General features: G+C 52.2%; 4 protein-coding genes across 4 annotated transcripts; 2 read left to right on the top strand and 2 right to left on the bottom strand.

Moving 5' to 3' along the window:
- Window positions 1-10,879: 10,879 nt before the first annotated feature.
- LOC135326331 (olfactory receptor 14A16-like) lies at window positions 10,880-11,839 on the bottom strand. Its single transcript, XM_064504212.1, has one exon. The coding sequence runs from the start codon at window positions 11,837-11,839 to the stop codon at window positions 10,880-10,882; it is 960 nt and encodes a 319-aa protein (XP_064360282.1).
- Window positions 11,840-37,588: 25,749 nt separating this feature from the next.
- LOC135326296 (olfactory receptor 14A16-like) lies at window positions 37,589-38,074 on the top strand (the record flags this gene model as incomplete). The annotated part of the gene is made up of 1 exon (XM_064504176.1): window positions 37,589-38,074. A coding segment is annotated over one exon (486 nt), but the record flags the coding sequence as incomplete, so codon positions are not given.
- A 4,498-nt stretch (window positions 38,075-42,572) lies between these two features.
- Window positions 42,573-43,409, bottom strand: LOC135326330 (olfactory receptor 14A16-like; the record flags this gene model as incomplete). Its single annotated transcript, XM_064504211.1, has 1 exon — window positions 42,573-43,409. A coding segment is annotated over one exon (837 nt), but the record flags the coding sequence as incomplete, so codon positions are not given.
- A 10,988-nt stretch (window positions 43,410-54,397) lies between these two features.
- On the top strand, window positions 54,398-55,354 carry LOC112997249 (olfactory receptor 6B2-like). Its single transcript, XM_026123149.1, has one exon. It carries the CDS (start codon window positions 54,398-54,400, stop codon window positions 55,352-55,354), a length of 957 nt encoding a protein of 318 aa, XP_025978934.1.
- Window positions 55,355-70,270: the final 14,916 nt, after the last annotated feature.

Raw genomic sequence — 70,270 nt, 5'->3', positions numbered from 1 at the left:
AAGAATACTAATCATAAAAACCTTAAAAAGCAGAAATACCTTTACACTATGTTCTAACTGAAGTCACTGTCATTCTGCTACACTGCTGAAACCAATTAGCCGTACATTACTTGAAGAAAACTATAGAGAGAGACGTGGTTCATCGGGGCTTTTTGCATCGTAATGAGCCCCATGGTGTATTTGGTGCTGAGTCCATGAACCTCAGCTATTGCGAGGAGATTGAGCAAAATGTTCAAGTCAAAGTCAGAAGCAAATCCCAAACTGTTGTAGAGCGTTAGTAGATCCCACTGAGGGCCATTACCAGCAAAGACTGACTGGGAGCTGATGAGAGCAGAAAATTTTAATCACCAATTACAGGCAGGCAAAAGGAAATGTGCAGGTGGCTCTGATACCATGTTAACCCTTGACGTATTTTTCAAGCAAAATGGCCAAGCATGGACACTGAGACCCTGGGAAGGGAGATCCTTTCCCCCACGTGTTTTCCATGGCTCTTCCTGGGGTGCAGTGTGCGGGTGGAGGTGTGCTGTGTTGAATGCAGGACAATGACATGAGAGCTCCTGGGCTCCCCAGGGGACAAGGGGACAGTGAGGCCCTGGTGTCTACTCATAGGCCTCAGTGGCAGAGACAACAGCCATAGGGGACAAAGACATCAGGTCTGTCGGAGGCTTTCAGCCTGTTTCAGGCAGTTGGCCTTCCTTGCTGCCTGGGCACACTGCTGTCTGACTAACTTGCATACTAACTGGTGTGCAAGTATACTGTGGGAGAAAGTGTCAAAAGCCTTCCTAAACTTGAGTTAACTGATGTTCACTGTTGTCTGTTCTTCCACAAATGCAGTTCTTTTAACACAGAAGGCCATGAGGTTGGTGAGGCATCATTTCCCCTCAGAAAATCTATTCTGGCTGTTCCCAGTCACCTTCTTCTCCTTTGTTTACCTAGAAATGGGATTGGAGAAGACTCGGTCCATGACACTCTCCTGACCAAAGTGAGGCTGAATGGCCTGTAGGTCCCCAGGTTGTCCTTGTGGCCTTTGTTGAAGATGGATGCAACATTTGCCTTTCTCCAGTCATTGGATCCTCCACGAGTCTCCACAGCTTTCCAAGATGATAGAGAGAGGCCTTGCTAGATAGGTCAGCTCTCTTAGCACTCTTAGTTTCAGCCCATCCAATCCCATAGACATGTGTTCTTGCAAATAACTCCTGACTCAACTCTCAGGCACTGCTGGTTGTTTTTCTCCTTGGAAGTCCTGACTCTAAGCACAGTGGCCTGGGAGACCTTCTTGGTGGAGGCTGAAGCAAAGGCATTGAGTTCCCCAGACCTATCTGCATCTGCTGATACCAAATTCCCTGCCCCATTCAGCCATGGCCTCACATTTTCCTTGTTTATGCTTTTAGTGTTTCTGAAGGAATAGCAGATCATCTTTGTGCCTTTGACATCCCTTGCAAGCATCAATCCTAGAGGAGCTTTGGCTTTCCTAACCACTTCCTTACTTCCCTGGACAATATTTCTAAATTCCCCCTTTGCAGCCTTTCCCTGCTGCCCATTCATGTATTCTGCCTTTTTGTGCTAAAGCTCAGTCGAGAGATCGGTGTTTAGCCACCCTGTCTCCTGAGATGTCTACCTGTTCTGCTGGGCATCAGTATGGGCCATTCTCGAGCTTGGAGGATGCTGCCTTAAAGACCTGCCAGCTTTCCTGAGCTCCTTTGCCCTTCAGAGCTGATTCCCATGGTATTCCTCCACCATTCCTCCTCCCAGGAGGCCCAAGTCTGCTCCTCTGACATCCAGAGTCTGGACTCTGCTACTCTTCTTCCTCACTCCCCTCAGGAGCAGGAGCTCTACTACCTCGTGGCCACTGCAGGCAAGGCTGACACTGATTATCCCATCCCTGAACAGTTCTTCCTTGTTTGCAGGTTCCAGGTCCAGGAAAGTGTCACCCTTGTTGACCTGACTGGCTTAGCTGTGCTCAGAAGTTGTCCTGCACACCCTCCAGAATCCTCCTGGACTGTTTGCACCCTGCTGCACTGCCCTCCCAATGAATGTCAGAGAGATTAAAGTCCCCCTAAAAGAAGCAGGTTCTGTGATCCACAGACTTCCTCAGGTTGCTTAAAGATTTGCAGTTCTGTGACAGCCTGTGCATCTCCCCTTCCTCTTGTTTGTGGACTGGTCTATGTGCATTTGTGTGTATTTGGGCTACAGGACCTCAGCTGTGGCACCAGGGCTGAGTGCAGACTTGCCACGGTGACACCTGGTCCCCAGAGCCAAGGACACCGTGTATGCAAAGGCCCCACTTCAGAGCAGAGACCTGCTGGTGTAGCTAGCAAATGGCAATGTAATGATGATATGAGGCACCCACTAAGAGAGCAAACCCTTCCGTAGCCAAGGCCAGAGAGAAACAGAGTTGGGTCATGCAGCTGTGGCAGGAGAAGTGTTTTGTACCCAAGATGACTTTGCAGCACCTTGGGCCCTGTGATAGAAGTTACCAGATGTCCAGGAAGGACAAGGTGCCACTGAGAACATCCTTGGGCCTGAACAGCCTGCAGTGTAGCCACGCTGTAGCTGCATCATTAGTACGGTCCCTGTTCATGTCACTGGGGGGTGAGAAAAGCTTTAGGGAGAGGAGAACTAGATGGATTTGAGAGTGTAGGAGTATGTGTGGAGACCTTGGTGCAATGTGCCTTCCATCTTTGCAGCATGCTTGGATGTGGATGTGATAGACTTTGCCTAAAGGCAGGGCTGGGAATGCCTTGCTTGGGAAGAGGTAGGAGACTCAAGATGCCCTGGGGCATTTGTCCAGCTACCACTCCAGAGTGGCATGATTTTCCTGCAGGTCCTGAGCTGTATCTGCTAGAAACATGGTGGTTGTGCTGGACACCCCGTGCAGGTGACATGGCCCTGAAGGCCTATTGTCATTGCATTAACCCAAGTGTCTGCACTGAATTACATCAGCTGTTTGCAACATCAGGATCTGCACAGGTCTCAGCTTGAGGGTGAGTGGAGCTCTTGCTCAAGGACAAATATATAAAGGGATGGTCTGGCATCTGCAGATAACAGTAAGCATTTTTGCTGGGACATTAGTTTGGCTTTTGAAACACAGATGTGATGGATGTTTGCATCCATCAGTCAAAGTGAAGTCAAAGTGAACTGGGAATTTCCAAGGCATGGCATGAAATAGTTCACAATCTCTTTAAAATATTGTGCTCTTGGGAAAGAATCCTTTGTGAGAGTTTGGAAAAGGTAGAAAGAAGGCAGTAAAATCTCTGAGGACTGTAAATGTGAAACAGAGAAATCAGGGTGCAATGAATGGTTGAGAGGAATATTCTGTCCGTGTTACATAGGAAGCAAGCAAGGGAGCAAAGCAGGAAGGATACAGCCTCCTGTGCAGACTGTGAAATTCTCACACTTGTTTCTTCCTGCTCCTCTCTCAGCAGGACGTACTGAAATTGGGCATGGGACCAGGAAATGAAACTGTAGTTGCTGAGTTCATCCTAGAGGGTTTCTCAGGGCTTGATCAAAGACTACAGCTGTTTCTCTCCCTGCTCCTTCTACTCATATACCTGACAACTGTGATAGGGAATATGACAATCATTTTCCTCGTGTGTGTGGATCACCGCCTGCAAACCCCCATGTACTTTTTCATCAGCAGTCTGGCATTCCTGGAAATCTGGTTTACATCCTCCACAACTATCAAATTGTTGGTGATTCTGACCTCTGGTAGGAGAACAATCTCATTAAGCAGCTGCTTTGCCCAGTCCTATTTCTATTTTTCCCTGGGTGGTACAGAGATGGGTCTCCTTGTTGTCATGTCCTTTGACCGCTACGTTGCCATCTGCCAACCTTTGCATTATGCTGCTGTCACAAAGTGGCAGCTCTGCACCCAGCTCCTTGTTGCTGCTTGGGTCATAGGCTTCACACTCTCGAGTTCCCGCCTGGTCCTGCTCTCAAAGCTGACGTTCTGTGGCCCAAACAAGATCCACCATTTTTTCTGTGACAACTCTCCCTTGTTCAAACTGTGCTGCTCTGACACCAGCCTGCTTTGGAAAGTAGACTCTCTTTTCATATCATTTGTAGTGCTGGGTTCCTTATGTTTAGTCCTGGTGTCCTACATGTGCATCTTCCATTGTATTCTGCACATGCCATCAGCATCTGGGAGGAAGAAAGCTTTTGCTACATGTTCTTCCCATCTCATCACCTTAGCCATTGCGTATGGAAGCTGCATTGTTCTCTATGCACGACCCTCAGAAGATGTTTCCTTGGAGACCAACGGAACCGTAGCTTTGGTGAACACTGTCCTGTACCCATTCTTAAATCCCTTCATCTACAGTCTCAGAAACAAGACTGTGAAACTGGCCTTGAAGGAAGCCATTGGCCGTGCAAAGGTTGGACTTTTCCCCCAGTCATGATGTTTCTCGAGATAGCAATTTTAATTATGTATCATGTAAAATATCACACACACACATATATGTAGCTACTAAATACAGGTGCCTCAGGAGATTTATTTTCTCATTGGATTGTAGTAGTGAAAGGAAGAAGTGTGAATTGTGTGTCTTGGTTAGAGGGGGTTATTATAAACAAAATCTGAAAAAAATTAATAAAATGCTGGAAATGTACTTCTTAGGACTGGGGCATAGACTGCCAGTGGATGCTGACACAGGGAAGCTTTCATAAGTCATCTCAGGAAATTCAGCTGAAAACTCTGGGGACAATGTTCCAGGACTGTTGAGAAAAGCTCAAAACATCTTCTCTCCCTGAATAACAGGAGATGCTAAGCACAAAAATTCAGCTCCAGCCTGGGTCCTTCTGCACTGCAGTGGAGGATGTGGTGGCCCTGGTCTTCCCATCCAGGCCCACAGCTCCACCAGCAATGTGGGGTTAGGGTATGCAGGCAGACAACTAGGCTGTGGCTTGAGGTTGAGCTCACTGACTAAACTGCTTACTACGCATGTACTTGAGTACATACATAGTAAAACTGGGACCAGTGAGGAAAAAACTACTTAGAGATGGACTGTTTATTGCAAAGGGGATAAAGCTGGTGAAAGGGAGGGATCAGTTAGATCACGGAAGAAAAAGCATGGGAAAATGGAGGGAGAGGGAATAAAAGGGGCCAGTTTTGTGTAAGCAAGCTGCTGGCAAGTACACTTGCCTGGCCAAGCTGTGTGCCTGGTCACTGCGGTCTGCCTTGGCATTGTATTAAACCTTATTCCTAGCTATTATCTGAGTGAGCATTCTCTGTTCTGTGTGAGTACATGTGTGGAAGGCTTGCAGCCCTCAAGGCAGCCAGCTGCCAGAGACACCCATGCAAGGGTGCGTGTGAGGTCTCCTGCAAGCTTGGAGTCTCATTAGCCGGTGAGCAAAAACAGGAGCAGGCCATTTGCATGGTTCATGTTTATGAGTGCTGCTCGTGTCTCTGTGGTGCCTGTAAAGGTACTGTGCCCCAGCTGAATTGATGTTTTGGTGGCCCACCATGTCCGTACAGAGTGTGTGTGTGCCTGTTGGAAGCACATGTGCAGCCTCACTGCTGGCAGGACCAGGGAGCAGAGAACCGCAGCAGTCTCCCATCCAGTGGACCAGGGAGGAGGAATCCCCCAGATCCAAAAGTCCCACAGATTCAGCGTCCTTTAACAGTGCAGGCCTTAGAGGTGCCGCAGCTACTTGATCTTGATGTCAAGGTCCCTCTTCTCCATTACTTTGTGATCCCCAAAGGGGACAGCGATGACTATAGGCTTAGGCTTTGGGGTTGCAGCATGAAGGACCAGCTTTGGCACACATCTTTCTATTTCCCCACTATTAATCTAAGCAATACGAACACAGAGATTTTATAAGTGTTTGGGTCAGTGATCCCCTAGAGTCAAAGGGAGATTTTTTTTTTTTTTTTTTTTTTTTGGTCAGACTTATCATCTGCCAACCTTTATTGTAAAAGTGGCTGGGTTTGGACGGGCAGTGCCATATGAACTACCCTCCAATTTAAAACCATGTACAGAAAGTAGCACTACTTAGTCAATCTAAATAGCAGGGGCAATGATCACTGTTTTGCTGGCGGTCCATGAGCAGGACAGTCGTGGTGAGCAAAACTTCATTGTCTGAGGATCTGCTGCACATTACTATACCCATCTTCATCATATCCACGGGTAAAAAAAAAAAAAGAAAACTGGGGGATTTTTAAACTAAATACCTATTGCAAATATCTCAAGACCTGTTTTCTCCTTTTACACAATGGATATTACTCTTGTATTAAGAATGGCAGGAAGGTATTTGGGTTGAGAAATTCCTTGGAGCTCTGTCAGACATTGCACAAATATCTCCATAGCTACATTATTGCCATTTCCGCCTGCTGCAAAACTGTGCAGATAGCATAGGCACAAGAATAAGGTGTCCTAACTGCAAGCTTATATGTAGGTCTGGGCCAGCACAAGGCCGTGGCTATTAGACTTTAAATGGTTTGTCTATGATTTTGTGAGAGAGGTGCACAGTCTACATGGAAAAGCATCTCAAATGTAAAAGCTGGGAATGCAGTTTGTGTCATGAAAAGATCTTGAATGTCGGCCATCATCAGCGTTTCATGCCTGTGGTCAAACCCCCAGAAATAGGGAAGGGCTGTATTTTCTGTGATATGTAACAAATACAGGAAACTGGAACAAATGTCCGAAATCACATTTCTTCCCTGGAGTTAGCACTGGAAGTAGCATGGGATGAAGAAGGGGTAGAAAGGACACCTCAGTGAGAATGGGACTTAAAAAGGGTTATGACTCTCATGGACTCTCTTTGGCTGTTTATGAACACAAAGTTTCAGGGCTAACCCCCCGCCTCACCCCATCAGATAATGCCAAAGGCTGTGCTGACCCCTTTGTTGTTAGTCTGCTTCCGAATAAATAACTAAATGAATAAATAAGGACCTAACACTAATCACCCAGGGTGTCGTATGCATAGAAATCCCCAGCCTGAGTAGGCTTCATAGACTGTTGGGGACCAAGATAGAATGATGCTGTGTAAGACAGCAGAGAATCTCTAAGGCAGAAAGTAGTGATCTGGTAACTATGATTTGTGGCCAGAATGTGTGCACGTGAGTTGCCAGTGATCATGTGCCTTCTTGCCTACATGCCAGCAGACACGGTGTGCCCCCCTGCCTAAGTGCCAGCAGCTGCAGTGGGCCTGTCCTGCTGGACTGTCCTGCCCACCTGCTGGGCATCAGAAGATGTCTTCCTACCTATCACGAGATGCCACAATGTCTAGGAGATACTTAGAGGAGTGGCTGAGCTTGATTGCTATATAACCGGCCATTGTGTTTTCAATAAAGGATCTTTTGCACTACCCTACCTCAGGTCTGTGTCATCGTATGCCACAAACCACCTGGGACACTAACTTTGCCACTAACATGGAGGCAGAGAAGTTCCTGAGGCCCTTACGGACAGAGGCTGGTCCAAAGTCCACCACCCCAATGGCACCAGAACCCCAGGCATGCCTGCCTTGCTGCTGGGCACCCTCCAGCCCCAGGCAGGAGGTGTGCTGGGAACAGCGTGGGGTCTGCAGCCTGCAGCCCTGGCCACCCAGCAGGGGTGGTAGGACTCCATCCCTCTACATGAGACTGGGCTCTCCTGCATTTCCCCAGTGCGAAGCCTGCGTCCCCTCTAGCTGGGAATACAGCCCGTCAGGGATGGCCAACGTGGGAAACATGATCTCTGTTCTGGGGTGTGAAGAGAGAGGAGAGGGCAGAGGGGGATCTGCTCCTGCTCTGGGCGGTGATTCCCTCCCTGCAGCCAGTACGGCCCTGCTGGTGCCCTGTAACCCATGAGCCCAGGACATGGGATTCTGATCTGCTCTGGCTCTAAAGATTTGTCAGCCCTCAAGACCCAGGATGCAAAGCACTGCTCTGGGGACACCTCAGCAGTCGAAGGGGCTGAATGCCTGGCGTGTTCCTGAGAACTTCTCTGCAGTCTCCTGCACTGCTTTGACTCCTGTTGCCATGGAGCAGAGACTCCTTTTGAGGATGAACTCACTCACTGTGTGACTCTGAGGACAGAGCTGACCAGGCAGTACAAATGCCAGCAAGGCCTCAACCCCACAACAGTGTCCTCTGCCCAGGACTCCACATTCCAGTCCCTTCCTCCTGGAGGCTTTGGGTTGGGAGGGACTGCTGGAGATCTCCAGGACCATGATATCCTCTGAGCTGGGCTAACTTTACAATTAGATCAGGTTGATAAGTGCCTTCTCCAGGAGAGATTTCAAAGATCTCCTGGCCCCTGCCCCAGTGCTGCTTCACTATCATGGTTACCATTTTTTTTCCCATAAACTCATTTGAAATTTCCTTTGCTGCTGCTTGTCCTTGTTGCCTCTTGTCCTTTCCTCCCCTTGGCCCCCAGCCAACTTTGACTGAGGACAATCACAGCCTCGTCTCCAAGCACAGCCTTACTGGGATCTCCTGGGACTGCGTGGGTGGGCTGTTCTGGCCAGCTCAAAGCAGAGCTACGTGTTACAGGTCCCTACACGGTCTCAGATGAGAGGGTATGGAGACATAACATGAGTTAGGGCAGAGCCTCTGGGCCGATGCCAGGGCAGAGCCAGAATCAGCAGGGGTGAGAACAGAAGACCTCCAGCAGCTTCTCTCCACATATGGGCAGGGAGCGATGCACTTGGAAATGCTCCTGAGAGACGATGGTGACACAGGCTGCGGTGCTTGACCCCAACCACCTGTCCTGGGTCTGGGAGCCTTGGCATGCAGTGCCAGTGGCTGCAGCCCCCGAGAGACCCCCGACCCTGCCAGCAGCAGAGAGTCCCCTCCACGACTGTCGGGAGCTTCCTGGAGCGTCATGGCTCCCATCTGCGCTCCATCCCTGCACTGGCCCAGCCCTACTGCCTTGAGCATGGCCCCATGGCCCCACTGTACAGGCACTGCACAGGAGAGGGTGCATTCTGGGGTGGGGAAACATCTCCCCAGCACGGTTCCCATGATAGCCCCCAGTGCCCCATCCCCCAAGGCCCTCCTGCCCAGCAATTTCCCACCAATCCCCAGCCTCTGCCCAGCCCCAGCCATGTCCCCCCCGGGGTTAGCAGAAGGCCATGCTCTGGGGTCTGGGCCCAGGGAGAGGCCAGGCAGGGCTGGACAGCAGGCAGATGGAGCTGGTCACATTCAAGGATCACCGCTCACCAGGATCATGGGGAATGGCCAGTGCTGGAAATGGCTGCTATAAGGGGCTGGGGCTGGGGCTGAGGCTGGGAGGAGTTTCCTGGGACTGTTTCTCCTCTCTGTTCTTGCAACAACAAGCTGGGCTGGATCTTTGTCCTGATAGACCCTGTTTCAGGGCCCCCATGGGAGAAGGTTGGTCTACAGGCCCAGTAGACAGGCCCAGGACCTCCTCTGCATGCTCCCTGCCAGCCCTGCAGAGGACCCAGGAGAGGGCTCATCCTCCCAGGGCTCACAGCAGGACGCCCAGTCCTCCAGCTGGGCACGGAGCCTTGTCTGGGGGTGACTTTTGGGGTAGGGACCAGGATGCAGGGTGTGGGAGATTGTCTCAAGGACATGTGCTGGGGACAGGGCCTGAGGGACAGCAGCAAACCGATGTGGCTCCTTACTCATGCCTCCCCCAAAGCAAGCTCTGACAAAGGGTCCCAGTCTTCTTTTTGGTGCAACCTATCAGGAGGGACAATGACACTATGAGCCATAATCCTTCTTCAGGCACTTCCCAGGCCATGGGGAGCTCCAGGACTTCAAGGACTTCTGGCTCTGCACCATGAGCTCGCTTTAGTGTACCCACACTCTGAACATTGTCATGGATTATATGTCAGCATTTTTCTCTCCAAGACAATTTCAAGTCCAGTTCTGCTTCTTTCTGATCTCTCCCAATCCCTCCTCTGATCTTGTAGGCCATTCCTACCACCCCTCTCCTGTTCTCCTCCAGGGCCTTGAGCTGATGATGCTGCTCTGCAGAGCAAGCGGACTGTGAGGCCACAGGGCCACGGGGTGACTCTGCGCTGGCCGTGCTGGTCAGGGTGGAAATCAGACCCAACCAAATGGGGATCACAGCCTCTAATGCCTCCAGGGAACTGCAAATGTGGCAGGTGTTTGGAGGGACTATGGAGCATTTCCAAAGGTGGTAGTTGTGTCCAGGTGTGCCTCTAGATCCTGCCCCTGGTATTTCACAGAGGGTGACATGAATCACTGCAGTCTCCCTTCCCTGTGCAAGCTGGGTCCTCACTGCCTCTCCTGGGATTGCAGAGTCCTCCTTTGCCCACAGATACCTGGGTTTAGCACTTCACCTTTAGATGACTCCACCTTGGAGGATCTTTCCTTCTGTGAGGCTCCGCTCACTGCCCACCCAAAGAACCTGCTGTCTCAGGAGATCCTCTGTGCTCTCCTGGCCTCTCCAGCTTCCCCCTCCAGAAGGACAGGCATCTGACACTGTGCTTAAACATGCGGTACAGCTTTGCTTATGCAAATCTGAGACCATTCATCCCCTCCACTGTCACTGGACACCTATGGGGGAGTCCTAAATCCAGCCCTTGTTCTCTAAGAGATCAGTACATGATTAGGAGCTTTTTGCTGCTGGATCCATGGACAACCCCTACTCAGCAGGCCCTTCTGGAGTGCAATTCCTTGGGCCTATTCTTGACACCAGCTTTGGAGGAAGCCCAGCCTTCAGGCACAGCACTGGGTAGAGCCTACTTTATTACAGAGATACTGTGAGGGAGTCAGCTCTGACACAGTTATTATTAATTAGATATAATTTTATGCAGACACAAGGTGAGACAGAGCAGTCTCAGTCAAGGTGGAATGAACCCAAGCATTTGTGCAGCAAAATGATAACAAATACTACTACTAATAATAACAACAGTCATAATAAAATTAAAGTGAACAAAAAATGCACAGTCCTGGTATGGGATACACTGAGAGTCATTTGTGGAGAGCAATGGCAATGTTACCACTGCTGAAAAATGGCCATGAAAGCACTTTCCCCAGCGCATCTTTGAGCTCCTTGTTCCTCATGCTGTAGATGAGGGGGTTCAGTGCTGGAGGCACCACTGAGTACAGAACAGTCACCACCAGATCCAGAGCTGGGGAGGAGAGGGAGGGGGGCTTCAGGTAGGCAATCATGACAGTGCTGACAAACAGGGAGACCACGGCCAGGTGCGGGAGGCACATGGAAAAGGCTTTGTGCCGGCCCTGCTCAGATGGGATCCTCAGCACAGCAGTGAAGATCTGCACGTAGGACAGCACAATGAAAACGAAACACCCAAAGATTAAAAAAACACTAACCACAAGAAGGCCCACTTCCCTGAGGTAGGAATCTGAACAGGAGAGCTTGAGGATCTGTGGGATTTCACAGAAGAACTGCTCCACTGTGTTGCCTTGGCAGAGTGGTATTGAAAATGTGTTAGCAGTGTGCAGGAGAGCATTGAGAAAACCACTGGCCCAGGCAGCTGCTGCCATTTTGACACAAGCTCTACTGTCCATGAGGGTCCCGTAGTGCAGGGGTCTGCAGATGGCAATGTAGCGGTCATAGGCCATGACTGTGAGGAGAGAATACTCTGCTGAAAACAGGATCCCAACCAGGAAGACCTGGGCAGCACATCCCAAGTAGGAAATGGCCCTGGTGTCCCTCAGAGAATTGGCCATGGATTTGGGGACAGTGACAGAGATGGAGCCAAGGTCGAGGATGGAGAGGTTGAGGAGGAAGAAGTACATAGGGGTGTGGAGGTGGTGGTCACAGGCTACGGCTGTGATGATGAGGCCGTTGCCCAGGAGGGCAGCCAGGTAGATGCCCAGGAAGAGCGAGAAGTGCAAGAGCTGCAGCTCCCGTGTGTCAGCAAACGCCAGGAGGAGGAACTCATTGAGGGAGCTGCTGTTGGACATTTTGCTCTCTCTGAGCATGGGGAATTGTCCAAAGAAGAAAAGACATTGAGAAGTTAGGAGAGATGTTTCAAGCAAAAACAAACAAAAAAAACAAAAAAAAACCCAGTTGTTGCAGTTCTCATACAACCCCCCACATTGCCTCTCTCTTTACTGAGTAGATCTCTGTGCAGCTCCCTTGCTTGGGCTCCACTTTGCAGTGTGCTGCTGCGAGGAGCAGCGACCTCTGCCCGTGGGCTCCAGAGGAGTCAGTTGTGCTGTGCAGCACTGGGAATGGGGGATTGGGGGTGACGAGCGCTGACACTCACAATTTCTGTCAGCTGAAATACACTCATCATGTAGAAGGGGTTTTCAGCATCTTCACTCTCAGTTCTAAAGAATGAGGTTTGAAGAACAGAATTTCTGGGATTTCTTATTTTCTTTGAGATGTCCTTGTCACCCCTGGGCAGTGTTCCTCAAAGGTAGAAGTCCTTGGTGGTTCTACTGTGAGTCCTGAGAAAAATGGTTTCACTGTCCTTTGTTGCAGCATGAGGACAGCTGGTCTGTCTATTAGTCTTGTTCCCAGCTGTCCTGTGCTCCCACCTCGTTGAGCTGGTGGACGATCGCACTCATATGTTACCCTAAAAGGAAACTAGCCACTGCTGAGAGCAGAAGAACCCTGTTTCAAAGTGCAGGTCTCCAAACTTCTCACCCTTTCTCCGGGCACCAGAGGGAGGTCTCCACACTCCCCTTCTAGCCAAGGACACCCCGAGCTCTTTTCAGATGCCCATGTACAGACACCCACCATCATCTCCATACTCTCTGCATCTCTGTACTGTCTTCACGGTCTCTCAGATATCACAGATATGCTATGAGACAGCAGTGCCTTTCTGGAGGGCAGCTCGCAGCCTGGCAGGACACCACAGGGAAACAGTCAAAGGACCAGCAGGACTGGAGATGGGTTCTGCTTAAGGGAGGATCAGCTCATTTCCCAACCCCACAGACTGCATTTCCTGGAGTCGCACAGCTTAGGAGGGGGCTGCGGACCCCTCACTTCCATGCAGACCCCTCTGCTGCCCAAATCGCAGTGGTGGTGTCTGAACTGCAGCTGAAAACCCATCCACCCCGGAGCACCTGAGAGAAGAACAGGGGCAGCATGGACAGGAGAGGAAACAAGGAGCAACACCATGATCCTGCTGCCAAGGGAGGCAAGGAGAGAGACAGAGGGACACTTGGGAAAGCCTTCGCCTTATCCTGTGGGGCATGCCACCTGGCAGATGGCGACATTGCAGGGCAGTCGCTCTCAGCCCCTTTGCTGGGCAGCACTAAAAGGGACCGTGGCAGGAGAGAGGCCCCTCTCTTCTGCTGGAGGTCTGGCTACAGAGAAGGCACCTCAAGGCCTGGGCTCCATGGCTGTCAGGGCAGAGGCTCTGCTGGGTGCAAGCAGAGACGTGGGGGGCTTGCTCAGTGCAGTGTGTTTCCATTGGAGGGACTGATCATGACTTGCCCAAATCCATCCTCCCATGATGATTCTCTTAGCAGTTCCCTCTCCTTCCTTGCCTGTCTCTGCTGCCTGGAGCAGTCCCTGCTGGGACCTTTCTCTGTCCCAATATCTCTTCTAGTCAGTGCTCACAGACCGCGTCACACCTTTTGTGTGCTCAGATCTGCCTGACAGAAACCTCCTGGGACAGTGCACTGTCCAGAGGCATCTCTGTGCCTGCAGTTCATAAGGAGCAGGTAACATACACCCAAGGGAGACCACACAGCTGATGCTGATGCTGATGCTGTCTGTAGGTGGAGGTGGGGCTGAAGGGGTTTGCTGAGCTTTCTCCCAGACCTCCTGATCTCTGAGAGGGAAGGTTTGTGAGTCCCAGTTCCTTGCTAAAAAAGAAAACTCTCCTTTTTTCTCCCTGCTAAAATTAGGGGGAAAACAGAAAGCAGAGACACCAGATGGAAAGCTCCTTCTCTTTCAAGTAGCCCTTCTCTTGATCTTCCTCTTGCAAAGACCCCTTGGACATGTCCTGTGCATGAGCTAGAGCTGTGAGCAGCCTCGACCCATGCAGCACCCTCTTGATGGGAGAACAAACCTGCCTGGCCAGGGGTCGATCCTCCCACCCAGAGCTTCTCCCTCAGTGCCGTGGGGAGCTCCCCAGGCAGGCTGAGTGCTGACCCTTGCAGGCAGCAGAGTCTCTGCCCTGGGCACACAGCACCCTGGGGCACAGGGACATTGCTCTGACTCACTGCCCTGTGGAGACCTGGGTGCCCACCCCAGCAGCACACCGCTGCAGTATCTCTGGAAGAAGGTAGCAGGATGCCCTTTCCGGTAGCAGGATGCCCTGTCCCTGTGAGAGTGAGGCAGGGAATCCTGCTCTGAAGCATCTCCTCCTCCTGCTATGCCCTGGATAATCCAGGAGAGAGAGCATTAAAATGCCAGTCACCCCATGTTACGGGCTGGGTTCAGAAGACCCCTCCAGGAACCTCAGTAGTATCACCCTGCATCCAGAGACTTACCATGCAAAAAGCTGTGAAGATTCCTCCCACAGTGAGCTCTCCTCTGTCCTCCCACTCCACACTGCCTCTCACTTCTCCCTGCCTTCTCTCATCTCATGTCAGCAGCAGCAGGCAGTGCCCGCAGCCCTGCTGCTCTGTACAGAGGAGCTGCTCCTGCACACAGCTGTGTCTGGGCAGTGCTGCCAGGTTGCCATGAGCTCCCTCTTTGTGTGAAGCCTGGCCCCAATCAGGAGCAGAGGCCCAGCTGAAGGCCTGAATTTCTCTGTCCCTTGTGCTCCCTCCTCCTGGGAAATGTTCACTGAGGTAAACTAAAATAATCAGCTTTAGTCCCTCTCTAAAGAGTGGAGAGAGACTGATTCCAGCATTGCACTTTGTTTCATCAGAGGATGGTTATCTGCAAGAGGTGGAAATGTCTGACTCTGGAAGCCCCAATTCCCATCTCTTCACTAGGCAGGAAACCTAGAAAGGGTCAAGAGGGGAGACAAAGGGAGGCAGCTCTGAAGGGCAGAACTGCTCAGGGATTTGGACAAAAGAAACATGCTGAAGATGTACAAGAAGAAGTGGCAAGGTGTGCATGCAGAAGGGGCACAATAACCCCATGCCAGAATAATCATCCATGGTCCCTCTCTAAACAGTGGAGAGAAACCCATTCCAGCATTGCTTTTTGTCTCATCAGAGGATGGTTCTCTATGAGAGGTGGAAATGTCCCACTCTGGAAGCCCCTCTTCCCATGTCTTCACTAGGCAGGTCACCTAGATGGGGAAAAGAAGGGAGTTCATTGACACATGGTTCAGGTATTGATTCAGATGAGTCAATCTGGGCATCTCATGATGGTTTAGAAGGTCCTGGGCTGCAGTGGGATTCAGATCCCTCCCATTATATCCACAAACACACAGGAGCTGAGATTCCCCTTGCCCAAGCTGAAGCGTGCACAACAGATCTGCCCATGAGCTCCTTGCCTAAGCTCCCACTGGAGTCACTGGAGATGGAGGGTGGGAGTCAGTTGCCCACACACAAACACCTGCTGACTTCTGAAGAGACAGAGATGGTCCAAGGCACATGCCAGTGTCTGCTTGCTCTGTTGGAGTGACTGTGTGACCCCCATCCTTCTGGAGCATCAGGCAGGGCCAGATGGGGAATTTCCTTGGCCATCTCAAAAGGCACTAGATGCCCACTCCTGTTAGAGCACCACTCACTATGAAGCTGAGACACATGGAGATGCCTACAGTGTAAACTGCTAATGTAATTCAGTGAAGACACTTGATATAATGACATCAAAATAGTCGGGCAGGTCCATGTCAGATGCCTGGGTTTTCTAGCACAACCACATGGGTGGGACCTATGGGAAAACAATGCCCTTTTGGAGTGGTTGCTGGGCAAAGCCCCTAGGTTATCTCAGGGTTTTCTACTTGTGTCCAGGCAACTGAATGTCACCACTGTCTTTAGGCAAAGTCCCTCCCATCTGCATCCAAGTGTGCTACATAAATGGGAGGCACATCACACCAAGGCCTCCACTCTCAAACCCTTCTTACTCGCCTCCCTATGGACCTCTTCTCACACCCAGATGACATGAACAGGGACTGCGCTAAATGTGTCCACAGGGTGCCTGGATCTGACGCTGCCCAGGCCCAGAGATTTCTTCAGAGGCACCTTGTCCTGCCTGGAGATGGATTCACTTCTGTCACAGGCCCCATGGTGCTGTGAATCAGCTGAGGCAGCAAACCCCTCTCCTGCCATTTCAGCACAGCCCAGCTCTGTTTCTCCCTGGCTTTGGGCACTGCAGGGTTTGCTCTCTTAGCGGGAAGCTCCTTTCACCATTACATTGCCACCTGCTATCTCTGCCAGCGTGTCTCTGCTCTGAAGTGGGGCCATGGCACACACGGTGTCTTTGGCTCTTGGTAATAGGTTTTACCATGACCAGTGTGCGCTCTGTGCCACAGCTGAGGCTCTGCAGCCCAAATATATGCAAATGCATGCAGCCTGGGGAACACACAGGAACAGCAGGAAGTGCACAAGCTGTCAGAGGTCTGAAACATTGTTGGAATGATGGAGATGTGGTGGGATCCCTCACAGGACTGGAGGGCAATGCTTGTAGGGTACAATCTCTTCAGGAGAGACTGTCAGGCAAGATGAGCAGGGGGGATGTCTGTTGTGTGAAGGGGCAGCTCGGGTGTGTGGAGCTCTTGCATGGGAGGGACAAGGGTTTGGGTGGGTGCTTGTGGGTGAGCATCACAGTAAGGGTGACATCATGATGGGAGCTACAGACCACCCAATGAAGGTAAGGAGGCGGATGCAGTCTCCTATAAGTAGTGTGAGAAAGTCTGTCAAACAGGCCCTGGTTCTTGTGCGGGGGACTTTAATCCCCCTGACATGAACTGGAAGGGCAAAGAGCAGAGTGCAAGCAGGCCAGGAGGATTCTGGAGGGCATCAAGGACAACTTCTTTGCACAGCTGCCAGATGAGCCAATAAGGGTGATGATTTCCTCTCGGGAAGGCCAGCAGGTCTTTAAGGACAGACCTGCCAAGGACAAGGATGGGCCATCCCGATACTCGCTAAAACTAGCAGACACCTCAGGGGACCAACTTAGCTAAACAGGGACCTCGCACCTTAGCTCCAGGGTAATAGGGCAGCATACAGCAGGGGGAAGAAGGGAGAGGCAAAGGAGGAATTTAGAAATATTGTCCAGCATCATAGGCTTGGTGTTAGGGAAGAAAAAGCTCCCCTACGATTGACCCTTGCAGGGGACGTCAAGGGCATGAAGATGAGCTGCTACTGCTTCAGCAAGAATCAAAGAATAAAAAGGAAAATGTGGCCTCCCTGCTAAATGGGACAGGGAATCTTGTAGCAGCAGATGCAGAGAGGTCTGAGGAACTCAACCCATTGAACCCAGCTTCCATTTCCACAAGCAAAGTCTCCTGGGCTGTTGTGCCTTGAGTCAGGACTCCAGAGGAGAAAAACAGCCAGTGGTGGATGAAGTTAATGAGGGATTCCTTGTGAGGACTCAAACTACACCAGTCAGTGGGGCTGGATGGGCTGCATGTGAGGATGCTGTGAGAGCTGACTGCTGTCACTGCAAGGCCACTTGCTACCATCTTTGCAAGGTTGTGGAGATGGGGTGAAGGCCCAATGACTGGAGAAAGGCAAATGTTACATCCATCTTCCAAACAGGCCCCAAGGGCAACCTGGGGAGCTGCAGGCAGTGCAGCCTCACTTTGGTGAGGAGTGGGTCATGGAATGAATCCTTTCAGATCACATTTCTGGGCACATGAAGGAGAAGAAGGTGCCTGGGAACACTTGGCATGGTTTTACCTGGGGAAGATTGTGCCTCACCAACCTGATTGCCTGCTATGATTAGAAACTCTATTTGTGGATGGAGAAGAGTAAATGTCTTTTACCCAGACTTTAGCAAGGTGTTTGACACTGTCTCCATCAATATTCTTGCATTCACGTTAGAGTATTATAGGCTAGAAGAGTAGACAACCGAATGTGTAAAAGCTGCTTGGGAGATCAGGCTCAGAGGGCGGTGGTGAATGGATAGCACTCTTCCTGGAGGCCAGGGAGAAGTGGAGCACCACTGGTCTCTCCAGAAACTTGTCCTGTTTATCATCTGTATTAGTTATATGCAGGAGGCAACACTCATCATACTTGTAGATGACCCCAAACTGGAGGCTGGGAGACCCAGTCATATGCTTGACGGCTGCCACTCAGAGGGAGCTAGACAGGCAGGAGGAATGGGCTGTCAGGAACCTCATGGAATTCAACAAGGACAAATGCCAGGTCTTGCACCTGGGAGAAACCAACACCCCCACAGTGTTACAGGCTGGGGCCTGAGTACCTGGGGAGCAGCTCTGCAGAAAAGGACCTGAGGATCCTGGGGAACAGAGGCAATACATGAGCGAGCAGCGTTGCCTGGCAGCAAAGAAGGCCAGAAGCATTGTGGGCTGTCTGACCAGGAGCACAGCCAGGAGGTTGATGACCACCTTCTAGTCAGTATTCATTAGACCACCTAGAGAATACTACATCCAGTGTCGGCTTCTCAGAACAAGAGAGAGGCTAATAATTGGAAGCAAATTCAGCTGAGTGTCCTCACAGTAGTCAGGGAGCTGGAGCACTTGCTCTGTGAGGAAATGGGGCTTTTTCAACTTGCAGAAGAGACGGCTTTGGAGGGAGCTCAGAGCAGCCTTCCAATGGCTGCAAGGAGGTCATCAACAAGATGGAGCCAGGCGCTTCACCAGAATGCATGGCGGCAGGACAAGAGACAATGGGCATTGGCTGAAAGAAGAGACATTCATGCAGGAGATAAGGAAAAGTTTTTCCACTATGGGGATCGTCAAGCATTGGAAGTGGTTGCCCAGAGAGGCTGTGCAGTCTCCTGCCTTGGAGGTTTCCAAGACCAGCCTGGATAAAGGCCAAAGCAACCTAGTCTGACCCCAGAGCTGACCCTGCTGTGAGCAAGGAGATTAGGCTAGAGACCTCCTGAGGTCCCTTCCACCCTGAAGGAGTCTGATTCTTCCCACTCTTGATCTTCTCTTGTTGATGGCAGGCAAAGCACACAGGTTCCCTATGAGAGTGGAAGTAGGCCCGCTTCCTCCAGGCAGAATTATTCAGATGCAGGGCTTGTTGGCAGGAATCCCTCAAAGAGCTGTGATCCATCCTTTGCTTCACTTTTAATTTCCTTTTTTTGTTTGTTTTCTTCCCTTCTTAATTTGTATCTTTTACCATTCTGATTGTTCCCATACAGCCCACCCCACCCCTGCTTACCCTTAGCTCATTGGTGCTGTTCTGGTTTGGTTTGGGGTTTTCTTTTTTGCTTTGTTTCTTCATTTTGACACAGATGAACTTTAGTCCAGAAGGCTCTTGAGAAACTCATGTGATTCAGACAACAGATACCTCATGAAGATTTACAAGAGAAGTGCCAAGTCCTGTGCCTAGGTGGGAAAAATCCCATCCGTGAGGAGAGGCTGAGGGACCTGGGCTGCTTTAGCCTGCTGAAGTGGAGGTGAAGGGCAGTAGAGTAGGAGCCTGTGACTCCTTGAACAGTGGCTTGAGAAATGATGGAGCTTTTCTTGCTAGTGGGAAACAGCATGAGAAAAAGCCACAAACTGCAGCTTTTGAGCTTTAGATGTGACATTAGGAAAAGAAAATATCACTCATAGGGTAGTGCTGTGGTGCTACCGGTCACCCAGGAGGAGTCTGTGATCAGTCCCTGGCTTTGTGTTTCAAGGAAAAGCAAGTGAGGACAGGAAGACATCAGGATAGGCAGCGAGATCTTGGGGTGAGAGCAAGGTGGGGAAGCAGGCTGGGTGTCTACAGTCTGCAAGGAAACAGGCACAGGCGTGGGAAAGCATAGGATGGCCTGTGGTGGGGGTGGCTGAGCACACTGCCAAGGCTGAAAGCTCCCAACGCAGCAAGGTCTTTATCCTCTTGGCTATGGCTGTTGTCTCTGCCACCAAGGCCCATGAGAAGACACCATTCCTTAAAGCACTCTGGCCTTGCTGCCTCCTTGTCCCTTGGGAGCCCAGCAGGTGCCGTATCATGATTCTGCACTCAGCATCGTGCACCCCGACCCGCACACTGCCCCCAGCAAGAGCCCTGAGCAAAGCATCATGGAAAGCATCACCCTACCCAGGGGCTGGCTGTCAGTGCCTGGCTGCTCTGCCTGATAACACACATCCAGGTTGCCTTGGCATCACAGCCACCTGCACATTGCCTTTGCCTGCCTGCAATCAGGGCCTCCAACTTTCTGCTCTAATCAGCCCCTGGGGAGACTTTGTTGCTAATGGCCCTCAGTGGGACCTGTTAACACCCCAGGAAACTTGGGATTTGCTTCTGACTTTAACTTCTTGAGAGGTTTCTTCAGTCTCCTCTCAGTGTCTGAAGTTCATGGGCTCAGCACCAGATACAGCCAGAAACAGATAGAGATCATTAAAATGCAAAAACCCCTAAGGAGCCATGCCTCTTTCCATAATTTTCTTTAGTTCTTCAAGTCTTGTGTGGCTAATTGGGAAACTTTCAGGAGAGTATTGAAATTAGGCAGTTTTTAATGACCCTAAAAATGAAAGATGTCTGCTTCGGAAGCTTTCTTTATTCTTCAGTTTCCAGAATAAGTGATACCCACATTCTCCAACTAATACTGACCCACTGGGTCTCTGAATGAAGTCTGGACATACAGGAAAAGCAGAATTTTTGACAGGAGACACGTATGGACAACCTTCCTCCCCAGCTCCCCAGCCCTGCCAATTCCGTCATCAGCCACTGGGGACGTAGAGCACTCTTGTTAAAATCTAACCTTTTTCCCCTCAAGTCTGTAGCTGAAGGTTACAACTCATGTGCACCAATTCCCACCTGCTTTCCTTAGAGAACTAGCTGCAAACAGGCACAGAAGCATGTTGTAATTGCAATGAAACCAAAATAAAATTTGAAACACTCTAATAAAAGATAAAAGACACTCCTCAACTCTGTGTCAAGTCCAAGCTGCCTCCAGTGAGCTCCACTGCCCACAAAACATAACCTTCCTTGAAATGTTTTTGACAGATAGATAGGAAGGGATAGACAAGAAGCAGAACAAAGGAGCTGGCTAAAGAGACACTGAGACTGCTGAAAGACGAGGCAAGCTTCAGACTCCCAGATGCTCAGAGCAGCAACTGGAGAGTTGAGAGGTATCTGAAAGGATAAAGAGCAAGGGGAGGAGGAAAACTGGGAAACGATGGAAAGTGCATACACAGAGAGAGTCTGATGCGAATATGCCTGCAGAAATGACCAGTTTCATGAGGACATGTGGAAATATGTGAGAGATCACTGAGATTACATCCACCGCCTAATAGACAGAGCAGTGGAAACACAAGGTCGGGGCAGATCAATATTTCTTCTCCCCAGATTAAGACCCTTCCTGAAGATTTCCACTCTTTCATCATAGCAAAACATTGACATTAAAATTAATCCTTTGAGCTGATGAAAGTGGGCTCATATCTTTGAAATGCTGAAAAACAGCTCTTCACCTTTCCAGGCAGAGCTCAGCTGTCCAACCACAACCACCCAGGGGCACTTTGGGAGACCCTGGTGTCTTTGAGGTATCTGCCTGGGCCTGGCAGCTCTCACAGGGGACCTGCGGGAGACCAAAGACCCTGGGAGCTGCAGATGGAGTCTGGACAGAGGGGACCAGGGCACCTGCCATGGCACCACATGTCCATGACCCTGTGACTGCATCCCATCCCAGCTCTGAAAATCTCTTTCCTTTTTTTAAAAAGAAAAGAAAAGAAAAAACACAACATCCCCCTAAAGGACCATTATATTAAAAAAAGAAAAAAAAGAAAAAAAAATCAAGAAAGATAATAAGGACACACAAGAATTTAAAGATGACAAGTATAACAGAACATTTATTTGCTTTAAGTCTTTTTCTTAATTTCCTTCTTGTTTCATTTTCAATGTCATTTTCTGAACACTTCTGTTATAATCCGGCCTGCACCATTAAACAAGATATTCTTGTGTCTCGCACAGATCCCAGTGCCCCAACACCACCCCCTGCCCATGGCTGTCCGTGCCATCTCTCACTCTCTGCACAGAGTATGTCACACTCTGAGGTGTTGACCGATAGAGGAAACAAGGGAGAACAGCTTCAAGGAAACACTGTTTTTTTGGATGGCCAAATGTGCACAAATCTCGACACACCTGTGTTAGAGTGATGTCTTACAGGTGTCCCATTGAATCTAGCCACACTCCCTTTTCATTCCCTGCACTGTCAATTGTTATGGAAGATTAGGCTCGCCAGCCACCACAACAGGGCTCTAAGTTCTCGCTGAAAAAGTTCAGAGCCAAATGAAAGCAAATTAAATAATTAAATTTTAGTGATGCACATGCAGTAATTACAGCTCAAGCTGGGTGCCTTTGAAGAGGGACCCCGAACAAAGAAATCCTTGGGCAATTATAACTTTTCAACTTAAGTTTCCCACCCCTCACGTGGTAGTTCAGACCAATACCAGTATTCAGGTCTAGGGTCTCCTGCTCCTTATCGGGTCTCATTGTCATCCCTAGGCAGGGTGTTTTTTTCCTTATTTTTACTGTTGCAGTTTCTGCTGATGGATTTCTTTCTGCTGCCGTCTTTCCTTGTTGGGTCCTGCCGTTGTCTCTCAAGGTCCTGACAAGGAGGAGGTAATTCCAGACCACAACGATTAACACTGCCCCAGCAGTGAGAGGAGGCTTTGTTTCTCAAGGTCCTGATGCCCTGCACAGGCCTTATTTCAAAGTCTTGACATCCTCCCTTTGGGAGTGTGAGACACAGGAACACAGACTGCTTGTAACACCCTGCTCTTTCCAGCCTGAACCAGCTCTGGGGCCCTTTCTTACTGAACTAGCTGAAAGTTCCTCATGTTATCTGAGTGCAGCCTAAGGCTTCAGCCAATTTAGCTCCTCATGCTAAGCAAGTTTTATAGACGTTGTGCTAAGCGGCAGCCTCTAATTTCCTTAACACAGTTTGATGATGGGTGGGTGAGCTGAACTGTGCAAGGCCTCCTGGGACAGCCCTGCACCACTCCAGAAGGAACTGACCCTCACTTGCGTTTATCTACACCTCACTGCCAAGAGGGCACCTTTGTCCAAATTAGCCTCAGATCCACACTTGGGATTTCGTCTCACAGGGGATTTACTTGCAAAGAAGAGTCCACAAGTGAGCTAAGACCCAGGCTGTGCCCAAGCTGATCAGGCAGGAGCTTCAGCACCTGCAGGCCTCAACCAGCTTGGTGACACATTGCAAAACAAGTTCAGCTGAGTTGGACACCTGATCTGTAAGGTCAGAAATGGCTCCCTTAGAGAAGAGAGGAGCACATGGAAAAGTGAGGAACCTAATTCTGAGGGGCCTTGCAAGTTATCTGCACAAAACAACTTCAGCTTTGCAAGCTGGTTCTCAGCTATGACTCCTGAAGTATTTCCTGCTGACTTGCAGGCAAGTGCTTGAGCATCACAACTCACTATAATCACTGCATGTCTGGGAGAAGTTTTCTTAAAGATCAGTTGTTTTCTGAAGAAATGCTTTGTCTTTGGAAGTTTTCCTTATTTTGCCCACTTTAAAAGCTAAAGACTGTGGTATTGACACTTGAAATGGCACCTCTGAGCACTCCACTGTGGCAAGACCCTTTCCTTGTTAACTGTGTGGGTGAAAAAAACCCATGTGATCTAAACTGCTCTCTGAGGTCTCCTGCTAGATGTCGGACCCTGGATGTCTGGTGTCAGAGCCCAGGGCAGTGCGCAGGGTGCAAGGAGCAGCAGAGAGCCCGGAAGCAGCGAGGCCTTCAGCAGGAAGAGCTCAAGATCCTCTCTATAATTCACTGGATTGGAGGGGATTTAATCAGATGGATAAGTAATGGCTATTTAGGGGATACTACTGCACTGTAAACAAAGAGTTTCTAGGGTCCTGCAATGTGAGAACAAAAGAGAGTGTCTGCACCAATTAGGTATACCGGTGGTATCCCCCCTTAGCCTTTGCTAATAGGAGAGAGAGGCAACTGCAGTGCCTCTGTTGGACAGCTCTCAGAAGTGTTAACTTCAAGAATCTCCAACAAGGAATCCTTTCTGAAAGATGACCTCTTCTAATCCAAATACTCTAAGCTGCATTTTTCTATGTATTTCACAGTCTATGTGGCATATCTGGCTGCAGATCCTGGCAAGAGCTGAGGAAACTCAAGGCCTGAACCTCAGTGCACAGAAGGCAGCAGGCTGCCAGCATCTCTGGCTCTCGCCACCAGGGCAGCCTGGGCCCTGCGAGCCAAGTCACCTCCTCACCTCCAAGGGCTCCCCAGCTCCCCAGCCTGGCAGCACTCCCCACGCACAGAACTGCTCTCTCCAGACACCTCCTCCCGGGACAAGTGCCAAGACACTGGGGCCACCACTCGTCCCCACCACAGGGCGCCCCACCACTATGACATGCCACACCCGCAACTCTCACATCACAGAGGGTGGCCAGCCAACATACAGCTAGCTATACATTAGGGACACACAGGGCATATGACCACACATGGCAGCAGCCAGGGCACCCACAGGGGCCCCAAACACACAAAGACCAAATCTTTAGCCCTTCCATTTGCTTCTAGTCCTCGGGGGGCTTGGAACAGGCACTTCCTCTAGACAGCCAGTCACTGCCTTGGGCCTATTCACTTCCCACCTCCAGGAATCAAGCAACAGAGATATCCTTCAGATCTGGGAGAAAAATCTCAGAAGCTGCCTGGTGTTTTCATGGGGCAGAATTTTCTGTAGCGCACACACACTGGAAATCAGAGATTACTTCTGTCAACACTCACACCTGCTCTTAACTCACTTCGCAACATAAACATTCTGGCTGGACTCCCTCATCGACTAGCGGAGGGTTGTAAGCCTGAACTTAGGAGGATGCACAAAGTCAAACTCCATGTCTACGTTGACAGCCAGGTGCCTGCGGCAGGCCTATGTGCTGCTGGGACAGGAGTGACCTCAGAGTAAATTCCAAGTCATGTGCAAGCTGCTAGCTTTCCAGGTACTCTGTGAGCAGTGACCTAACAAGGGATTTCCAAGCTGTGTACCTGATGCTGGCCTATCAGGGACACAGAAAGAGATGACCTCTCAGGCACCACCACAGCCACATGCCTGTTACAGGAATTAGGGAAAGGCTTGCAAGTGATTCTAGGCAACATCTCCTAACAGGAGGATTGCATGGGAGCAGCGACCATGGAGCTGGAGACAGCAGGGCTTCATGTCCCAGGCAGAGGGAGAAGCCTTCCCACAACTCCTGTCTGGTTCCTGCCCCAGTGCTGAACACACCCAGCAAATCCTCCACACCCCCAGGACAACAAGCACGCTCCTGCTTGGGGCCCTGACACTCTGAGACACGGGGGAGGGCTGCGGCCAGGGCATCTCAGCGGGTGGAACCAGCAGAGCCGGGATTCAGCAGCTCTGCACCCGGCCTGGGAGCAGGGCTAATGCCAATGGCCAGGGCAGCACTTCCCTAGTTGCATCTCCAAATAGTGCTGTAGAGCCTTGCAGGTGTTAATTCCTCCTCCCAGCACACTCACCAAACCCAGAAGTGACCTCACCACCAACATCCAAGCCATGGGCCTTCTCCTGGCCTATCAGCTGCTCAGACAGAAGTGACCTCACAAGTCCATATCCCCACCAGGTGCCTGCTGATGGCCTATGGGCTTCAGAGGAAGAGGTTCCCTTGAAATAACATCCCCTGCCATGAACATGCTGCTGCCCTACCAGGTACCCTGACCAAAGAGACCTCACCGTCTGCTTCCACACCTATCTGCCTGCTGCTGGCCTATCAGGACTCAGGCAGAAGGGACCCCACAAGCAAATGCCCAAGCCATCAGCCAAGTGCTAGCCTTGCAGAGACAAGTGACCTCACAGCGACTCTCCCAGCAATGTGCCTCCACACAGTCTGTCAGGCACTGAGACAGAACTGACCTCACAAACATTTCTCTGCTAAATGCCTGCTGCTGGCCTGTCGGCTTCTCACCCAGAAGGCACCTCACAGGCACCTTTACAGCCAGGCGCCTGCTGCAGCCCTGGAGGCTGCTGGGACAGGAGGGACCTCAGAGTCAGTTCCCAGCCAGGGGCCAGCTGCTGGCCTGCCAGCTGCTCTGTCTGCAGTGACCTCACAAGGGACTTCCCAGGCAGGGGCCTGCTGCTGGCCTATCAGGGACTCAGAAGGAGATGACCCCACAGTCCCCTTCACAGCCATGTGCCTGTCACTGCCTATGAGCCTCTGAGACAGCAGCTACCTCATGATGACTTCTCCAGCCATGAGCCAACTCCTGGCTTATCAGCTGCTCAGGCAGAAGTGAGCTCCAAAGCATAAACTGAGCCACGGGCCTGCTGGTGGCCTGGCAGCTACTGACCAAGAGCTGATTTGACACTGGGGATCTCCTGGCCCAGCTCTCGCAGACAGCCGTGACCTCCCTGCCCACAGCCCGGCCACACGGCTATTGCCGCCTGCAGCTGCCCCTGCCTCCCCCAAGGCTCAGCCAGCTCCTGAACAGCCACCTGGACTCACCCCCATGGCCTCACAACCACCACAGTGCAGCAAAACAGCCATTACACACCAGTTACTGCCCCAAGAGAACATCAGCTCCTGCCTAGGTAGCACCTCCACCTGGCCCGTGACACTTAGCAATTGCAGAAAGGCCTGCAAGCAATTCTGGGCAACATCTCCTACCAAGAGGATTGCATGGGAGTAGCGACCATGGAGCTGGAGACAGCAGGGCCTCATGTCCCAGGCAGAGGGAGAAGCCTTCCCGCAACTCCCAAGTGTGGTTCCTGCCCCAGTGCTGAACACACCCAGCAAATCCTCCACACCCCCAGGACAACAAGCACTCTCCTGCTTGGGGCCCTGACACTCTGAGACACGGGGAAGGACTGTGGCCAGGGCATCTCAGCGGGTGGAACCAGCAGAGCCGGGATTCAGCAGCTCTGCAGCCCGGCCTGGGAGCAGGGCTAATGGCACCGGCCAGGGCAGCACTGGCCGCCCAGCAGCTGCCAAGGCCCTGCAGGAGCCCAGCAGCTCCCAGCACAGAGCTGCTCTGCAAACACCCTCCCGGCTGCTGCCAGGGCCGCAGGGCTGTGGCCCAGCAAGAGGCCCGGAGCAGCCGCAGCGGCTGGGGCCCGGCGGGACCCGTGGGGACAGCTTCTCTGTGAGCCCCGGGAAACGCCCTGTTCAGGACAAAAGAGAGCCTGGGGCAGGGCCCTGGTGAGGGCCCTGTGCCCAGGGGCCGTGCAGGGTGTGGGGGTGCAGCCCCGGGGCCGGTGCTGGTGCCGGCCCTGGGCATGGCTGGGCTGCCGGAGCCCACGGGCAGCATCTTGCTGCCTCAGGGCAGGGCAGGGCAGGGCACGGCCGGGTAGGTCAGAGTCCTCTCACCCCTTCGGCCCCCTCGGGACCCTACAACAGGGCTGTCATGGCAGCCCCCACCCTGTGCAGCCACCCCCACAGCCCGAGATCCACAGCCCTGTTAACAGTTCACAGTCTCTGTGCGACCCCTCAGGAAGGAGCTCCCAAAGCCCTTACCCTCAGTGGAGAGCTGCAGGAGTGCTGGGAACAAGGAACTGTGGTCCAGGCTGAGGGTGTCGATCCAGCATTCCTCCATCTCGCTTGTCCCCTTACTGTTGGCTTGCCTCTCCAGCCAAGGATGAAGGTCTTTTTTCCTGTCTTTTCACTCAAAACTCCTTTCCAACATGCCCCAACTCCTCTGCCTGTCGATGAGGGGCCCCAGCATGGCTCCCATCCCCTCTCCTTGCCAGGAAGTGGCTCCAGAGGGCAGCAGTGGGGAGCTCGTTCGTGGCTCTTTCCCCTTCTCATGCTGTTTCCCACTACCAAGAAAAGCTCCATCACTTCTGAAACCACCCTTCAAGCAGTCACAGGCTCCTATTCTACTGCTCTTTGCCTCCACTTCAGCAGGCTGAAGAAGGCCAAGTCCCTGAACCTCTCCTCATGGACAGGGTCTTTCCCGCCTAGGCCCAGGACTTGACACTTCTCTTGTAAATCTCCATAAGGTATCTGCTATCCAAATCACCTCAGTTTCTCAAGAACCTTCAGGACTGAAGCTCCTCTGTGTCAAAAAACAAAACAAAACAAAAAAAAACCCACAATCCAAAACAGCCCCAATGGGTTAAGGGTAAGCAGGAATGGACCGATTGTAGGGCAAGGGATCAGGATGGTAAAAGAGACATACTTGGCAGGGGGGGGAGAAAAAAAAAACACGGATATTAAAAGTGAAGTAAAGGATTAATCAGGCTGGTCTTGGGGATTCCTGACAAGAAGCCCTGCATCTGAATAATTCTGCCTGGAGGAGGACAAGAAAGCTGGCCTACTTCCACTGTCACAGGGCACCTGCGTGCTCCACTTCTCCCTGGCCTCCAAGAAGAGTACTACACATTCACCACTGCCCTTGGAGCCTGGTCATCCAACAAGTTCTTTAGACATCTGGTTGTCCCTCCATCTAGACGGTGAATTTCCAAAATCTGTTCCTCCAGAATATTGTGGAAGACAGTTTCACACACCTTGCAAAAGTCAAGTTGAAAGACACTTTCTGCTCTCCAACCACAAATAGAGTTATTTAATCATAGAAGGCAATCAGGTTGGTGAGGCACAATTTACCCTGGGTAAATCCATGCTGACTCTTCGCTGTCACCTTCTTCTCCCTCATGTGCCCAAAAAGGGGTGGACTCACTCCATGACACACTCCTCAACCAATTGTGGGTGAAAGGCCTGTTTTCCCCGGCTTGCCCTCTGGGCCTTTTTTGAAGATGGATGTAACGTTTGTCTTTCTGCAGCTATTGGGACCTCCCCCCATCTCCACCATCTTTCAAAGGTGATAGAGGGCAGCCTTGCTGTGACAGCTGTCAGCTCTCTCAATGTCCTTGGATGCAGTCATTCCAATGCCACTGACTTGTAGGGGTTGAGTTCTTGCAGGTCCCTCACCCAGCCCTCATGCACTGTTGGTTGCTTTTCTCATCTGGAGACCAGACTCTAGGCACAACAGCACGGGAGACCTTGTTGGTGAAGACTGAAGCCAAAAAGGCACTGAGCTCCTCAGACCTCCCTACATCTGCTGTTATGAGATTCTCTGCCCCCTTCAGCAAAGAGCCAACATTTTCCTTTTTATTCTTTACCCTTACTGAAGCAGTAGCAGCTCTTCTTCAGGCCTTTGATGTCCCTTGCAAGTGTGTACCCTCTGAGAGCTTTGGCTTCCCTAACACCATCCCTACTTTGGTGGACAATGTTTTTGACTTCCTCCTTTTCAGCCTCTCCTAGGCTGAAAATTCTTGTATGCTGCCTTATTGCCCTGGAGCTGAATTGTGAGTTCCCGTTTTAGCCTGGTTTCCCCTTCTCGTGCCGTTTACACTACTGCCCTCTGCCTCCATTTCAGCAGGCTGAAGAAGCCGATGTCCCTCAGCCTTTCCGTACAAGCCATGTGCTTCAGGACAATAACTCCTCTGGACCCTCTCTGCTTCCTTCCCATTCCTCCAGGACTGGGCAGCCCACCCTGGGACACACTATTCCAGATGCAGCCACACCAGTGCTGAGTCGAGGGGTATAATAATTCCACTTGTCTGGGTGTTCACACTCTCCCTGAAGCAGCCTCGTATGGAGCTGGCCTCATTTGCAGTGAGCATGCACCCCTGGCTCATACGGCATCCCTCATAACGTCCAAGCCCTTCTCCGCAGGGTCACTCCTCTGACGGTCATATCCCAGCCTGTCCTGATCCATAGGCTGTTCTGCCACTCTGTGCAGGACCTGCCACTGCTCCTTGTACAACATCCTGAGGCTTCTGTTGGTCAAATCCCCAAGTTTCTCCAGGCCCCTCTGGACTGAAGCTCCTTTGTGTCAGCTGTTAAGGAGTGTGTGCAGATGCCTCATCCTGTCTTGCGGTGCCTCTGACAGCATAACAGCAGGAGGAACTGCAGGACACTATACATAATAAAAGGAGGTAGTCATTTAAAGGGACTGCTGGCAGTGGTAGGAATCCCCATGGCAACCATCTCAGAAAAGCCAAGTGAATGTACAAAGAAAGCAAATTCAGGGTCAATGGGGAAAGGGCAAACAGGGGTCAGCTGCCTGCATGGGAGGGTATCAGGACGTTAAAGGAGAAGAAGTTGGAAAGTGGAAAAGAGGGGAAAATGCAATACAAGGTGAAGCAAAAGAAAAATCAGGGCTATTTGTGGGTGCCTGCCAAGCAGTCCTGCACCTGAATGACTCTGACTGGAGCAGGACAAGGAATATGCAGTTGATCTTGTCATACTTTTGGGAGACCTACTTCCGTGGTCACGAGAAAGCTGAAGGCTTTCCCTAAGGTGAAAAAGAGAAGACGCAGTGTGGAAGTAAATGCAGAATCTTTCAGACTAGAAGGGACCCCAGGACATCCCGAACCCTATCTCCTTCCCACAGCAGGGTCATCTATCAGCTCCAGACTTCTCAGGGCCTTACTCATTTAGGACTTGAAAACCTCTGAGAATGGAGATGGCACATCCTCTCTGGGCAACCTGCCCTAGTGCTTGGCTGTCTTGATGGGTCTAATGTTTTTCCTGACCCCCAGCCTGACATCTCCTGTTTCAGCTAATGTCCATTGGGCCTCATCCTACCATCATGCACAACAGTGCAGAGCCTGGCTCCATCTTCTTGATGACGTCCTGGTGGGTATGGGGAAGCTGTTATTAGGTCTCCCCAAAGCCGTCCCTTCTCCAGGTTGAACAAACCCAGCTCCCTCAGCCTCCCATAGTGCTGAAGGTTTAAGGCTCTTCCAATCCTTCCGGACTTTTTTGCACTCTCTAAAGACCTTAGGCACATTAGAGTGCCATCACCCTCATGCCATGACTGTTTGTTTGCGTCATACTTATTTGGCATCATGTTGTAATGTGCGGGTGTTGCAGGCTGTGAGGAGGGCCCATTCTGGACAAGCAGTCACTCGTAATTGACCCTTGAACTGAAAACCTTTCAGGCCCAAGAGGCAACCTCACACCACTAGGAGAGCCTGGCTCTGGGGAGGCCATGTCAGGTGCTAACCCACCTGCAGCAAAGGAATTCCTGCCTGCAGGAATTGCAGTAGCTATCGCCAGAGATGATGCAATCACAGGACCATTCAGGTCGAAAGGGACGTTTGGAGGACTCTGGTCCAACCTCCTGCCCACATTGGGATCAACACTGAATTCACACCAAGTTCCTCAGGGCTTTGTCCAGCTGTATCCTGAAAGCCTCCAAGAACAGAGAGTCCATAACCTCTCTGGAACCCATTTCAAATGCTTCAGGATCCTCATTGCTTTTTCTCCCTTTTATACAATTTTAACTGCACTTGTGTCAGCTTTTAAATGTTTCCTCTCATTCTCCTTCCATGAATTCCTGTAAAAACCTCATTCCTTAGCAGTGGCAACCTTCAGTTGGGAAGCTGCTATGAGTCCCCCCAGAAACCTTCCCTTCTGTGCACTGGACAAACCCATTCTCTCAGCCTCCCCTCACAGGGCAAGTGCTCCAGCCCCCAGCCACCTTGGGGGCCTGCTGCTGAACTCACTCCATGTGATCAACAGCGTTCTTTTACAGGGAGCCCCAGCTGGATGCAGTATCTAGATGTGCTCTGACAAGTGTTGAGTAGAGGGGGATAATCACTTCCGTTGATCTCCTGGCTGTGCTCCTGGTCATGCAGCCCAGGACACTGCAGCCTCCTTTGCTGCTAGGGCACACTGCTGGCTGATGTTCAGCTCCCTGCCCCCAAGACTCCCTAGCTTGTATCACTGCAAGGTGTTGGCCTACCCCAGGTGCAGGACCTGCATTTGTCCTTGTTGAATGTCACAAAGTTCCTGACAGCCCATTCCTCCCTGCTGCTGAGGTCCCTCTGAATGGCAGCCCTCAGACATGTGACTGTTCCTCCTGATTAAGTGTCATCTACACACGTGATGAGAGTTGCATCCTCCAGGTCTCTGATGAACCTGTCAGACAAGACAGGTCCCAGTACAGACCCCTGCATACTCCACCTTTATCTGGCTTCCTGGAAAAACAAGTCCCATTCAGAAAAACCCCTCTGAATTCGATCATCCAACCAGCTTTTTACCCACCCAGTTCTCTACCCATCTTATCGTGAAGCCTTACTTGTATTCAAGAATACTCGTGGAGACAGTGCCCAGCACCTTGCTAGAATCATGGTAAATGACATCCAGTACTTTCTGCTCCTGCACGATCGCAGGCCTTGAATCACAGAAGGCAATCAGCTTGTGCAGGAATGATTTACCTTCAGTACGTCCATGCTGACTGCTCTTGGGCACATTCTTCATGTGCCCAGAAATAGGATCTGAGAGGATTTGCTGCATGACACACTCCTCACCAAAGTGAGGCTGAAGGGCCTGCAGCTCCCTGGGTTGTTCTCGTGGCCTTTTTTGCAGATAGGCACAACATATTCCTTTTTTTGCTCATTGGGGCCTCCCCTGATCTCCACAGTCTTTCAGAGGTGATAGACAGTGGCCTTCTGGAGACAGCAGCCATCTCTCTCAAAATCCTCAGATGCAAGCCATCTAAACCCGAAGACCTGTATGGGTTTAGCTCTTGCAAGCAATCCCTCGCTCAACGCTCATCCACTGCTGGCTGTCTTTCTCTTCTGGAGCCCTGACTCAAAGCACAACAGGCCAGGGGACCTTGTTGGTGAAGACTGAAGCCAAGAAAGCACTGAGCTCCTCAGACCTATCTGCACCTGCTACTACTAAAGCCCCTGCCTCCTTCAGCAGTGAGCCCAGGTGTTCCTTGCTTATTCTTTCTCTGTTAGCAGAGTAGTAGCAGCTCTTCTTCATGCCTTTGATGTCCCCTGCAAGTGTCTATCCTCTGAAAGCTTTGGTTTCCCTAACATCATCCCTACTTTGGTGGACAAGAGCATCCTGTTTAGCCAAGCCAATCCCCCAAGATGTCTGCTAGCTTCACTGAGTATTCGTGTGGACCATTGTTGTGCTTGGTGGCTGCTGTCCTTGAAGACCTGCTGCCTTTCCTGAGCTCCCTTGCCCTTCAGAGCTGCCTCCAATGGGATCCCCTGGAGAGGCCCAGAACTGCTCCTCTGAAGGCCGGAATCTGTACACTGCTCTTGTCCTTCCTCACTGCCCTCATGATCTGAGACTTCACTATTCCACAGTCACTGCAGCCAAGGATTCCACCCATTATTGCAGCCCTGATCAGTTCTTCCTTGTGTGTGAGTACCAGGTCCAGGCGAGCATCACCCTTCTTGGCCCATCAGGGAGCTGTGCTTAGAAGATGTCCCTGACACCCTCCAGAAATCTCCTGGACTGCTTGCACACTGCTGTTTGCCCTTCCATTGAATGTCAGCGAGATTAAAGTCTCCCCCATAAGAACCAGGCCCTGTGACCCACTGACCTCCTCAGGTTGCTTAAAGCAGACGGCATCCACCACCTCACCCTCATCAGGGGGTCTGTAACTCCCATCACAACGTCACCTTTACTCTGATGCTCACGCACAAGCTCTCACCCAAACCTTTGTCCATCCCATGCAAGAGGTCCATACATCTGAGCTGTCCCTTCACAAAAAGGGCATTTCCCCCTGCTCATCTTCCCTAACCATCTTGCCTGCAGAGCTTGTACCCTGCCATCACAGCCCTCCAGTCATGCGAGTGGTCCCACCTCATCTCAGTTATTCCAACCATGTTTCAGTACTGGGACAGCTTGTGCATCTCCATCTGTTCCTCTGTGCTCCTGGCTGCATGCACTTGTGTTTATCTGAGTTGCAGAGCCTCAGCTGTAGCACAGAGAAGAGATTTGTAATGGTGAAACCTGTTACCATGAGCCAAGGGCACTGTGTGTGCAATGGCCCCACTTCAAAGCACAGACATGCTGGCATAGAGAGCCGGTGGCAATGTAATGGTGAAAGGAGGTTCCCACTAAGAGAGCAAACCCTGCAGTGCCCAAGGCCAGGGAGAAACAGAGCTGGGCTGTGCAGGAATGGCAGGAGAGGGGTTTGCTGCCTGAGCTGATTGATAGCACCCTGGGTCCTGTGACAGACGTGGACTGATCTCCAGGAAGGAAAAGGAGCCACTGAAGAAGTCCCTGGGCCAGGGCAGCCTGTAATTTGGCACCCTGAGGTCATCATTAGCCCATTCCCTGTTCATATCATCTGGGGGTGTGAAGAGGTTCAAGGGGAGGAAAGGTAGAAGGTTTGAAGGGTGCAGAGACTAGAGCGGAGACCTTGGTGTGATGTGCCTCTCCCATTAGGAAGCATGCTTGAATGCAGACAGGATGGAGTTGGCCTAAAGGCAGTGGTGGGATCCAGTTGTTTGAGCACTGGTAGGAAACCCGAGATGCCCTGGGGCACTTGCCCAGCAACCACTCCAAAGGGGCATGGTTTTCCTATAGCTCCCATGCTGTATGTGCTAGAGACCTGTGGTTGGGCTGGACACCCCAGGCATCTGACATGGCCCTGCAGGCCTATTTCTCTGTCACTGAATCAAGTGCCTGCACTGGATGGCATCAGCTGTTTGCAATGTCGGGATCTGCCTGTGTCTCAGCTTCCTAGTGAGTGGAGCTCTGGTAGCGGTGGGCATCTAGCATCATTTCAGGTGGTCGGTTCCCTACCTGGCCCCCAACTCATGCTCTAGAAGGATGTAGGTGTCACAGTTGCTCCATCAGAGCAAGCAGACACCGGCACATGCCTTGCACCACCTCTGTCTCTTCCAATGTCACCAGGTGATTGTGTGTGAGCAGCTGACTCCCACCCTCCTTCTCCAGGGATTATAATGGGAGCATAGACCAAGATCTCACATGCAGACATCCGTGCTGTGCTCACTTCTGCCTTGGCAATGGGAATCCCACCTTCTGTGTGTTCTTTCTGGAGCTGACAGGAAGGATTTGAATCTTATGCCAGCCCAGGGCCTTCTAAAGCAGCCTGAGAAGCCCAAACTGACTCATCCGAATGAATACCTGAACAATGGGAAAACAAACTCTATCCTTGTCCCCATTTAGGTGTACTAAGGTGGGAATAGGGGCTACCAGAATGAGACGTTTCCATCTTTCATAGATAACCATCCTCTGATGAAACAAATTGCAAGGCTGCAATCAGTCTTCCTTCAGTGTTTAGAGAGGGACCATCAGTGATTATTTTAGTTTATTGCAGTGAACATTTCCCAGAAGGAAGGAGCACAGGGGACAGAGAAAGTCATGCCTTCAGCTGGGCCTCTGCTCCTGAGTGGGGCCAGGCTCCTGGGATGGAGGGAGCTCATGGCAACCTGGCAGCACTTCCCAGAGACAGCTGTGTGCAGCAGCAGCTCCTCTGCCAAGAGCAGCAGGGCTGTGGGCACTGCCTGCTGCTGCTGACATGAGCTGAGAGAAGGCAGAGAGAAGTGAAGGCAGTGTGGAGTGGGAGGACAGAGGAGAGTTCCTTGTGGTGGAAATCTTCACAGCCCTTGACATGGTAAGTCTCTGGCTGCAGGGCAGTGCTACTGCGGTTTCTCGAAATGTCTTGAAACTCATCCAGTCACACAATTAGATTTTTAAGGATTGCTCTCCTGGCTTCTCATTTGCAGAGGAGGGGGAGATGCTTCAGAGCAGGGATTCCCTGCCACACGGTCACAGGGACAGGGCATCCTGCCACCTTCTCCCAGGGATGGCTGCAGGGGTGAGAAGCCTGGGTGTGCACCTAGGTCTGCCCAGGGCTGTGGTTCAGAGCAGTGCCCTGCGCCCCAGGGTGCTGTGTGCCTGCAGCAGTGACTCTGCCACCTGCCAGGGTCAGCACTCAGCCTGCCCGGGGAGCTCCCCACAGCACTGTGGGGAGAAGCTGTGGGTGGGAGGAGCGACCTTTGTCAGGGCAGCTACTTTCTCCCTTTGAGAGGCTGCTGTGTGGGTCAGGGCTGGGGGACATATCCGGAGGTGACTTTTGAACAGGAATGCCAAGGCAGGGGATACATGAAAGGGAAGGAGCTGTCATGAGTCTGTGCTTTCAGTTTGATTCTCTTTGGGTGGGGTGAAATGGGAATGGGTCTGTCAGGTTTAGGCAGGGGATGGAGGCTCCAAAACAGTGACACTGAGAGAGGAGCAGTTCTGGAAGGCACTCAGCAAATGCCTTCATCCTCCCCTCAGCCTACAGACAGAGCCAGCAGCACCTTCCCAGCCTCAGCAAGGTTTGTCTCCCCTGCTCCGGAGCACCTGCAACCACGGAGGTGCCCTGGGCAGTGTCCTGCCCCCGGGAGGTTTCTGCAGGGCAGAGCTGAGCACCCAGCGGGTGGGATGGGGTCTGTGAGCACTGACAGGGGAGAGACGTGGGGACAGAGAAACAGCTGCCCGCAGGGACGGCTCCAGGCAGCAGAGTCATGGTCAGAGTGTGAGAGGAAACCCTCAGCTCCAGCACCTCCTCTCCTCTGCCAGCCAGCACAGCCCTCTGCTCTCAAGGCTGTGGGGTCCAGGGCAGGAGTCGTTTCCTCAGCAGCTGGACATCCAGAGAGGAGAAACAGCTGAGTTCCCCCTGCCTCTGTGTGTCCCTCCCTCTCTTGGCAGAAATATCATGGTATTGCTCTGTGTTTCCCAGCTGTCCTTGTCCTTACCCCTGGACTCTCTGGGCAGCGGGGTTTCCAATGCAGTTCAGATACTGACCCTGTGGGTCCTGCCATGCAGACATGTCCTTGACATAGAGATACCCAAGTCCTCCTCTAACCTATCGGGCTCTCAGACAGGCATTGAGGGGGGTGGGGGGGGGCGGGGAATGAGCCAACTGTCTCTTCAGGACACCTCGTATTTAGGAGATTCGATACTTTCTCTGGGGTGTCCAGCTGGGCTGCAAGCTGCCCTCCAGAAAGGCCCAGCTCTCCCATTGCATCTGTGTATCATCTAGGAACCCCATGGAGAAGCCACCTAGATACAAAGGCCATGGAAGTGCTTCTGGGCAGCTGGATGTGGGCAGCTGGACTGAGCCCAATGTGGTCCTGGCTAGAAGGGGAGGGTTGAGACCTCCCTCAGATACTCTGAGGAAAGGTGCTGCATTTGTTGATCTGTGCTTCGAAACTAGATTCCTCTGCTCTCAGCGGTGACATTTCTTTCTGGGCAACACAAGTGCAATTGTCCTCTACCTCAGAGGTGTAAGCATAGAGCAGCTGGGAAAAAGGGGGATGGACAGGCCAGCCCTCCTCACTCTACACTAAAGCCAGAGTGATTTCTTTTGCCTCCCAGTAATCACAGCTGCTCACTCTGAGTGCAGCTGCAATGCTGAGGATCTCTATGTCCTCACAGCAAACCCAGCTAGCACAAACCAGAGCTCAAGCCATGGAGCTCAGTGATGGTCTTACTGAGATGGGCAGAAATGAAATGCATGTGTTTGCAGGGGTTTATGAGAAAATTTTGTTCACAGAAGTCTGTCCTAACTTGTCAACAACTTTTCTTCCTCTGACAGTCCCCTGCAAATGTCCAACAGCAGCTCCCTCAACGAGTTCCTCCTCCTGGCATTTGCGGACATGAGGAAGCTGCAGCTCCTGCACTTCGCGCTCTTCCTGGGCATCTACCTGGCTGCCCTCCTGGGCAACGGCCTCATTATCACAGCTGTAGCCTGCGACCACCGCCTCCACACCCCCATGTACTTCTTCCTCCTCAACCTCTCCATCCTCAACCTTGCCTCCATCTCCACCACTGTCCCCAAATCCATGGCCAATTCCCTGTGGAACACCAGGGCCATTTCCTACTCAGGATGTGCTGCCCAAGTCTTTTGGTTTCTCTTCTTAATTTCAGCCGAGTTTTATCTCCTCACCATCATGGCGTATGACCGCTTTCTTGCCATCTGCAGACCCCTGCACTATGGGACACTCATGGGCAGCAGAGCTTGTGTCAGAATGGCAGCAGCTGCCTGGGCCAGTGGTTTTCTCAATGCTCTCCTGCACACTGCTAACACATTTTCAATACCACTCTGCCAAGGCAACACAGTGGACCAGTTCTTCTGTGAAGTTCCCCAGATCCTCAAGCTCTCCTGCTCAGACTCCTACCTCAGGGAGGTTGGGCTTCTTGTGGTTAGTCTTTGTTTACTCCTTGGGTGTTTCATTTTCATTGTGGTGTCCTACGTGCAGATCTTCACTGCTGTGCTGAGGATCCCCTCTGAGCAGGGCCGCCACAAAGCCTTTTCCATGTGCCTCCCGCACCTGGCCGTGGTCTCCCTGTTTGTCAGCACTGCAATGTTTGCCTACCTGAAGCCCCCCTCCCTCTCCTCCCCAGCTCTGGATCTGGTGGTGGCTGTTCTGTACTCGGTGGTGCCTCCAGCAGTGAACCCCCTCCTCTACAGCATGAGGAACAAGGAACTCAAGGAGGCACTGAGGAAACTGATTCAAGTGGTACTGTTTCAGCAGCAATAACTTGCCCGTCCCTCTTCGTAAGAGACTTGAATTTATCTCAGACAACTCTTGTGCTTTGGGCATTGTATCTGTGATAATCATGCTTGTACAGAAGTATTTGAATTGATCCCACTTCTCCAGCACTAGGAACCCAGCCTGTCTGACCCAGAGGCCTTCTGTGAATGCGTCTGTCTCTGTGTCAGAGCTGGCCGGTCTCTAATAAAAGGGGATTTCCTCAGTGCTGTGCTTGAAAGTTGATTTCTGCTTCCAGAACTAGGGCCAAGAGTTCACTCAAGGACTTTCGCCATGAAAGGGCCTGTTGCATTTCTATGGCTCTCCATGCGCCCAAGGCGATGAGCTCATGGGGTGCTGTGTTAGGGAATGAGGACTGCATTCAGCTCTCACTTGTGGGTGCCCAGTGCTCCTGGAGGTGCTGAATGATCAAACGCTATCTGCCTGTGTCCCCTAAGATGGGGCTGGTGGCAGATGCCCACAGTGGGGACCCTGCAGGCAGAGGGAAGGGAGCCTGGAGAGTGGTTCATGTCACCTTCAATGACCAACCCTGGGCTGGATCTTGGGACACACCTGAACACAGCATCAGCCATTTGAAATGCCCTGTGATTGCTCAGAGCATCATCCACAGCCACAGACCCCTTGGTAGGGGGTTGTCAGGTGCAATGATGCCCGTCCAGCTGGGTCTGCTTCTCACCCCAACCACCACGGCCAGTGCAGAGTCACCCCATGGCCCTGGGGCACCACAGCCCGCCAGCCCGGGGCCCTGCGGGGAGCACAGGGGAGGCTCCAGGAGTGGCCAGGCAGGCCAGCACTGATGCACTCCCTGGGGTGAGGACACACACCGGTGGGACTGTGGGGCAGAGCCAGGTCTCGTGGAGGGGTAGCAAGACATGCCGGGCGCAGGGGAGTGGAGGCCATTTGCAGCCCTGGCTGCACAGCCCAGCTTTATGGGCTGGTTTTGCTGTGCAGCCAGCTCATTCCTGCTGGGCTCAGTGCCTGTATGGAGGGGAAGAGCCAGGCCTAGCCAGCCTCTCTGCTGGCCCAGACCCCAGCAGGCCCTGGGGACGGCTGTGTGCTGACCCCTGTTTGGGGCATGGCCAGGGCTGGGCAAGGTGTAGGAACTGTGGAGGCTGCCAAAGCAGGAGGGCTGTGGGGGACGGAGCACAGAAGGCTGTCGCAGGGCCTGTGCCAGGGGGATGTTGGCCTGGCCCACCAGCTCTTGTTCCTGCTCCAGCTGTGCTGGAACAGACACCAAGGACCCAGAGGTCCCTCAGGCAAAGCTGTGCTCCTTGGGGAGCTGCCCTGAGCACCACAACAGGCAGAGCACCCTCCTTGTATGTCCCTGTCCTGCTGGGAGGGTGGCACGGGCACAAGCCCTCGCTGCAGCCCCCACTGGCCCCTGCCCCTGCCGACCTGCCCCTGCCAACCTGCCACCACCCCCGTGCTGCCTCGTCCTCTGTCCCTCTTCTCCACACCGCAGGGACCAGTGATGCAGCAGGAGCTGGCACAGCCCCACAGCCGCTGCCCGGCCCCTGGCCCTCCCCTCCTGCCTGCCAAACATCACATCCATCTTCAAGAAGGACAGGAAAGAGGATCTGGGGAGTGATGGGCTGGTCAGCGTCACCTCAGTCCCTGGGGAGCAAATCTTCCTGGAGCTAGTTCCAGCCATATGAAGGGGTTGGGAAGAGCCAGCATGAAGTCATCGAGGGCAAATTGTGCCTGGTCAATCTGACTGCCTTCTGTGATGGGATGACTGGCTGTGTGGACAAGGGGAGTGCGGTGCATGCTGTACACCCTGAATTTAGGAAGCTCTTTGACATGCTCTTCCATAACATCTTTGTAACCAAACTGGGGAGATGTGGGATGGAGGAGTAAGCAATGGAGGGTGTGGGAAATGAGCTGGAGGCCACCTGGCTTAATGAGTGGAGTGATGCAAGATCCAGCTGACTAATGGGTACCAGGGATGTTCTTCAGCGGTCAATACTGGAGGCAATGCTGTCTGTCACTATGAATGATTCAGAGGGTGGGATGGAGTGCACTCAGCCAGTTCATGGATGATACCAAAGTGCTATGAGTGGTGGACTTGCTGGAGGGCAGTGCTGCTAAGCAGAGGGGCAGCAACAGGCTGGTGATATGGGAGTTCAACCAAGTCCTGTCCCTGGGATGAGATAATCCCCTGTAGCAGGGCAAGCTGGGGCTGACTGGCTGGAAAGCAGCTTTGCAGGGAAGGACCTGGGGGTCCTGGTGGACAGCAAGTTGACAAGGAGTCCTCAGGCTGTTCTTGTAGCACAGACAGCCACCCTTATCCTAGGTTGTATTAGCAAGGGTGCAGGCAGCAGGGCAAGTGCAGCAGGACAGATGAAATATCCTGGCAGCCTCATCCAAAAAGAAGCAGGATTAAAAAAAGAGCAGAACTGGCAGACTACTGATCTTTGAGACAATGGTATGGTCAATGGTCCCAGTACTGGAAACCTTTTAAAACAAATTAAAGAAAAAAAAAGTGTGTGGGGGGGGGATTTAAGCATTTCTGCCAGTTGCCAAGTGGCTGCAGCCACATGTGCCCAGACTTGCTTAAGGGAGGCAGCTCCAGGGGGACCCGTTATTTGCCCTATCTCTAGATGCATGGACAGGATTATGACTTTTTAGAGATAGAATCCATCTTTGCTAGTCTAACCTATCTAGAGATAGACCATCCCGAGGTGCCAAGGATCCCGATCCCTGAGCCATGGATACAGCCTCCTCGGATTGCCCATGACATGGGCATGATGTGCCCAGGACACACCTCACAGAGTCAAATAAATTTGTGTGGGAGAAGTGGTGGAAGAAAGTGGAGACAAATCAAAAGAGGGGGCATGGCGGCCAGGAGTCCCACTGGCAAACATCTCCAAATACAGGTGGATTTTACCCCTTCTCCGGCAAGGCCGTTCCTTCCAGTGGCACCTGGGGGAAGGAGAGTCTTTTCCTGGCCACCCTTGTGTGATAGAGGACATCAGGATTTGAGACACCCCTCCCAACCAAGGGGGAGTTTCTTGGAACCCAAAGATTTCAACTGGGGACCTTAAAGTCCTGGGTGACTGAAGACTATGAGATGCCTCCAATGTGTGGCTCACAAGGCACCTGAGTCACATCATGACCACCTTTGAAATGCCCTCAGAAGCAGATCCCATAATGTCTGGCCTGAACGAGACTTGCAGTATTTCTCTGCCTTTCTCCCTGCACCTAAAATTTTCTTTTTAGCCCCTTAGCACTGGGCAGAAGTCTCGGCTCCTGGACCGAGGGAGAAGGCCCCAGTGCCTGCCAGCCCTGCCGCTACACTCAGAATGTCATTCTGTTGAACTAAAGCAAGTCCCCATGTGACCACCTCTGCAGTGTAAGTGTGTCCCCACTCTTCTCCAGTCCAGGAAATGGGACTGCAGGTGGGAGGCAGCCAGCTCAGAGCAGGTGTAGAAATGCCTCTGCTCACCACCCCCTGCCCTTCGTTGACATACATGGAAATAGATTTCCCTATTTTCTCTTCCTTGCAAGCACACAATTGCTCCTTTCCTCTTCCCCAGGGAGGTTCCTGCTCCTCAGAGAGCCTTTCCACAGTGAGTGCATCAGTGCTGGCCTGCCTGGCCGTTCCTGCACCCTCCCCTGTGCTCCCCGCAGGGCCCCGAGCTGGCGGTGCTGCTCTGCAGAGCGAGCGGGTTGTGGTGCCCCAGGGCCATGGGGTGACTCTGCACTGGCCGTGGTGGTTGGGGTGAGAAGCAGACCCAGCTGGACGGGCATCATTGCACCTGACAACCCCCTACCAAGGGGTCTGTGGCTGTGGATGATGCTCTGAGCAATCACAGGGCATTTCAAATGGCTCAGGCTGTGCTCAGGTGTGTCCCTAGAAGCAGCACAGTGTTTTCCATTGAAGGTGACATGAACCACTCTCCAGGCTCCCTTCCCTCTGCCTGCAGGGTCCCCACTGTGGGCATCTGTCACCAGCCCTGTCATAGGGGACACAGGCAGATAGCGTTTGATCATTCAGCACCTCCAGGAGCACTGGGAACCCACAAGTGAGAGCTGAATGCAGTCCTCATTCCCTAACACAGCACCGCATGAGCTCATCACCTTGAGCCCATGGAGAGCCCTGGTAAAGCAACAGGCCCTTTCATGGTGAAAGCCCTTGAGTGAATTCTTGTCTCCAGCTTTGGAAGAAGAAACCAGCTTTCAAGCACTGCACTGAGGAAATACCCTTTTATTAGAAACAGGCCAGCTCTGACACAGTGACAGACACATTCACAGAAGGCCTCTCAGGCAGACAGACAGACAGGGCTTGTGCCTCTGCAGAAGTGGGATGGATTCAAACACTCCTGTACAAACTTGGTTATCACAGGGAGTGCCCAAAGCACAAGAGTTGTCTGAGATGAATTCAAGTCACTTACAAAGAGGGATTGGCAGCTTATAGCTGCTGAACTGGTATCAGTTGAAACAGTTTTTTCAGTGCCTCCTTGAGTTCCTTGTTCCTCATGCTGTAGATGAGGGGGTTCACTGCTGGAGGCACTACCACGTACAGAATGGACACCACCAGATCCAGAGCTGGGGAGGAAATGGAGGGGGGCTTCAGGTAGGCAAAAAGGCCAGTGCTGACAAACATGGAGACCACGGCCAGGTGCGGGAGGCACATGGAAAAGGCTTTGTGCTGGCCCTGCTCAGAGGGGATCCCCAGCACAGCAGTGAAGATCTGCACGTAGGACACCACAATGAAAATGAAACATCCAAAAGCTAAACAAACACCAGCCACAAGAACCCCAACTTCCCTGATGTAGGAGTCTGAACAGGAGAGCTTGAGGATCTGGGGAACTTCACAGAAGAACTGGTCCACTGTGTTGCCTTGGCAGAGTGATATTGAAAATGTGTTAGCAGTGTGCAGCACAGCAGTGAGCAAGCCACTGGCCCAGGCAGCTGCTGCCATTTTGACACAAGCTCTGCTGCCCATGAGTGTCCCATAGTGCAGGGGTCTGCAGATGGCAACGTAGCGGTCATAGGCCATGACTGTGAGGAGAGAATATTCTGCTGAAATTAAGAAGAGAAACCAAAAGACCTGGGCAGCACATCCTGAGTAGGAAATGGCCCTGGTGTCCCACAGGGAATTGGCCATGGATTTGGGGACAGTGGTGGAAATGGTGCCAAGGTCGAGGAGGGAGAGGTTGAGGAGGAAGAAGTACATGGGGGTGTGGAGGCGGTGGTTGCAGGCTACAGCTGTGATGATGAGGCCGTTGCCCAGGAGGGCAGCCAGGTAGATGCCCAGAAAGAGGGAGAAGTGCAAGAGCTGCAGCTCCCATGTGTCTGCAAATGCCAAGAGGAGGAACTCATGCAGGGAGCTGCTGTTGGACATTTGCTGCCTCTGGGCTGTGGGAGAATGTCCAGGGAGGAAATGATAGTGACAAGTTAGGACTGACTTGGAACAAAACCCACAGCATTTCTCAGAGCAACTCCCCACATGTCCTTTCTCCTTAACAGCAGGACCTTCCTTCACCTCCTCTGCTTGTGCTTTGGTCTGTGCTTTTGGAGTCTACCACGGGGAACAGGGTCCTCTAACCCATGGGCTCCAGAGAAGTCAGCCCTGCTTGTTACACAGACACTCAGAATCAAAACAGGATGGTCAGTCATTGTGCAGTGACAAAGTGTCCTTGCAGTGCTGTCAGTGGGATTAGGTGAGACTCCTGAACCCCTGGTTGGCTCAGTTCTATTCCCGTTGGCTGGGGACCCACATGACCACCCAGCACAGGCATAATTCATTGCTATTGATACACCTTAACCCCATAGTATGTGACAATCACTGCAGGAACACTTTGTATTTGACTATATACAAATGTCTTAGCTGTGCACAATCTGATCACTTTTGCAGCAAGGACACTTCGGGACACTCCACCCAGGATGGTGATCAACACATTTCGGCATACAAATTGGACTAGACACAGCAGGATTTGCCACGGGGGAATTTCTAGAACCTTCAGAAATTCCCACCTGTAGGGCTGCCATAACTCTCAGTCAAATACTTAATTGCCTAGCTCCAGTCAATCACCTAGTTTCAAGGTGGTCTGTTGACTCATGACAGCCTATTCTCCCATCTGTGCAGATGACTGGCCAGGCAATTCTCGGGCCAGGCAAGGAGCTAATGACCAAAGTGCTCTGGATGTGCACACAAGCATAGCCCTGGTACCCAGCCAAACCACAAGTATGACTCCAGAACAAAACTGACATTTCATATCTGAAACTCATCTGTAACTTCAGTCCCTTAGCTGTCACCAGATGCTCTGCCACACTGGGTACACGGAGATAGCAAACAGCAACATGTAGTTGGAGGTGGGGTGGGGGGGCAGTTTCTGGGGATGGATGCCCTGAGTTGAGCGAGGGGGATTTCATGCAGTGACCCCGTGGGAATACTCTCCATGTCCTGCAGGGAGAGATGACATTAGCATCCAGCCCATCAGCCTCTGGAAGAGAAGAACCCTGGGAGGAATTCGTCTCCTCCTCTTTCACCCTTCTGAAGAGAGGTGTCTGTATCCAAGTCAGTCACCACCAGCTCCCACTTGGTGCAAAGGAGGAAAACAGGCCCATGAAGGCAGGGCTTACAGGACCCATTACAGAGGCCTCCGTTCCACTAAGATAGATCCTCACATCAGTTTACCACCTGCACCACATCTGCAGCCACAATAGGGGTTGTGGGGCAGGGCATACAGGCAAGCTCTGTGTCCACGTCCTCTCTCCGATTAAGCCTACTCATAATGTGGAAGGGGTCTGCAACCTCTTCACAACCCATTCTCCAGGAGAGGGGCTGTAGCAGAGGGGCTTACTCACCACACACGGGGCACATCTATTGAAGGGATAGAAATCCTTGTCTTTTGCCATTACTAGAGAATGCTGAGGGGCAAAAGTGTTTGGGGTAGTGCATTGCCCAAAAGAGGATGTCTCCTTTGGGAGACTTGGCGCATTCCCCAGCCCTACAGACTGCATGGCCCAAAGACCCACAGGCTAGAAGGGGTCTTGGACCCCTCGCTCCCATGCAAACACCTCCAGATGGGCACACAGGAAAGCCCTCATCTTACTCAGCTGTGCACATCCCCCTGCAGAGGAGGTTTTGCTCTCAGCCCCTCTGTCAGGCAGTGGTAAAATGGGCACATACAGGAGAGACGCACATCTGCTCTCCTGGAGGCTGGACTGCAAAGGAGGTGTCTCCTGCCCTGGATGCTGTGGCCTTGAGGGCAGAGGCTCTGCTGGGTGGCAGAGGAGACACAGGGGCTGGCTCAGGGCAAGGCCTCTGCATTGCAGAAGCTGTCAGGGAACTGCCCACATCCACCCTCCCACAGCCTTTCCTGTGAGAAATTTCCTCTCCTTCATGCATCATCCCGCTGCTGCCTGGCACTGTCCCAGGGGCAGATACCTTCAGGTTTGTAGGTGCTAAGGAGCAGCTGAGATCCAGCCTAAGGAAGCTAATAAAGATTATGGTGGTGCTGCGTGTGGACAGAGGGGTTGCTGGAGGGATTTGCTGAGGTTCCTTGCAGACCTTTCGATCTCTCAGTGCAACAGTTCAGGAGTCACAGTTTCTTGTCTAAACTAAACAGCTCTGTTTCCATTCCAGCCCTGTCAAGAGATGGGGAGACTAAGCACAGACTGAGGAAGGAAAGCTCTGCCCTTTGCAGGTATGACCAGCATATACCTTCCTCTTGAAAAGTCCCTTCAGAAAATGTCCTGGGGGTGATCTGGAGCTGAGAGCAGCCCTGAGCCATGCAGCACACTCTCAACAGGAGAATGAACCTGCCCTGATGCAGGTCGCTCCTTCCACCCACAGCTTCTCCCTGCAGCACCATCATGGGGAGTTCCCTGGGCAGGCTGAGTGCTGACCCTCACAGGTAGCAAAGTCACTGCCCCAGGCACACAGCACCCTGGGGTGCAGGGACACTGCTCTGAAATGCAGCATTGGGCAGACCTGGGTGCACTCCCTGGCTTCACACCCCTGCACCACCCTCTGAAGAATGTAGCTGTGATGCCCTGTCAGTCTGATGGTGTGGCTGGGAATCTCTGCTCTAAAGCACCACCTGCTCCAAACAGGAGAAGCTGGGAGAGCTGCCCTGACAGACCCTATCAGCTGTGGAAGGTGCCAGCTGCAGAAGAGCCCTCCAGGAACCACGGCAGCATTGCTTGCAGCCAGAGACTTACTGTGTCAAGGGCGGTGAAGACTTCTCCTCACAGTGAGCTCTTAGCTGTCCTCCCATTCCCAACAACCTTTAAGTTCAGAGTAGCTTATCTCATCCCGGCCCCTGCAGGCAGTGCCCTGAGTCTTGCTGCTCCTTTAAGAGCAGCTGCACCAGGACAGAGCTGTCTCTCTGCAGCACCTGCCAGGTTGCCATGGGCTCCTGCAGTCCCAGGAGCCAGGCCCAGCTCAGGAGCAGAGGCCCAGCTGAAGAGGTGACTTTCTCTGTGCCCTGTGCACCCTCGAGATGTTCCCGGGGCTCCAGGGCTGACATTTCCTGAAAGGCAGCAGGGTCACCCAAGGGAAATGTCCACTGAAGTGGACTAAAATAACCACTAATCGTCACTAATAACCACTACATCCAAAAGAGGATGGTTTTCTGAGAGAGGTGGAAATGTCCCACTCTGGAAGGGCCTACTCCCATCTCATAAGGAGACAGGACACCTGCAAAAGACAAGAAGCCAGTTCCTTGACTTGTGCTTCACGGACTGATTTAGAGGAAGCAGTCAACACATCCAATGTCCCGTGAGAAGCCCCTTGGGATGGACTGGCATTCAGCCTCCTGTGCACTCCACAAACTCACAGCAGGTGGGATTCCCCTTGCCCAAGCTTTGGGGTGCATAATATGGGTGTCTGCAGGCAATCTCCTTTTCTAAGCTCCCACTGTGATCAATGCAGATGAAGGGTGGGCATAAGTTGTTTACACACACACACTTTCGGACACCTGAGGTGCCAGAGGAGGTCCAACACGTGTACCAGTGTCCCTTGCTCTGATGGAGCAACTAGGAGACCCGCATCCTTCTGGAGCATCAGCTAGGGGCCAGGTGGAGAATCTCCTTGGCCATCTGAAATGACACTTGATGTCTACTACTGCAAGAGCTCCCCTCACTCTGAAGCTGAAATATATGCAGATCTCCACATTGCAAGTGTAATTCAGGGCAGAGACTTGATTTAATGCAACGACAAGAGGCCTGCAGGGCTGTCAAATGCATGGGGTGTCCAGCCGAACCACCATGCTTCTAGCAGGTACAGTATGGCATCTAAAGGAAGACCAGGCCCTTTTGGAGTGGTTGCTGGGCAAGTGCCCCAGGGCATTTCAGGTTTCCTACCTGTGCCCAGACAATGGATCCCCACCACTACCTTTAGGCAAAGTCCATGCCATCTACATCCGAGCATGCTGCAAAGATGGAAGGCACATCACACCAAGGTCTGCACGCATATGCCTAGACTCTCAAACCCTGCTCGTTTTCCTCTCCCGAAGCCTTTTCTGATTCCCAATGATATGAGCAGGGACTGTGCTAATGATTCAGCTGCAGCATGGCTGGATTGCAGGCTGTTCAGGCCCAGGGACACCTTTCTCAGGGGAACCTTGTCCTTCCTGGACATCCGGTCACATCCATCACAGGCCCCAAGGTGCTGCAAAGTCACCTTGGGCACACATGCTACAGACTCAGCTCAGGCACCAAACACCTCTCCTGCCATGGCTGCATGGCCCAGCTCTGTTTCTCTCTGGCCTTGGGTACTGCAGGGTTTGCTCTCTTAGTGGGTGCCTCATATCATCATTACATTGCTGTCTGCTATCTACACCAGCAGGTCTCTGTGCTGAACTTTGGCCTTTGCATACACGGTGTCCTTGGCTCTTGGGAACAGGTTTCACAGCAACAACGCCGTGCTCAGCCCTGGTGCCACAGCTGAGATTCTGCAGCCCAAATATACACAAATGCACAAAGCCTGGGCGACAAAACAAGAGGAAGGGGAGATGCACAAGCTGTTGCAGAACTACAAAAGCAACCTTAGGCAACCTGAGGCAGTCTGTGGATCACAGACCCTGGCTCCTATGGGGAGACTTTAATCTTCCTGACATTCCCGGGGAGGGCAATGCAGCAGGGTACAAACCATCCAGGAGGATTAACATTCATTAATATGAATGTTTTCCTGTGATGAAATAGTGGAAGAAGAGGGAAGAAGAAGTGGGAGAAAAAATACTGATCTGCCCTTGACCTTGTGTTTCCACTGCTCTGTCTATTAGGCTGTGGGTGTAATCTCAGTGATCTCTCACATACTTCCACATGTCCTGATTAAATTGGTCATTTCTAAAGGCATCTTTGCATCAGAATCTCTGGGCATATGCACTTTCCATAGTTTTCCAGTTGTCCTCCTCCCCTTGCTCTTTATCATTCAGATGCCTCTCAACTCTCCAGTTGCTGCTCTGAGCTTCTGGGAGTCTGAAGCTTGCCTCAGCTTTCAGCAGTCTCATTGTCTCTTCAGCCAACTCCTTTGTTCTGCTTCTTGTCTGCTCTTTCCTATCTATCTGTCGAAAACATTTCAAGGAAGGTTATGTCTTGTGGGCACTGGAGGCAGCTTGGACTTAACACTTGAGGACAGTCTCTTTTATTAAACTGTTTCAAAAATTTTTTTTTTTTTTTTTTTTTTTTTGCTATTAAGAAAAACACCTCTGTGTCTGTTTGCAGCTAGTTCTCTATGGAAAGCAGGTGGGAATTGGTGCACATGAGCTGTAACATTCAGCTACAGACTTGAGAGGAAAAAGGTGAGATTTTACCAAGAGTGCTCTAAGTCCCCAGTGGCTGATTTGGGAACTGGCAGGGCTGGGGAGCTGGGGAGGAAGGTTGTCCATACATGTCTCCTGTCAAAAATACTGCTTTTCCTATATGCCCAGACTTCATTAGGAGACCTAGTGGGTCAGTATGAATTGGAGAATGTGGGTATCACTTATTCTGAAAACTGAAGAATAAAGAAAGCTTAAGAAGCAAACATCTTTCCTTTTCAGGTGCTCATTGAAATCTGCCTGATTTCAATACTCTCCTGAAAACTTTCTAATTAGCCACATAAGACTTGAAGAACTGAAGAAAATTATGGAAAGAGGCATGGCACCTTAGAGGGTTTTTAATGACCTCTTGGGTGTATCTGGTGCTGAGCCCATGAAACACAGTTGCTGAGAAGAGACTCAACAAACCTCTCAAGAAGTTAAAGTCAGAAGCAAATCCCAAGTTTCTTGGAGCGTTAACAGGTCCCACTGAGGGCAACTTCCAACAAAGTCTCCCCAGGGGCTGATTAGAGCAGAAAGTTGGAGGCCCTGATTGCAGGCAGGCAAAGGCAATGTGCAGGTGGCTGTGATGCCAAGTCAACCTGGATGTGTGTTATCAAGCAGAGCAGCCAGGCACTGACACCCAGCACCTCGGTAGGGTGATCCTTTCCATCATGCATTGCTCAGGGCTCTTCCTTGGGGCAGTGTGTGGGTGGGCGTGTGCAATGCCAACTGCAGGACCGTGATACGGCACCTCTTGGGCTCCCAGGGGACAAGGAGGCAGCAAGGCCACAGTGCTTTAAGGAATGGTGTCTTCTTGTGGGCCTTGGTGGCAGAGACACCAGCCATAGCCAAGAGGACAAAGACCTTGCTGTGTTGGGAGGTTTCAGCCTTAGCAGTGCCCTCGGCCACCTCCACCACAGGCTCCCCTATGCTTTCCCACGCCTGTGCCTGTTTCCTTGCAGACTGTAGACACCCAGCCTGCTTCCCCACCTTGCTCTTGCCCGGGGATCTCCCTACATCTCCTGACGTCTTGCTCTCCTTACTTGCTTTCCCTTGAAACACAAAACCAGGGACTGAACACGTATTCCCTCTCGGTATCCTGTAGCACCACAACACTGCCCTACAAGTGACATTTCCTTTTCCTAATGTCACATCTAAACCCCGCAAGCTGTTGTTCGTGGCTTTTTCTCCTTCTCATGCTGCTTCCCACCACCAAGAAGATCTCCATCATCTCTGAAACCACCCTTCAAGCAGTCACAGCCTCCTGCTCTGCTGCCTTTTGCCTGCACTTCAGCAGGATAAAGAAGCCCAGGTCCCTCAACCCCTCCTCACAGATGGGATTACTCCCATCTAGCCACAGGACTTGACACTTCTCTTGTAAATCTTCATGAGGTTTCTGTTGTCAGAATCACCTGAGTTTCTCAAGAGCCTTCTGGACTAAAGTTCATCTGTGTCAAAATGAAAAAAAACAAAGCAACCCCCCCCCCCCCCAAACTAAGCCAAAAGAGCACCAATGAGTTAAGGGTAAGCAGGGGTGGGGTGGGCTGTATGGGAACAATCAGAATGGTAAAAGATAGAAATTAAGAAGGGGAGAAAACAGAAAGAAAGGGAAATTAAAAGTGGAGCAAAGGATGGATCAGGCCTATTTGGCAGATTCCTGCCAAGAAGCCCTGCATCTGAATAATTCTGCCTGGAGGAGGACAAGAAAGCTGGCCTGCTTCCACTGTCACAGGGAACCTGTGTGCTTTGCCTGACATCAGGAAGAGAAGATCGAGAGTGGGAAGAATCACAGACTCCTTCAGGGTGGAGGAGGGGACCTCAGGAGGTCTCTAGCCCAATCTCCTTGCTCACAGCAGGGTCAGCTCTGCGGTCAGACTGGGTTGCTCTGGCCTTCATCCAGCCTGGTTTTGGAAACCTCCAAGGCAGGAGGCTGCACAGCCTTTCTGGGCAACCACTTCCAATGCTTGACCATCCTCATAGTGGAAAAGCTTTTCCTTATCTCCTGCATGAATGTCTCTTCTTTCAGCCATTGCCCATTGCCTCTTGTCCTCCCACCATGCACCCTGGTGAAGAGCCTGACTCCATGTTGTTGATGACCTCCTCATAGCCATTGGAAGGCTGCTGTGAGATCCCTCCAAAGCCATCTCTTCTGCAAGTTGAACAAGCCCCTTTTCCTCACAGAGCAAGTGCTCCAGCTCCCCAACTACTGTGAGGGCCCTTGGCCAAACTTGCTCCCAGTTATCAGCCTCTTTCTTTTTTGTGGGAACTCAACACTGGATGCAATGTTCTAGATGTGGTCTAATGAATACTGACTAGAAGGCGATCATTCTCTTGACCTCCTCGCTGTGCTCCTGCTCAGACAGCCCACGATGCTTCTGGCCTTCTTTGTGGCCCAGGAACGCTGCTGGCTCATGGCGAACAAACTGGGTGAGAGGCAGCCAATATGCTCAAAGACAGGGCAACCATCAAGAGGGACCTCAAAAGTCTTGACAAACAGGTAGCATGAAAATGCATGAAATTCAATAGATGCCAAATCCTGCCTCTGGGAACTAAAAAAACCTGTTGCAACAACAAAGGCTGGGGACAGATTACAGGGAGCAGCAATGGCTGGCTGCTCCCAATGGCATGGCATGCTGGGAGCCAAGTGTGATAACATGGTTGAAAGGGCAGGGGCTCCAGCAGCCTGGGCCCAGTCCCACCAAACCCAAACAAGGTGAGCAGGGAAGACCTGGAAATGGTAGCCAGGTTCAGCCAAGACTCCAGATCATCACGCAAGTTCTCGGTGACAAGGCAGGTCTGAGGTCAAGCTGGGAACACAAGCCACCCAATCAAAATCAGGTCCAATGAGAGTAACCTGAGTCAGACAAAGCCCCATAATTGTGAGACAGGTCCATAGAGATTAGGCATGTCCAAGGTCAAGCTGGGAAGTCAGGCCAGGAGTCAGAGTCTGGATCAACAGGGCCCATGGCCAGGAACAGGCATACCTGTAACACAGCTGCAGAGAGGCATACCTGCAATGCAGCTCAAGATGGGACTGAAGACTCAGAACTGAGCTTAAATGGGTTCCTGGGCCTTTGAGAGGTAGTGCATGTTGAAGCCCCTGGTGAGTCTGGTCAAGATCATGAAGGCCTGTTATTGGCCTCAAAGCCCTGACAACAGCCTGGCCAGGAGCAGCTCTGTGGAAAAGGGCCTGGGGATCCTGCTGCACAGCCAAGTGAATGTGAGCCAGCAATGTGCCCTGGCAGTGAGAAAGGCCAACAGCCTCCTGGGCTGTGTGCACAGGAGCATGGCCAGCAGATCAAGGAGAGTGAGCACCCACCCAGTGCTCCTTAGACCACATCTAGAGTGCCACGTCCAGTGTTGGGTCCCAAATAAAGACAACAACATGCTGGAGCCAATTCAGTACAAGGCCATCAGGATGCTCAGGAAGCTGCCACACAAGCTTCTGTGTCCATGGAGCCAGTCACTCTTCCCTTCCAGGCAGGGTAGAGGCCAAGGAGACTCCAACAGCACCAAGAGGAATCCTGCCCTGTGGCACCCATCGGTGCGACAACAGGAGCAAAGGAGGTCTCTGAGAACCTCTGAGGTAAGAGAGAGGGACAGAAACCAGGAGGAAATATCAGTAGCTCTGCTCCCTTCAGTCCCTCACACACCAGGCCCCTGTGTCTCAGGGAGAGGTTTGAGGGCCCTCTCCCTTCAGGGGAAGGAGCCTGGCACCCAAGGGGGATTCACCCATTCCCCCAGGGAAGTCTCCATGGGAGAAACACCAGGGGCTTGGCCTTTTCCTCCCCATGGACTGTTACGGGAGGCTGGAGGGACCAGCTCAGGCCATCAGGGCTCTCTAAACCTGAATGAGTCAGTGAACAGACAGTCATCTGCAGGGAGGTGAGGAGAATCTCATTCATGGAATCTCTCCTGGCTTTGTGTCATGACTTAGGAGGAGGCCTGATGGTTGCACTGCCTCAGTTTCCTGTTCAAAAGAGCATGTCCCAGAGTTTGCATGACCAGAACTATGGGGAAAGTTGTATGCCAGAAGGTTTACAAAGTTTCCAGAATCCAGAGGTTTCAGTCTCCTTTGAGGGCCAGTTATGCATTGCTCATTCCCTGCCATCCCTGGGGAGAGTCAAGCTGCAGCAGGAACCTTCAGAGACTCATTAGTGATATAATCCCCAGGATGCTTTCTGGAGGGGGGCATTTAACTGCTGCTGGGGAGTAGGCGGCTTCCCTGCAAAAACTGCTGGTAGAAGATGGCAATGGCAGAGCAATGCCTGAGCCCTGTGTCACAGTTTGCCGAGAGCTCAGGGAAGAGAAGGATGTGGTGCACAAGAGGCAGAGGGTGACACCCTGATCTTGATCATCATTCCCAGGAAGAATCGGCACAGAGGTCATCACTTCATCCTGAGGACTGCGGGTCTGTGTTGTGCCTTCCGAGCCAGGTCTGTTCCTTTTTAGCTGGTGAGGCTTTGCATGGTGGCATTTATGAGTGAGAGAGGTAATGGGCATATGCCTTCGTGGGTGTTGTCTACTCCAGCTCCCTCTTCCCTCCACACATTTCTTCTGATGCCCTTGTTAGCTGAGCTGAGTCCTGGGGAGCTTGCTGGTCAGTGTGGAGTTTTTGTGCTTTTGCTGCCCCTCAGCCAGCCCAGAGCCCCGCGAGCACAGCTGGCAGTGCTGAGGTCCAGTTGCTGGGCTGTGCCACGAGGCAGCCCCAAAGCCCTCAGAAGCCATTGCTGAGTGGGGAACTACACAAAGCAAATGATCTTCCCCGTCCTCTTCAGCCCTGCTAAAACTCTCTCTGTCATATTGGCTGATTAGCTCAGGTGTCCATCTTCTCTCACACCTATCTCATTTTTCTCTCTGAAGCCCATGTGTAGGCTTTCTGGGAGTCCTCTCAGGCAGTCCTGCTGTATGATGCAATGGATGTCAACTTCTGACCCATGCACTGTCAAAGGAAGCACACGGCCTGTCCCTTCCAAAACGAGTGTTTCAGAGAGCTGAGATCAGCTGTTCAGTGCAGTGCCCATCCTCTTCCTTTGAGGAGGAAGGGCATCTGGCATGATGTGCTCATATAAAGCGATTTGCTTGTCTGGTAGGGATTAGTGTTGCTGTTCAGAATAGCTCCAAGTATAGGAGAGACATTGTCAGTCTGAGGGAATGCTTTCTCTGCTCTAACTCCACTCCAAGGAAGAAATGAGCACCTCTGTGGTTCAGCTCACCTCTGTGATTCTCCTAGGGGGCCCTTTGCTTTAGGATGTACTGTTTAACTCTTGGGAAAAACCTAGTTCTCTCCTTTCACTAGTCATGGAAGCCATAACGGGAATACAAATGCAGTCAGAGAAGTGTCAGAGTCCATGTTTTCTCTGACAGCAACTTCCCTCACAATTCTTCTGTACAAGAAAGAAAGAAAGAAAGAAAGAAAGAAATGTTCTTTCTTGTAGGTTCCCTTTCTGGCAAAAGAGAAATGAAGGACCTGTGGCGCTGCATGGAGAAAGGTGAATGGGAGAATTGCACATCACCAATGGACTTTCTCCTGCTGGGAATGGGCCATGTCCTCATACTCCAGACACCACTCTTCCTCCTCTCACTTATGATCTACTTGGTAACGATGGTTGGGAATATCCTCATAGTTGTGCTGGTGGTAGCAGACCAGCATCTGCACACCCCCATGTACTTCTTCCTGGGAAATCTGTCCTCTTTGGAGACCTGCTACAGCTCCACCATCTTGCCCCGACTGCTGGCCAGCTTCCTGACTGGGGACAGGACCATCTCTGCTCACGGCTGTATTACACAACTGCATTTCTTTGGCTCTTTTGCAATTAGTGAGTGCTACCTGCTGGCCATGATGTCCTATGATCGGTACTTGGCAATATGCCAGCCTCTGCTCTATGCTAGCCTCATGACCTGGAAGGTCTCTCTACAGCTGGCAGCAGCGTCTTGGCTAGTGGGATTCCTTATCACTACATTAGTCACTTCTTTCTTATCCCGTTTAAATTTCTGTGGCCCCAAGGTTATTGACCACTTCTTCTGTGATTTTATCCCATTGCTGGAGCTTGCTTGCGATGATACCCGGGTAGTTACAATATTAAGTTTTATCCTATGTTTTCTTAATCTAGTCTTCCCATTCCTGTTCACCCTGGCCTCCTACGTGTGCATCATAGCTGCCATCCTGAGGATCCCGTCCAGTGTGGGCAGGCAGAAGGCCTTCTCCACCTGCTCCTCTCACCTCACTGTCGTCACTGTTTTCTATGGCACCCTCATCGTTGTCTACCTGATACCCAGAACAGCCCCTCTGAGGCAGCTCAACAAAGTGTTCTCCTTTTTCTACACTGTCCTCACGCCCCTGGTCAATCCTCTCATCTACAGCCTGCGGAACAGGGAGGTCAGGGAAGCCCTGAAGAAAGCACTCGGGAAAGCTCTGGCTTGCACTCAGAGCTCATAGCAGCTGGGCGCTATTGCCTACAAAACACTGCTGGTTCTGCAAAGTAGTAAAGTCAAAATGGGTAACAACATGCTGCATAGCCGGTATCCCTTCAGAATAACACAGCACTGAGAATATTGGTGGTAAGCAGCAGGCAAGAAGAGCGTATAGATTTCCTTCAGCAGGGCTTAGAAGTGGATGGAAATAATCTCCCATTCCTGCTGCTTCCTTTCCAGACAATAAAGTGGTGGTGGTGTACATGGGAAATGTTGCAATGTTGTCATTTTCTTGTCTTGTGGTGACAGAGAATTCATCTGGGGTGAAATCTGAGCGGACAGGAAGGGAGACCAGGAGTGGCAGTACTTTCCTGACTGTGGTTTCCTTGGGTGGGAGGAATATGATGTCTGTGATTCAGCCCATCCTGAGCATGACTCAGAGAGCCTCTTTTTGGGTGTGGTCTCTCCAGAGAGCCTGGAGGTCAGCTCAGGTGGAGAAGATTCCTGGGTCAACAGATAGTCTTTGATGAGATGAACTGGGCCCCCAATGGTCCACTCTTGCTAATGTCCAAAGCACTGTTTTCACTCCTCCAGTTCAGTACCTGGGGTGGCCCTTGGAGGAGCTGTGTAGGTGCCTGTGCTGAGAACTTGTGGCCGTGGGAGCTCATAAACAGAGGATTCCTTTCAATGCCATGGCAATCAGGTCAGCAGAGTCAACACGGTGACAACACTGGCCCAGCAACCACTCTGAAGGGGCATAGTTTTCCCGTAGGTCCCATGCTGTATCTACTGTTGACATGTGGTTGTCCTGGACACCCCAAGCATCTGAAATGGCCCTGCAGGCCTATTTCTGTGTCTCAGATGTCTCAGATGTCTCAGCTCCCTAGTGAGATTAGCTTTAGTTGTAGTAGGCATCCAGGGTCATTTGAGACAACCAAGACGATTCCCCACCTGGCCCCCACCTGATGCTCCAGAAGGATGTGGGTCTCATAGTTGCTCCATTAGAGCAAACAGACACTGGCACATGCCTGGGACCACCTCTGTCTCTTCAGATGTCACCAGGTGTTTGTGTGCGAGCAGTTGACTCCCACCCTCCATCTCCAGTGATTGTAACGGGAGCTTAGACAAGCAGCTCCCATGCAGACACCTCTGTTGTGCCCACTTTGGCTTGGTAAGGGGAATCCTGTGTGTTTGTGGAGTTCACAGGAGGGAGCTGAATCCCACTGCATCCCAGGGGCTTCTAAACAGGCATGAGATGCCCAGATTGACTCATCTGCAACAACACCTGAACCATGTGTCCATGATCTCCCTTCTTGTCCCCTTCTAGGTGTCCTGCCTAGTTAAGAGATGGGAATAGGGCTTCCAGAGTGGGACATTTCCACCTCCCAAAGATAGTCATACTCTGATGAAAGAAATTGCAATGTTGGAATCTGTCTTTCTCCACTCTTTAGTAAAGGACAATGAGATGATTATTTAAGTTTATTGCAGTGAACATCTCCCAGGAGGAGGGAGCACAAGGGACAGAGAAATTCAGGACTTCACCTGGGCCCTGGCTCTTGAGCGGGAGCAGGCTCTTGGGATGGAGGAAGCTTGTGGCAACCTGGCAGCACTGCCCAGACACAGCTGTGTGCAGGAGCAGCTCCTCTGCAAGGAGCAGCAGGGCTGCGGGCACTGCCTGCTGCTGCTGACATGGGATGAGAGAAGGCAGAGAGTAGTGAGAGGCAGTGTGGAGTGGGAGGACAGAGGAGAGCTGCTTGTGGGAGAAATCTTCACAGCCCCTGACACGGTAAGCATCTGGCTGCAGGGCAATGCTACTGAGGTTCCTGAAGGGATTTTCTGAACCCAGTCCATCCTATAACTGATAGATTCAGACATGAATTCAGTGACCTCTGGCAGGACAGGTTCATTCTCTTGTCAAGAAGGCCATGCATGGGTCGGAGGTGCCAGCAGCTCGAGCTCATGCACAAGTTATGCCCAAAGGGTCTTTTCAGAGGAAGGTCAAGAAAAGGCTAATTGAAAGGGAAGGAGTTTTCCTTCTAGTAAAAGTTTGTTAGTACTACTAAAACTAGAAAAAAAATTCCTAATTTTGGCAGGAAGAAAAAAGGAAAGAGCCTTCTGGTTTGGCAAGCAACATGGACTCTGAAACCTTCACTCTCAGAGATCAATAGGTCTGTGAGAAACTCCAGCAAACCCCTTCAGCCCCACCTCAGCCTACAGACAGCACCGACAGCACCTTTATTCCCTTATAAGCATTTTTCTGACCTGCTCCTTAGGACCTGTGAGAACAGAGGTACCTGTGCCCAGTGTCCTGTCCTGGGCACTTTCTGTAGGGCAGAACTGAGCACACAGAGGGTGGGATGGGGTCTGGGAGCACTGACAGGGAAAAGATGCTGGAACAGAGAAAGAGCTGCCAGCAGGGACAGTGCCAGGCAGCAGAGATGGTCAGGGAATGAGAGGGAACTGCTAACAGAATCGTCATGGGACAACACATTTGATCAAGTCTTGGTCAGTCCCTGAAATGCAGACAGCTTCTTCCGAGGAAGCCCCCATGTCTCCTCTCCCACCCAGCAGAGCCTCTTTCTTGACAGCCATGGGGTCCAGAGCATGAGCCGCCTCCTCTGCAGCCAGACCTCCAGCAGAGGAGAGGAGCCTCTCAGCTGCAACAGGCAAGTTTACTGCTGCCCAACAAAGGGTCTGAGAGCGACTGCCCTGCGATGTCACTGTCTGTGAGGCAGCATGCCCAGCTGGGTAAGGTGAAGGCTTTCCCGAGTGCCCATCTGTCTCTTTCTCCTTGCCTCCCTTGGCAGCAGGATCATGGTGTTGTTCCTTGTTTCCCCTCCTCTCCATGCTGCTCCTGTTCTTCTCTCGGGCTCCCTGGGGTTGGGGGGGTTTCGGCTGCAGTTCAGACACCACCACTGTGAGTTGTGCAAGAGAGGGGTCTGCATGGGAGTGAGGTGTCCGCAGCCCCCTTCGAACCTGTGCAGCTCGAGAAAATGCAGTCTGTGGGGTTAGGAATTGAGCTGACTCTCCCTTCAGGAGAGACCATCCTCAGTCCTAACATCCTTTGACCTGTCATGTCCTGCCAGACTTTGAGCTGCCCTCCAGAAGGGCACTGCTGCCTCAGAGCATCTCTGTGATGTTCAAGAGACCCATGAAGAATTTGTAGAGATGCTGAGAGTATGGAAATGGTGTTGGGAAACTGTATACAGGCAGCTGAAAAGAGCCCTGTGTGTCCTTGCCTAGTAGGGGAGTGTGGAGACCTCCCTGTGGTGCCCTGAGAAAGGGAGAAACAGTTGGACATCTGTGGTTTTGAAACTGGACTCCTCTGCTCTCAGCAGGGGCTGGTCCCTTTTTAGGGCAACGTATGAGAGTGATGATCCTCCAGCTCAAAACGGTGTGAGCACAGGAGAGCTGGGAACAAGGCTAACAGACAGACAAGCTGTCCTCACTCTGTACCAAGTGGCAGTGAATCTTTTTGTTTTCCAAGACGCACAGTAGAAATGCAGAGAATTTCTGCCTTTGAGGAACACTCCCCAGGGGGGACGGCGACATCTTAAAGAAAATAAACCCCATTTAAAAAAATCCCTAAAACTCTGTTTCTCAACCTTCATTCTTTAAAGATAGTGAAGACATTGAAAAGCCATTCCACAGGACAAATACATTTTATTTGACAGAAATTATGAGAGTCAGAGCTGTTTACCTGCATTCCCATGTTCCCACTACTGTACAGCAGGACTCCTCTGCAGCCCAAGGGCAGAGGCAGCTTCTCCTCACAGCACACTCAGGCACCACAAACCAAAGCTCAAGGAAGGTACCTGCCCAATGATCCTCCCCAAAAAAGAGAGAGGCAATCTGGTGTTTTCAAAGAGAAATGTTACTTTTTTTTCCTTGCAAGGTCTCTCCTAACTTGTCAATGTCTTTTCCTCCTTAGACAGTCCCCAAAGCCCAGTGGGACCAAACAGTCAACAGCAGCTACTTCAACGAGTTCCTTCTCCTGGCGTTTGCAGACACATGGGAGCTGCAGCTCTTCCACTATGTGCTGTTCCTGGGCATCTACCTGGCTGCCCTCCTGGGCAACGGCCTCATCATCACAGCTGTAGCCTGCAACCACCGCCTCCACACTCCCATGTACTTCTTCCTCCTCAACCTCTCCCTCCTCGACCTTGGCTCCATCTCCACCACTGTCCCCAAATCCATGGCCAATTCCCTGTGGGACACCAGGGCCATTTCCAACACAGGATGTGCTGCCCAAGTCTTCTTCTTTTTCTTATGTTCAGCAGAGTTTTATCTCCTCACTGTCATGGCCTATGACCGGTACGTTACCATCTGTAGACCCCTGCATTATGGGACCCTCATGGACAGCAGAGCTTGTGTCCAAATGGCAGCAGCTGCCTGGGGCACTGGTTTTCTCAATGCTCTCCTGCACACTGCTAACACATTTTCAATACCACTCTGCCAAGGCAATGTTGTGAAGCAGTTCTTCTGTGAGATTCCCCAGATCCTCAAGCTCTCCTGCTCAGATTCCTACCTCAGGGAAGCTGGGGTTACTGTGGTTAGTATCTGTTTAGCCTCTGGGTGTTTCATTTTCATTGTGGTGTCCTACGTGCAGATCTTCACTGCTGTGCTGAGGATTCCCTCTGAGCAGGGCCGCCACAAAGCCTTTTCCATGTGCCTCCCGCACCTGGCCGTTGTCTCCTTATTCATCAGCACTGCAATGTTTGCCTCCCTGAAGTCCCCCTCCATCTCCTCCCCAGCTCTGGATCTGGTGGTGGCTGTTCTGTACTCGGTGGTGCCTCCAGCAGTGAACCCCCTCATCTACAGCATGAGGAACAAGGAGCTCAAGGAGGCACTGAAGAAATTGATGCAGTGGGTACAAGGTCAGTGCCAGTAACTGTCCCACATTCATTCACTCACCAGGACATCTGGCATCAAGGCTGTGTGGTGTGCATTTCTTTCTTTCTTTGTTTTCTCTTTTACATTCATGTTGAAAAACAAACACAAATATCCAGTTCATGTCACGTCTCCTCAGGAATCTCTCATTTGAATCTGACTGAGAGTCCTTGTTGAAACAGGAAGCCAGGCTTCCCCCTTCATCAGCAGAGATGGGGGAACCTCAGAGCCTGCTAGTCTGAGATCTCTTGGATGCCCTCAGTGCAATGAGGAGAGTTTGTTTCTGGCAGTGTCTGTTTTGGCACTTCCACAGCAGGTATTTCCTCGCTGCAGCCCTTGCACGGGAAGTTCAGCTTTCCTGGAGACTTGTCCCCACACAGCAGCAGGACTTTCTCCTTTCAGAGCTGCTCTCCTCCCTTCCAAACTGTCCTGATGTGCTCCAGTGTGTGTATATAGCCTAAGCGCTCTCCTAACATGGCAGTGGTAGGGTTGTGCTTCCCTGTGCATTCCTGTGAGCTCAGGCAGGACCAGGCGCTGGGCACCCTTATGCCAAACCTGGCATCCAGAACAGCTTTTCTATAATAAAAGGGGATCTCCTCAGTGATGTGCCTGAAGTCTGGCCTTTCTTCAGAAGGTGGAGTCAAAAATACACCCAAGGGATTGCACCACTAAGGGATCTGGTGTTCTGCCTGTGAACTCTGTGGGCTGCAGGGGATGAGCTCAGAGTCCCGTCCCAGTGTGATCTGTTAGGGACAAAGAGATGGATTTGGGGCTTATTTCTCAGTGACCAGTGCCAGTGGGGAGGGGGAATGGTCTCTGAATTGCATGCCTGGGGCTGTCCCATGGGTGACAGTGTTGATGAGAGATGCCCATCCTTATGGAGGGGAATCTGAACCCCACGAGAACTCAGGGATCCACAGGGACAGCGTGTGCCTCGGGGTGGGCAGTGAGTGGAGCCTCACAAAATGAGGGATGGTCCATGGTGGAGTAACCAGAAGGTAAAGCACTAAATCCAGGTATGCAGGGGGAAACGAGGGCTCTGCAATCCCTGCAGAGGCAGTGGGGACCCAGGAGTCCCAGGGAAGGGACACTGGAGAGTGATTCCTGCACCCTCAGTGAAACACCACAGGCTGGAGCTAGTGCCCACCCAAACACATCTCCTGCCATTGCAGACGCCCTGGGGTCACTGTGAGCACCATCCATGAGCACAGAGAGGTGCCAGCAGTATCAGTGGTGGTGATCCCTGTCCAGCTGGGTCTGCTTCCCACCCGACCAGCATGGCCTGTGGCCCCACAGCAGGGCAGCTCCGTGTGGGAAGCGGAGCCGAGGGCTGAGGGTGCTGATGAGGCAGGCAGGGCAGGGACCCACTGAGGAGAGGTGCCATCCTGCAGAGCCTGGACAAGAGGAGCAGAGCAAGTCTGGGGATGGTACCCGGGGTCAGGCATAGTCCAATGATGGCCAGATGGGACTGCAGGGCTCCAACCAGCCCTGCTTTGCACACAGGGTTGTACTGGAGACCTCCAGAGGTCCCTTCCCACCAAAACTCCTCTGTTAATCCATGAATTCTCAGACTCTGCTCTGGCATGGCTGGCACAGGGATGAGAGCACCTGGGGCAGAGCAGAACGAGCTCAGCTGGGGGAGTGTCTGGGAGAAGATCCAAAGGTCCCTGGCTCAGCCCTGTGGTTTCAGAAACTCCCTCACACACCCTGAGAGGCTCCATCTGCCTCTTCCACCCTCCCTGTGCTCCCCTCCTGCCAGCCAAAGTGGAGTCCCGCATCGCCTGGGGACTCTCTTCCACACAGGGAGGAGAGAGAGGGCCTTCACCAGCCCCAAGCTGACGTTTCCACCCCTGACCTTGACAGTTGTGTGTGCCTGGATCTGCCCACTTGCCTTCACCAGAGTCATGGCTGCACTGAAGCCCATGAAAATCCCAGTGCTCCTATCCTTGAATGGGCATCCACCCTGAACCTGGAGCCTGGCTGGCTATAGAGGTATCACCCATCCAGTGTCCCGGCCGTGCAGCCAAGGGCAGGGGTCTTTCCTCTAATTTCCCTGCTCCTCCCCTGCTCCTGGCACTGCTGTTGCTGTGCCCATGTCAAACCCTCCTGCCGGCAGACTTCCCTGGGCCTGAGGCAGCTCCAGCTCCCTCCAGGGCTTCTCTGGAGCCTTTCAGGAATGGGCTGAGGTGGAGCTGGCACCAGAGATCTCTGACATGAAAAGGGCTGGGTTATTATTAAATGACTATTAAATGATCCCCCAGAGTCTGGGGGATCTGAGCACCTGGCCTCTGCCCAGCCCGTGCTGTGCCCCACTCGGGGGTCAGCAGACAGCCATGCTCTGGGATCTGCCGCGACCTTGTGCAGAAGAGAGGCCCTGCAAGGCTGGCCTTTTCCTCTCCATGGGGATATGGAGACCTGCAGGAGGATGGAGCTGGCCATGCATCACCCCACAGCGGGGTGAGCAGTCAGTGCTGGAAAGGGCTGATGTGAGGGGCTGCTCTGGAACCATGGCCCTGGGGCAGCTTCCCCAGTGTGTCCGTGCAATGCAGGGAACAACCTGGGCTCTCCTCTCCTGCACCCGCCATGTCCTGCTGCCTTTCCCAGCAGACCTGCATTTGCCTGCAAGCACATGGCTCTGTGCTCCCACACTGCCATTCACACGCAGGAGCTGCCTGCTGGCTTTTTCCTCTCCTGGGCCCTTTCCAGACCAGACCAGACCCTCCCCAGCTCTCCCCACCTCCCCTGCCCTCTCCCCAGCCCACCCAGCACAGCAGCCCAGGCTGCGGTGGCCCCACAGCAGTGCCCACCGCAGGGGGCTGCAGAGCTCTGGGCACTCACCCCACAGCCCCAGCCCCTCTGCAGGCCACAGCAGCTGCTGGGGGGCAGAGAGGGGTGTCAGCCTCCCCATCAGCCCCACACCTGGGGACCAGCAATGGCACAAGGCAATGGAGGCCAGGCACTCCAGGTCTCCACTGCTCTCATGACCAGAGATCCTTAACCCTGGCTGCCTGCAGCCCCTCCGGCACCTCCTGTGGCCCCAGGGATTGAGCAGCCTGCCCACTCCAGGCACATGCTGGCCCTGGAGATCCTCTGTGCTCCCTGGGTGGCTTCATATCCCCTTCCAGCAGGAATGGCATCTGTCACCAGCCCTGTAATATGTGGGACAGTCCCTGGCAGAGACCTCTTGACCACTCACTCCCTCCAGGGGCACTGGGCACCCGCAAGGGACAGCTGAATCCAGCCCTCCTTCCCTAACACATCACTCTACGAGCTGATGCCCCTTAGCCCATGCAAAACCCAGGCACAGCAACAGGGCCTTTTCAGGTGCAATTCCCTGAGCACATTCTTGGCACCAGATGGGAAGAAGAGCCCATCGCTTAGGCAGAGTACTGAGAAAATCCCCTTTTATTACAGAGAAGCTGCATGAGTGGTCAGCTCTGACACAGTGATGGGCAGATTTACAGAAGGCCTCTCAGTCAGACAGATCGGGCTTGTATCTCTGGAGAAGTGGGATGCATTCAAACATTTGTGCACAAACATGAGTATCACAGATAGAATGTGCAAAACAAAAGAGTTGCCAGAGAAAAACTGGAAATGACTTGTGAAGAGAGGTGGGCAGTTCATTGCTGCTGAACTAGTACCAGTTGAATCAGTTTCCTCAGTGCCTCCTTGAGCTCCTTGTTCCTCATGCTGTAGATGAGGGGGTTCACTGCTGGAGGCACCACCGAGTACAGAACAGCCACCACCAGATCCAGAGCTGGGGAGGAGAGGGAGGGCGGCTTCAGGTAGGCAAACAGGCCACTGCTGTCAATCAGTGAGACCACGGCCAGGTGAGGGAGGCACATGGAAAAGGCTTTGTGCTGGCCCTGCTCAGAGGGAATCCTCAGCACAGCAGTGAAGATCTGCACGTAGGACAGCACAATGAAAATGAAACACCCAAAGGCTAAACAAAAACTAACCACAAGAAGCCCAAGTTCCCTGAGGTAGGCATCTGAGCAGGAGAGCTTGAGGATCTGGGGGATTTCACAGAAGAATTGTTCCACTGTGTTGCCTTGGCAGAGTGGTATTGAAAATGTGTTAGCAGTGTGCAGCACAGCATAGAGAAAACCACTGGCCCAGGCAGCTGCTGCCATTCTGACACAAGCTCTGCTGTCCATGAGGATCCCATAGTGCAGGGGTCTGCAGATGGCAATGTAGCGGTCATAGGCCATGACTGTGAGGAGAGAATACTCTGCTGATATAAAGAAGAGAAGGAAAAAGACCTGGGCAGCACATCCCAAGTAGGAAATGGCCTTGATGTCCCACAGGGAATTGGCCATGGATTTGGGGACAGTGGTGGAGATGGATCCAAGGTCGAGGAGGGAGAGGTTGAGGAGGAAGAAGTACATGGGGGTGTGGAGGTGGTGGTCACAGGCTACGGCTGTGATGATGAGGCCGTTGCCCAGGAGGGCAGCCAGGTAGATGCCCAGGAAGAGTGAGAAGTGCAGGAGCTGCAGCTCCTGTGTGTCTGCAAATGCCAGGAGGAGGAACTCATTGAAGGAGCTGCTGTTGGACATTCTGCTCCCTGCGGGCATGGGGGACTGTCCAAGGAGGAAAAGACATTGACAAGTTAGGACAGACTTCTGTGAACAAAATCTTCTGTTTCTTATAACCCCCCTACCCAAACACACACATTACCTCTCCCCATCTCAGCAGCACCATCATTGAGCTCCGTAGCTTGAGCTCTGGTTTGTGCTGGCTGAGTTTGTTGTGAGGAGCAGGGGCCTCTGCCCGTGGGCTCCAGAGGAGTCAGCCCTGACCTACAGCACTGTGTACATGCAAACTGCGGTGACTAAAATTTATATTCCCAGTTCCAGTCAGATTTAATCCATTCATAATGCTGAAGGGATTTTCAGCATCTTCACTCCCAGTTCCAAATAATGTGGGTGCATGAATAGTTTTAAGGCTTATTGTATCTTCATTAGCTGACCCTGTCACACTGGAGGAGGATTCCTGGAGGTAGAAATCCTAAGCATTGCTGCTGCACTCAGAGGGACCAGCTGTGATTCCAGAGAGCCAAAAGGATTCCCTCTGACTTTAGTGCAGAGGCAGGAGAGCTGGCCTGTCCATCTGCCTTGTTCCCAGCTGCCCTGCGCTCATACCTAGGAGGTGGAGGACAGTTGCACTCAAGTTACCCAAAAAAGAAATGATACGGTGGAGAGCAGAGGAATCCACTTCCAAAGTGCCCATCAGCACTCTTTGTGAGGGTGTGTGAGGCAGGTCTCAGCCCTCCCCTTCTCGACAGCAACACCTCGGGCTCCTTCCAGCTGCCCACATCCAGCCTCCCAGCAGCATGTCCGTGGCCTCAGTATCTAGGTGGCTTCTCCCTGGGGCACCTAGAGAACACCCAGCTGCAATGGGAGAGCTGGGCCCTTCTGGAGGGCAGCTGCAGCCCAGCTAGACACCCCAGGGAAATGGCAGAATGTCCTAAGGATGGGGTGTCCTGACGAGAGAGTTGGCACATTCCCAGCACCCCACACTGCACTGCCCAGAGCCCCACAGGCTAGAGGGGCACTTGGGCACCTCACTGTCAAGGACACATCTGCATGGCAGGACCTGCAGGGTCAGTGTTGTCTGAGCTGCATCAGAAACCCCCCTGCCCAGAGAGTCCAAGCAGAAGGACAAGGGCAGCAGGGGCAGGTGGCAAACACGGCGCAATGCCATGACATTTGTACCCAGGGAGGCAGGGACAGGCAGGCACAGAGGGGCACTCAGCAGTGTCTCCTCTCCTGCATGTCCAACTGCCGAGGAAACGACCCCTGCCCTGGACCCCACAGCCTTGAGAGCAGAGGGCTGTGCTGGCTGGCAGAGGAGAGGAGGTGCTGGAGCTGAGGGTTTCCTCTCACACTCTGACCATGACTCTGCTGCCTGGAGCCGTCCCTGCGGGCAGCTGTTTCTCTGTCCCCACGTCTCTCCCCTGCCAGTGCTCACAGACCCCATCCCACCCGCTGGGTGCTCAGCTCTGCCCTGCAGAAACCTCCCGGGGGCAGGACACTGCCCAGGGCACCTCCGTGGTTGCAGGTGCTACGGAGCAGGGGAGACAAACCTTGGTGAGGCTGGAAAGGTGCTGCTGGCTCTGTCTGTAGGCTGAGGGGTGGATGAAGGCATTTGCTGAGTCCCTCCCAGAGCTGCTCCTCTCTCCGTGTTACTGTCTCAGTTCTCTCTCTAAAGCTGACAGATGCAATGCTATTTCACCCCACTCAAACAGAATAAAACTGAAAGCACAGACTCATGACAGCTCCTTCCCTTTCATGGTTCCCCTGCCTTGACCTTCCTTTTGGAAAGTCTCCTCCAGGAATGTCCTGGGAGTGAGCTGGAGCTGTGAGCAGCCCTGACCCACGCAGCTCCCTCTCAGCAGGAGAAGGAACCTGCCCTGCCAGGGGTCACTCCTCCCACCCAGAGCTGCTCCTCACAGTGCCATGGGGAGCTCCCCGGGCAGGCTGAATGCTGACCCTCACGGGTGACAGAACCACTGCCCCAGGCACACAGCACCCTGGGTCACAGGGACACTGCTCTGAATTACAGCCCTGGGCAGATGTGCACACACCCAGGCTTCACAGCCCTGCACCAGTCCTGGAAGGAAGTAGCCATAAGGCCCTGTCCTTGTGACAGTGTGGTAGGGAATCTGTGCTCTAAAGCATCTCCTCCTCCTCTGCAAAAGAGAAGCGAGGAGAACAATCTTTAAAATCATGGGGGGGGGATGGGTTTAGAAGACCCTTCCTGGAACATCAGTAGTATTGCTCTACAGGCAGAGACTTACTGTGTCAAGGGCTGTGAAGATTCCTCCCACAAGCAGCTCTCCTCTGTCCTCCCACTCCACACTGCCTTGCACTTCTCTCTGCCTTCTCTCAGCTCATGTCAGCAGCAGCAGGCAGTGCCCGCAGCCCTGCTGCTCTTGGCAGAGGAGCTGCTCCTGCACACAGCTGTCTCTGGGCAGTGCTGCCAGGTTGCCATGAGCTCCCTCCATCCCAGGAGCCTGGCCCCACTCAGGAGCAGAGGCCCAGCTGAAGGCATGACATTCTCTGTCCCCTGTGCTCCTTCCTTCTGGGAAATGTTCACTGAGGTAGACTAAAATAATCACTGATGGTCCCTCTCTACACACTGAAGGAAGACTGATTGCAGCCTTGCAATTTGTATCATCAGAGGATGGTTATCTATGAAAGATGGAAACGTCTCATTCTGGTAGCCCCTATTCCCATTTAGTACACCTAAATGGGGACAAGGATAGAGTTTGTTTTCCCATTGTTCAGGTATTCATTCGGATGAGTCAGTTTGGGCTTCTCAGGATGCTTTAGAAGGCCCTGGGCTGGCATAGGATTCAAATCCTTCCTGTCAGCTCCACAAATAACACATTGAAGGTGGGATTCCCATTGCCAAGGCAGAAGTGAGCACAGCATGGATGTCTGCATGTGAGATCTTGGTCTATGCTCCCATTATAATCCCTGGAGATGGAGGGCGGGAGTCAGCTGCTCACACACAACCTGGTGACATTGGAAGAGACAGTGGTGGTGCAAGGCATGTGCCAGTGTTTGCTTGCTCTGCTGGAGCAAGTGTGACACCTACATCGTTCTAGAGCATGACTTGGGGGCCAGGTAGGGAACTGACCACCTGAAATGATACTTGATGCCCACTGCTAGCAGAGCTCCACTCACTAAGAAGCTGAGACACAGGCAGATCCCGACACTGCAAACAGCTGATGTCATCCAGTGCAGGCACATGATTCAGTGACATAAAAATAGGCCTGCAGGGCCATGTTGGATGCCTGGGGCATCCAGCACAACTACAGGTGTCTAGCAGATATAGCACGGGAGCTATAGGAGAACCTTGTAGTGGTTGCTGGGCAAGTGCCCCAGGGCATCTCAGGTTTCCTACCAGTGCCCAAACAATTGGATCCCACCACTGCCTTTAGGCCAAGTCCATCCCATCTACAGCCAAGCATACTTCATAAATGAGAGAGACACATCACACCAAGGTCTCTGCCCCTTCAAACCTTCTATCTTTCCTCCTCCTGAACCTCTTCTCACCTGCAGATGATATGAACAGGGACTGGGCTAATGATGACCTCAGGCTGACAAATCACGGGCTGCCCAGGGCCAGGCACTTCTTCAGTGGCACCTTGTCCTGTCTGGAGATCAGTCCACCTCTGTCACAAGCCCAATGGTGCCACAGAGTCGGCTTGAGCAGCCAACTCCTCTCCTGCCAGGGCTGCACAGCCCAGCTCTGTTTCTCCCTGGCCTTGGGCACTGCAGAGTTTGCCCGCTTAGTGGGAACCTCCTTTCACCATGACATTGCCACCTGATATCTATGCCAGCACAGCTCTGCTCTGAAGTGGGGCGATGGCACACACACTCTGTCTTTGGCTCGTGGTAACAGGTTTCACCATGACCAATCTGTTCTCTGTGCCACAGCTAAGACTCTGCAACCCAAATATACACAAGTGCGTGCAGCCAGGGGCATGGAGAGGAGCAGATGGAGATGCACAAGCTGTCACAGGACTGAAACTTGGTTGGAACAATTGAGATGTGGTGGAACTGCTTGCATGATTGAAGGGCTGTGATGGCAGGGCACAAGCTCTGCAGGCAAGATGGTTAGGGAAGATGAGCAGGGGGGATGCCCTTTTTGTGAAGGGACAGCTCACATGTATGGACCTCTTGCATGGACAAGGGTTTGGGTGAGAGCTTGTGGGTGAGCATCAGAGTAAAGGTGATGTGATGACAGTTACAGACCACTCGATGAGGATGAGGAGGTGGATGCAGTCTCCTTTAAGCAACCTGAAGAAGTCCATGGGTCACAGGGCCTGGTTCTTATGAGCGGGGGGGGGGACTTTAATCTCGCTGATATTCATTGGAAGGGCAAACAGCAGGGTGCAAGCAGTCCAGGAGGTTTCTAGAGGGTGTTAGGGACAGATTCTAAGCACAGGTCCCTGATGGGCCAAGAAGGGTGATGCTCACCTGGGTTTGGTACTCACACACAAGGAAGCACTCATCAGGCTTGTGACAATCTGTGGAAACCTTGGCTGCAGTGACTATGGAATAGTGGAGTTCTAGATCGTGAGGGCAGTGAGGAAGGACAATAGCAGCGTACAGACTCTGGCCTTCAGAGGAGCAGTCTGAGGCCTCTCCAGGGCACTGGTGGGGGATCCCATTGGAAGCAGCCATGAAGGGCAATGGAGCTCAGGAAAGCCTGCAGGTCTTCAAGGACAGCAGCCACCAAGCACAATGATGGTCCCTACTGATACTCAGTAAAACAAGCAGACATCTTGGGAGATCGACTCGGCTAAACAGGATGTTATTGTCCACAGAAGTAGGGATGATGTTAGGGAAACCAAAACTCCCAGAGGATAGACACTTGCAGGGGACGACAAGGGCATGAAGAAGAGCTGCTCCACTAGTGGAGAAAGAATAAGCAAGGAATACCTGGGCTCACTGCTGAATGGTGCAGGGGCTCCAGTAATAGCAGGTGCAGAAAGATCTGAGGAGCTCAGTGCCTTCTTGGCTTCAGTCTGCACCAGCAAGGTCTCCTGGGCTATTGTGCCTCAAGTCAGGGCTCCAGAGGAGAAAAACAGCCAGCAGTAGATGAGCGTTGAGTGAAGGATTGCTTGCAAGAGCTAAACCCATACAGTTCTATGGGTTTGGACAGGTGGCATCAGAGGACTTTGAGAGAGCTGTCTGCTGTCTCCACAAGGCCACTGTCTATCACCTTTGAAAGGTTGTGTAGATCAGAGGAGGTCCCAATGAGCAGAAAAAGGAATATGTTGTGCCCATCTTCAAAAAAGGCCACAAGAACAACCCAGGGAGCTGCAGGCCATTCAGTCTCACATTGGTGAGGCGTGTGTCGTGGAGCGCATCCTCTCCGATCACATTTCTGAGCACACGAAGAAGGTGCCTGCGAACAGTCAACATGGATTTACTGCAGGCAAATCATTCCTGCACAACCTGATTGCCTTCTGTGATCAAAGACCTGTGATTGTGGAGGAGCAGTAAGTACTGGATGTCATTTACCATGATTTTAG

The sequence above is a fragment of the Dromaius novaehollandiae genome, unplaced genomic scaffold (assembly GCF_036370855.1).
Source record: "Dromaius novaehollandiae isolate bDroNov1 unplaced genomic scaffold, bDroNov1.hap1 HAP1_SCAFFOLD_27, whole genome shotgun sequence".
In the NCBI taxonomy this organism is placed as follows: domain Eukaryota; kingdom Metazoa; phylum Chordata; class Aves; order Casuariiformes; family Dromaiidae; genus Dromaius; species Dromaius novaehollandiae.
Note: the sequence above shows the minus strand (reverse complement) of the source record. Positions and strands in the feature narration are given on the sequence as shown.

Coding starts and splice junctions, on each gene's coding strand:
- LOC135326331 (XM_064504212.1), bottom strand. CDS start 11,839: ATGTCCAACAGCAGCTCCCTCAATGAGTTCCTCCTCCTGGCGTTTGCT.
- LOC112997249 (XM_026123149.1), top strand. CDS start 54,398: ATGGAGAAAGGTGAATGGGAGAATTGCACATCACCAATGGACTTTCTC.